The 72,089-nt window shown below is 44.7% G+C and overlaps 1 protein-coding gene across 1 annotated transcript; it reads left to right on the top strand.

Annotated features, from left to right (window-relative positions):
• Window positions 1-27,955: 27,955 nt before the first annotated feature.
• CITED1 (Cbp/p300 interacting transactivator with Glu/Asp rich carboxy-terminal domain 1) lies at window positions 27,956-61,791 on the top strand. Its single transcript, XM_078663809.1, has 2 exons — window positions 27,956-28,090; window positions 58,684-61,791. The coding sequence occupies exon 2, from the start codon at window positions 58,706-58,708 to the stop codon at window positions 59,210-59,212; it is 507 nt and encodes a 168-aa protein (XP_078519935.1). The 5' UTR covers window positions 27,956-28,090; window positions 58,684-58,705; the 3' UTR covers window positions 59,213-61,791.
• The last annotated feature ends 10,298 nt before the right edge of the window (window positions 61,792-72,089 follow it).

The raw sequence follows: 72,089 nt of genomic DNA, 5'->3' as shown, positions 1-72,089 counted from the left end.
TGCTCGAGGCCCCTTCGCGATCCCTGGCCCGTCGACTGGTGGGTCACCACAAAAGTAACTCTTCTTTTCCTTGGGTTTCCCTGATTGCTCCAGATGTGCCCTGACTCCCCATCAAGGGGTGAGTCCATCAGACCTTGCTGGTCTGCACCAAAGCCAATCTCTGCTTTCTGCGTAAGTTGCTGTTGCCAAGGCTTGTTGGGTCCAATCCGGAAACCGACACCACAGCACACGGCATCCTCCGTGGGGCAGCTCAAATCCAGCACCTGGTTGTCGTCGAAGCCTCCTGGTCCTCGTGGCTGAAAAGTCAAGCTTCACCTTCTTCACCTGCAAGCACCCGACATCGGTGGACATCCGCTCATCGCCTTCCTGGTCACTGGCAAGTGACCCAGACTCTGCCCCCTCTGCTTTCAGGTTCTTCACATCTCCGATCCAACCTTGGATCCACCGGACACTTTCCACTTGGTTGCCAGCAGCACTTTGCAGCAGCTCGCCATTGAAATCGACGACAAAACCTGACACAAAAAGACACTTATGCACCCGGCTTCCCTGGGTGAGGTAACTCGAGTACTCTGGTGCTCTCGTGGGTGTTGACTCTAGAACCTCCTAGTTCTAAAGGGGTTTGCTCCAAGTCCTCTTCTAAGTGTCCTTAATCTTTGAATTTCCAACCGCGACTTTACCCATAGAAGTTATTGGTGATTCGCGGTTGTGTTTAGATGCTACACGCGTCCCCCGTGGGTCCTCTGTGTCACTATCTTGGGTGGTTCCTGGTGGCCCCAGTGGTTCTAAAGGCTCTAGGCCTTGTATCTATGTCAGTCGTGGTTCTTATACCACTTTCTTGGGATCCAGGATTTGGGGTTTGCATTACCACTCAGTGATTTAAGTTAAAATAAAAACTCCTTTTATAAAGTGACATCAAAAAATCTAATTTGTGATTTTTTAGTTCTCTTTTTATTTTTAATTGGACATTTTTGATTTTTCTTAAATTCAATCCTTCCCTCAACTTTTAGCACCTGTGATTTTGGAAAGAATGGAAGTGGATCTCTTGAGGTATGGAGAGCCTCAGCATGGCAGATCTTATGAACATGTACAAAAAACGGTCCTTATAATGGTTAAGGCATCCAAGATGGAGAACTATTAGAGTGCCTAAATAGCCTGGGAGGAAGTAATCTGCTTCATTCCATACCACAGGAGCAAGTGGGTGAAGAGGAAGACAAGGAGGTGGAAGAGGAAAACAAAAATGGCTTTGGAGGGGCCCAGTGCCAGGAGAGGTTGTGCCCCCAGGACAAAGTGCTGTGTCTTGTCCCGAGCAGGGAGCAGCGTGGTCTGTTATAGCTTGACCTAATCAGAGCTTGAGGACAGGCAGGTGGATATGGCCTTGAAATTTCAGCTGGCTACCCTTGCCCTTGAGGAGGAAAAGTTGGCTCTGGCTGTGGAAAAGAAGAAGGCAGCGGCAACATTGGCACTGGAGGTGCAGAAGTTAAGCCTGGCCTTGGAGGAGAAGAAGGCCTTGCTGGCCGAAGAGCAAAGCCAGCGCAAAATGAACTTGAGGTCCCGGACAACCTCAGAGTCCAGTTAAGATAGTGACAGCTACAGTGTTGTGCCTTCACAATTTCTCCCATAGCAAGGGAGGTCATTTACAAGTTTTCAATACCCCTTAATGACAATAGTATAAACTAGCCATTTGACTGCCCACTCTAAAAGGGGCTGGTTGTCAAATGGCAAAACCTCTGACAGCCCTCACTCTTGTGGCCATCGGAGGTGTAAGTCAATGGTAGAGATGGAGTGGTCTCCACACTGATATACTTCAGTTTCGCACAACTCTAAATAAGGCAAGCGGAACTTCAGTTTGGCTGAGAGGGTACTCTGTTTCCTTTGCAACAGATTACGCTCACTGCTAAACACTAAATCAGGCCCAAGACGACATATGCCCTCATGAAGAAAACCTTTATCACAAAATTTGAGTTAACCGCGGTGAACTATTGCCTGAAGTTCAGGGGCAGCTAGAAGTAGTTTTATGAAACTGTTTTTTTGTGCCTTTTAGGACTGCTAGCCAGTGCTAAAGTGCTTGTGCTTTCTCCTTAAAACATGGTAAAATTGACTTATACCCAATTGGCCCTAGTAAAGTGGTCCTACATGTACCCTGGAGTTGAAAATTTAAAGCTACTAGAGGGCTTGCAACACTTATTGTGCTACTCACTGAAGTAACCTTTTTAAACATGTCGCAGGCCAGCTACAGCAGTCTGTGTGCAGCTTTAAACTGCCATTTCCACCTTGCAAAATAATCCTTTTTGCCAGGCCTAAACCTTTCTTTTTTTTTTTTTTTTGCAGAGTTTTATATAGCGTGAACTAGACCCGAACCGAATCAGGTATCAGAGCGCTTTACATAGCACCAGTTACGTTACATGAGGACACACTTATTTTTTATTTTTTTTTAGGCACGGGGAGATTAAGTGATTTGCCCAGAATCACAGGAGGTTTTTGGCGTTGTTACCGAGACTCGAACCCAGATCCCCAGGTCCGAGGTCGAGCGCCTTAGCCGTTAGGCCAACCCCTCTCCCCTTTCTTTTTAATAGCTATAAGTCAGCTCTAGTGTAGGCTCTAAACAGCCCAGAGTGCAGTGTATTCAAAAGTTGGAGGTGCACTTTTCAATTTTACATGTCCCGGTACTGGAAAAACCCTAAATCAATTTTTCACTACTGCAATCCCTGTCTCGCTCATTGGATAACATTGGGTTACCTTATTACATTTAATAAGTGCTAACTTTTGATTGCGAGCAGGGAAGAGTATCATGTTTGCACTCAAAAGAATTGTAATTTGAAATCATCTTTAATTGTAAATTTGGATGTAAGTCACAATTCTGAAAATGGCGCTTTTAGAAATTTGGCATTTTACTGTCATTTGGTGCATGTAGCCTGTGTCCTGGGTCACATGACTGTGTGTATTTGGCAATTGGCTTTTGAGTATTCCTCCCGGACAGTGAGGCAAAGGGGGACTAGGTGTTGGCAGGATAGCATCCTGCCAGGATAGGGGAGGCAGAGCTGTTCCCTGGGCCAACTACATTTCAAAGGGTCTGCCTCCAGCACTGTCACAAAGAACTTGACACCAGCCTATTGTTACCCGAGATCCCATGGAGCCTGGGCAGGGGAGGGGACTGGAAGGGAATTCCAGAACCAGATGTGGACCAGGGTGGAGTCTAGACGTTTCTCCCACTTCAAAGCTGGCACCAAGTATAAATATTAAACCCTCAGACCAACTCTTCAGTACCCTTCTGGACCTTTTACTCAGAGGACAGCCCTGCTGCTTGAGGTCTGCCTTGTTCTTCAGAGGACCGCCCTGCTGCTTGAAGGAGAGAGGACCATCTCCTTGTTTCTAGGCTGCCTGAGTGACTCCAAGGGTCAGCAAGCTGACCTCCTGTTCTGCGCTACATGAACACAACAAACTCCAGAGGCCTCCCTGTAACTTCCCAGCTGACCTGCTGCAACTGGACCTGCCTGAGCCCTGCATGCCTCCAGTGGAGTGAGTTCCTGACTCCAAGTGATGCCTTCACAGGTCCTGGACCCTTGGCTGCCATCAGAGAGAACTCCTTCTGCCCTAACTGAAGGTTCCATCAAATCCGGCACGAAGCGACGCAAAGCCCAGCAAAGCCTTGCTGCACAGCTAAAAGCTTCATCGGAACTGATAGCGAGTGACGTGAATCTCACAAACACTCGAAGCACAGCCTCATTGGAACCGATGCTGGACAACGCGAAGCCTCACAAAGCCTTGCCGCTCAGCCTCATTGGAATTGACACTGGACATGAAGCCTTCCAAAGCAATGCATGCAGACCTCACATCAATATCATCAGCGGTTCAAACTTGGTACTGTGCCTGACCTGTGCTCCATCACGGTCTGCCTGGACTTATGACTTTGTCCTGGTACAGTGCGACAAAATACCCTCAATTGCCGCTTTGCGCTTTTTGGCACTACTTTTATCTAAACATTTAAAATTCAATATCTCAAGTTCTACTGATTGGATTTTTGTAGTTTTTGTCTCAAATTATTGATTGTATCCTAATCTATTATTCTTAAGGGGGTTGTGATTTTTCTTCTGTTGTGTTCTCACTTTATTAATGCTTGAGTGCAGCAAAAATACTTAACACTTTGCCTCTAAGTTAAGTCTGACTGGTTTTGTGCCAAACTCCCAGAGGGTTAATCAAGGGTTTATTTTGTGACTTTTGTGGTTCACCCTGACAAGGATTGTGGTTGTTGCTTAAGAAGGGTTTACGCCACCTCAACAAAGAGCTCAATTTCCCATAGAGTCACAGATGGAGAGTAAGGGGTAGGAGGTGGAGGCATCCACAGTGGAAGGACCAGTAGGTCGGGGTTACCTGCTTTGAGAGAACAGGACCACAAGACTGACCCAGGTGAGGTCACTTCTGACCTGGAGGTGCTGCTTGTGTTATTGTTATATCAGAGACAAAGCACAGGAGATTTACCCAAGGCAGATCCCTACAAGACACAGACAAAATGTGTCACCCGTAAAGGGGGCTATGGGTTCTCCCTGAAAGTCCTGAACTGCCAGTCATTGGTTCAGTCTCAGGGTACAGACTCTGAACTGAAAGACCAGTCTCAGGATACCACCCTTGAGGTGGCAGAAGTGAGAGTGAAAGGATGGTGTCTATCACCTTAGGGCCTAGATGCACACTCTGTGAAACCCAAGAGCTACGGACACCTCAGGAGTAAGTAGGGGATTCCCTTCCCACCCCGTGGCTGTAAGTGAGGCTTCCCCAAAGCCCCAGATTGGAGCCAGTAGATGACCAGTGACTCGTCTTCTGACACTGACAGCTGCCAGTGAACTTGGTTGATTATTTGCCTTTTTTTTTAAAAATAAACAAATGTTATTGTGTCAATAGTCAAATACAGTTTGGAGCTCCAAATCACAGGGGCGATCGCCATATGTAACACCACATATTATTGATATTGACATCTGATTTATATTCCCCGTTCGTGAGAGTTATATAGTACAATAACACATGAACATTGTGAACCCAAACCCTGTGGATTATTTGCCTTTTGGTAGAATTTTCTCTGGGAGAAGACGCCTGACCCAGGGGGCAGAATGGGCCACATCAGCTTGTTGACCCTGGTAGTACTAACTGCATACTGGGATGCATCTACAAGCCAGCTATGGTTAGGAGCCTCAAAGATGGGGTCTGCAGTTGAAGAGAAGGGTTCACCATGGGCCACTTTAGATGCTCAGGAGGATGTTGACAGGGGGCTACAGATGGGCTCAGAGGGTCATAGAACCTGGAATATTATCCTCATGGAATAGAGCTAATGCAGAACATTTAAAAACATTTTGAGGGTGAGGAGTGATGCAGAACTTCTAGTAATGTTCTTAGGGTAAAGGGGGTGAAGCAGAATTTCTCAGGGTGACAGGGTAATGCAGAAGACGGGACACCTTATTCTCATGGTCTCATGGTGTAGAGCTAATGCAGAACATCTAATAACATTCAGAGGGTGAAGAGTGTGATGCAGAATATCTGATAATATTCTGAGGGTGAGGGGTTATGAAGACATTCCAACAACATTCTCACGGTGAAGAGGGTGATGCAAGATGTCCAATAGCATTCTAAGGATGAAGAGGATGATGCAGAACGTCTGATAATATTCTGAGGGGTAGGGGTGACGCAGACCTTCTAATAACATTGTCAGGGTGAAGGGGCGATGCAGAACATGAGATAATCCATTCTCAGTGTGAAGATGTAACACAGAACCTGGGATAACTTACCCTCAGGGTGTAGAGCCAATGCAGAAAGTCTCATAACATTTTCAGAGTGAAGGGGCGATGCAGATGTGGAGATAGCTTATTCTCAAGGTATAGATGGGATGCAGAATTTGAGATAATCCCTTCTCAGTGAGAAGGGCTAACGCAGAACCAGGGATAACTTACTATCAGGGCATAGTGGTACTACAGAACCTCTATTCAAATTCTCTGGGTGAAGAGGTGATGCAGATGCAGAACCGCTAATGACAGTCTCAGGGTGAAGAGGTGATGCAGAACGTCTAATAACATTCTCAGGGTGAGGAGCTGATGCAGAACTTCCATTAACATTTCTCAGGGTGAAGAGGTGATGCAGACCTTCTACTGACATGCTCAGGGTGAAGGGGTGATGCCGAACTTACATTCTCAGGGTGAAGAGGTGATGCAGAACTTACATTCTCAGGGTGAAGAGGTGATGCAGAACTTACATTCTCAGGGTGAAGAGGTGATGCAGAACTTACATTCTCAGGGTGAAGAGGTGATGCAGAACTTCTGTTGACATTCTCAGGGAGAAGAGTCGATGCAGAGCTTATAATTACATTTTCAGGTTGCAGAGGTGATGCAAAACTTACATTCTCTGGGTGAAGAGGCGAGGCAGAACTTCTATTGACATTCTCAGGGTGAAGAGGTGATGCCGAAACTCTAATAACATTCTCTGGGTGAAGAGGTGATGCCGAAACTCTAATAACATTCTCTGGGTGAAGAGGTGATGCAGAACCTCTAATAAGATTCTGAGGGTGAAGAGGTGATGCAGAACTTCTAATAACATTCTCAGTTTGAAGAGGTGATGCAGAACTTACATTCTCTTGGAGAAGAGGTGATGCAGAACTTACATTCTCAGGGAGAAGAGGTGATGCCGAACTCCTAATAACATTCCCAGGGAGAAGAGGTGATGCAGAACTTGTATTCACATTTCTCAGTGTGAAGAGGCGATGCTGACCGTGAGATAATCTACTCTAAGTGTGAAGTTCTAACGCAGAACTTGGGATAATTTATCCTGATGGCCTGAAGCTAATGCAGAGCTTCTCATAGTATTCTCAGGCTGAAGAGGATGAGCAGAACTAAAGACGTTATGCAGCGTTGAACATGATGAACCTTTTCTCAGGGTCCAAAGTTAATGCAGAACTTCTTATAACAACATTCCTAGGGCGATGTATCAGCGCAGAGCTTAAGATAGCTTATTCTCAGGGTACAGGGGTGAGGCAGAACGTGAGCTAAGCTATTCTCAGTGTGAAGGGCTAAGGCAGAACTTGGGATAACTAACTCTCAGGGTGTAAAGCTAATGCAGAGCCTCTAATGCCATCCTCAGGGTGCGGGGTCAATGACAGGCCAGAAATTCTATTCACAGAGCCAACCCTTCTACGGGAAAACAGCTGTAAAGCATTGAAAGGCAGCCAAAGGCAATATTTTTTCACATTTTTAAATGAAAACGCAGAGAGACTAGGAGTGGAAACTCTTCGTCTAAAGTGGTTCTCGCTGCTGGCTGCTCCTGCCAGAGCACAGTGAGCTGGTGTTGTCATTAAAGGATGCGCTGGAGGGGGCAGGGGGGTGCTCAGCAATTATTGTACAAACAAGCTTTGTCAACCCACGCCCCTCCCCCTTGCACTCACATACATCAACACTCAGCCAGAATGTTTGACTTCTTGAAGTGGCCAGCTGCACCAAGGGAGGGTGGCGGGAGGGTCGCACCCCCTTTAGCTGCGGCTCACCACAGTGCCAGTTTGTGTTTTCACGTGTCTTGTTATAAATACACTTTTTGTACGATGTGTTGCCCTAGCACCCTCAGACACGTCATTAGGCCAGGCTTGTGACTGCCAGTCTCCGGTTCAGATGGACCAAGTCTCCCTGACCTTGTGGGAGTCTCCCTCCCTGACCTACTGCAACCCACCACCACAAATTGTCAACAATAGGGCAGATTTGCACAAATTCCTCTTGCAAGTGCGTCCACTCGTCCTCAAAATATATACTATGCCCTGAATCTGCCAATGGATGGCGAATGAGAGAATGAATGAGTGGCCACGGTGATGGGGAGTGAGAGCCCATCTCCTGCACGACTACGATTCTGGCTCCAGATCATGCTGCAGCATGGAGCCCGCTTCCCTATACATCGTAGACGATGCTCTTGTGGCCATAGATGAAGATGAACCCTGTCTCCTGATATTGCTGGACCTCTCAGCTGCCTTCGACATATTCAACCATCCTCCCCTCTTATGCAACCTGGAGCCTCGAATAGGCTTCACTCTTGGTGTCCTTCATTGGATCTCCTCCTACCTTTCGAACCTCCACCAGTTTATTCACACGGCCTGGCTCTTCGAATGACCCCTGTGGTTCTGAAAAATATGGATCCGTAACAGTACCGGACTCGAGAATAAAAACTTCGTCGAAATAGGACGAATTTGGTATCAAAAGACCGGAAATGACGAGTACATCAAGCACATGTATTTTCAGTATATTCGAGTGACAATTTCACCTCGAAATCGTCATTTACCTTCTGAACCCTTAATTGCATGTTGCCCTTTTCATAGGCCTTAATCCAGTCGAATTTGATTCCACAAGGACACGTACTCCTTAATCGACTTCTTCCTGACCCCAGTACAAGTTAGAACCATTGCCCCAGGCCGAGCTCGTTAGGTCAGTTCCCTCCCAGTGACCAAGCAAGATAGTATCTAGGCCCAACCGGCCATAAAGCCATTTCAGCACGCACACCTGCCATATCTCGCTCACATCTTTCTTCTTTCCTTTTCCTCACTTATTTTATGGTGGGGAGGTGACCATTTTTATTAGGGGTCCAGCGATATCTGATGAAATGTTGGGCCTTGCCGGATGATTTGTTATGGGCATCACAACGTGAAATATGTACATGTCATCATGACTCTGCTTTCCTTTTGTAATCAGTAACCATAAATGAAATACCGCGCACCCAAGGAATGTTTCGCCAAAGGGCAAATGTTATGTATAAGAAGAGAAGCCTAACTTTGTGAAAGTGTGCAGTCTCCTGAATATACTGGCATTGTACTTCTAGGACCCTGTCACCTTGGTTGCAGCCAATAAACTAATCTTTGACTTCACCTAGAAGACTCTGAAGTTTCTGTGGGTCTGACTCAGGAGAACCCGAGGTCTTTGGTGTGTTGATCCCCTGGCACCGCTGGGTTACCGGTTCGGTACCGGTTCCTAAAAACCCAGTACCTCATTTGGCGCCCAACGTTGGAGCGATTCCAGTGGTACCAATCAGCCTGAAGATCGTGAGGAGCTTCGTGTGAAAATTCCGGAGGAGGGCCCACCACCTCATCGACCCCTGCATGTCGACGTGGTCCGAAGGTCTTTACTGCGAGGTTCCCCGCTTCCCGACGGCTACAAGGACTGCTGCCCTGGCTATCGCACTGATGTTGGACCCTTGACATTTTCGGTAGAGCGAAACGCTGAGACGAGTCTTCTGGTGAAGCCATCGATAATTTTCAGTTAAGTATAAGTGGAGCGTCTCCTAGTCCTTAGTTGGACTTACTTTGTGATATCTTAGAGATACATAAAGGTTTTTATTGGTTCTTGCAAGTACCATAACCGAAGGATTCGTGTTTTCACGAGCAATATCGTAATCGATAACTCCTTTGAAGTTTTGGAACTAGACTAGAGAGAAAGGATGCCTAGTCTTAGACTCGGGAATTTGTTTTGTCTTGGTAATAATAATAGGGACTCCCGATTGGAGGACTCATGTCCGGTTCCTCCAGTTGGAACTCCGACTTACGAGCTATACGTTAAACATGGGGTAGGCCCCATCGTTTACAACGAGGTATGGATTAAATACACTAGGAAAGACGGTGTTTTAAAATGGCCCCAATATGGTAGCTTTGACTCTGAAATCTTAGACAACCTTGAAGTTAAACTCTTCAAAAAGAAAGCCCGGCCGGCGATGTTTGACTCTTTCCGCATATGGCGCAAAGAAGCCAAACAAAAAGAGATTAAATTAGCTAAGAAAAATAAGAGAGAAGAGGGACTTTCAGTAATACAAGCTGCCGTGCAGTTTAAAGATAATGAGGAAGAGCAGATAAATGAACAATTGCACAGGCAACGTAAAATGGCAATAGATAAATGTTATCCAGTTTTGCCGTCTCTTCAGCAAGGGACAGTAAAAGAGCGTGAAAAAGACCAATTAATGTCGCAATTGTTAACCTCGCCACCGCCCTATGCGCAGAATGCTACCGCACCCCCGCAACCTTTAGTTGCACAAGCTGCGCCTCTGGCTTTTCCACAGCACCCACCAGCTGTTCTTCAACTGGCTCCTACTTCTTCGGTGCAGCCTCCTCTAGGCCCACCGGCCAATTCTGTTGCTCCTGTGCTTTCTACGATCTTGCCTACTGTACTTTCTACAAATGCCCCTTCTATGATTTTGCCTAGTACCACATCTATTATTCCTCATACCTCTTCTGTCATCTCTGCATCCGCTTTACCTCACCCCGTTCTTTCATCTGTTTGTTCTTCCGTTTCACCTCCCTTTCGGCAGAAAATGGCCAGTACTGTTACTAATCTTCTTTTACCACTTTTCGGGTCGCCTGCTACGACCCCTAACATAGGAAAAAGACAGTTGCGAAGTCAACTGCCCGATTATCAAGAGAGAGATTCCCTGAATAATTTAGCTCGGAAATGGGTCATGGACACTGCAAAATATGATTTACAGTCTGTCATGGAAGTTTTCCATCAATGGGAAACAGCGACACAGAGATATGTGTTCGAACAGATGTGTGTTTTTCTTTGCGAAGATTTAGAAGACAATGATCAGGATTGCCTCCCACAAGAGATGTGTCGTATAAGGTTTCATTTTAGTCTGGGTATGATTGTAGGTCCCGATGTGGAAGAAGCAGTTGAAATGCTATTATCACATCGAAGTAAGGGGAGTAGTTCTGGGTCACCACCAGAATCTAGTGCATCTAGTAGGAAAAAGGCACGACAATACCATATGAGAGAAGTACCCCCACAATGGAGAGAGGGTGACGCGACAGCTGTCCCACCTGTCCTGCCCCACTTTCACCGAGTATGGGTACATGTTCCATGGAAGCGAGCTGAAGTTTTAGCACTCAAACAAACACTACCAGATCCGCGTAAAAATCCTGCAGGGTACTATAAAGAATTGTCGCAAACTGCTGGATCATACATTATGAATTTAGCCGATATCGATATGTTATTCGGGAACGTCGTTCCACAGCCTTTATGGGGAAAAATTCGTCATGAAGATCATGACCAGGAATTAGGTGACACGTGGGCTAATATTACTGTTGCAGATGCACGACAAGTTGGTGGTGCCAAGCCTGAGCCCCTGATAGCGGAATTACCTGGTAGGATACTAGATTACATGAAGACAATAATGCCTGCGATACGTGTAAATTGGGATAAGTTATCTGCATGCAAGCAAAAGAAAGAAGAAACTGTGTCAGATTTCTTCACCAGATTTGAAGAAACATTCATTGACCACAGCGGTCAAGATATGACCACAGAAGGTGGTCAGAGATTGTTCGTCGATAAATTTGTGCACAATCTGCTTCCAGACTTGTGTAGAAAATTGAAAGATTCAGAAAGCTCTTGGGCAGTCTCATCTTCAGCCCAGATATTAGCTACCGCACAATACTATGAGAATAGAGACAAGGATGAGAAAGATAAAGTAGAGAAGAAAACTAGAGAACTCAAAACGAAGGTTTTGCTACAGCAAGCATATCCTCCACGTGGTGGTGGTAATAAAAATAATAATGGTCCGAATCACTACCGGACCACTTTTCAGCAACCGCAGAGAAACTTGCAGAGATTCGATTACAATCAAAACCGCGTAGGTCCCAATCAGTGTTTATACTGCAAACAAGAAGGTCATTACAAATATGACTGTCCTGCCCTGCCGCAACGTACGAACGAGTTTTCTGGTGTACGAGGCCGTGGTAGTCAGCAAGCGCCTAGAGGTAGAGGGCGTGGAAACACCCCTCAGGACGCACGTCCCCCTCCACCACAAAACTCTATGAACAGGTTTGACCAGCAAAATAACGTATCTGACAGGACAGCTCAATACTACGTCGATGAGTATTACCCAGAAAATGAGCAGTGGGAGAATAACGATTGCTAGGACAGCCTTAGACGAAGAGAGGGAGTTGTTTCAGTTCCAGTAGATCAGAGTGGACCTTACGTTGAGGTGATTACATCGGGTGTGTCAGAACCTTTTCTGTTGGATACTGGTGCTACAAAGAGTTCTATTATGCACTCCAAACTCCCTGGCGCACCTTTGTCTGGCGAAATGAACGTTTCCGTAGGTTTTTCTGGCGCCCCGGTTAGAAATCCGATTTCTGACCCTTTATCTCTTTCTGTTGGTCCTTGTGAATTCGAAGCACCCCTTATTTTGACAACAGGTTGTGGTGAAAATTTGCTAGGATTAGATTTGCTAAAAAGATTGTATGCGACTTTGTACTGTTCTCCCTCAGGAGTACAACTGACTTTAGGTAAGAAAGTGGTTTCTCCCATGTATTTGTCGAGAAATACGCTTCCAACAGAATTGACACTTCTTCCAGATTTTCTTTGGGCTACTGGTCCGAATGATGTGGGTCTTTTAGAAATTCCAACATACGTTGTAACATTGAAGTCGAATGTCAAAATGCCACGAATTCCCCAATACAGAATATCCAATGAGGGCGAAAAAGCTTTGCTAGCGATTGTTTACGAGTTGATTGAGAAAGACGTAATTGAAGAAACACGAGGCAATGTTTGCAATAGTCCTGTTCTGCCTGTTTTAAAACGAACTGACCCTTCTCAGCCACCTGTGTATAGATTCGTGATTGATCTTAGGGAAGTAAATAAGATAGTGGTGCCACAATTCCCAGTTGTCCCCGACATTACAACATTATTGACTATGATTCCAGCCTCCGCATCATGGTTTTCGGTGATTGACCTGAAGAATGCTTTCTTCAGTATCCCGATTGCTGAGGAGAGCAGGGATATTTTTTCCTTTAGTTTAGGTGGTCGCAGTTTCCGCTTTAAACGCGCTCCTCAAGGCTACTGTGAGAGCCCCTCAATATACAGTCAAGCTCTGAAAAGTCAGCTTGACGCAATGGTTTTGCCCAAAGGTTCCACTCTCGTACAGTATGTGGACGATTTGCTCATAGCCGCGGATACTGAGAAAATATGTAAACTGGCCACATTGGCACTACTGCGTCATCTATGTGATCTACATCACAAGGTGTCACTTTCCAAGCTCCAATATTGCCGACAAGAAGTGACCTACTTAGGTCATCTCTTATCGAAGGAGGGAAGGAAACTGACCCCAGAAAGAATTCAGGCAATAGCTAAATTGAATGTGCCAAGAACACAGAGAGAAGTACGCGCTTTCTTGGGCATTACATCGTACTGTAGACAGTGGATTCCAAATTTTTCGTTATTAGCCAAACCCTTATTGGCACTAACGTGTACAAATACACCCAATCCCATTCCTTGGTCCGATGAGTGTCAGAAAAGTTTTCTCGAATTACGCACAGCATTATGTTCGGCCCCTGTGTTAGGTAAACCCAACTACAGTAAGCCCTTCACATTATATGTCCACGAGAAGGAGGGCTGTGCATTGTCTGTGCTGACTCAGTTACACGGAGATAGACAACGGCCATGCGCCTATTTTTCGTCAACTTTGGATCCGGTAGCACGAGCTTTGCCAAGTTGTTTAAGGGCCACAGCAGCAGCAGCTGTTTCTATTCGACAGTCTGCAGGCCTAGTAATGAATAATACACTAATCGTGATGGTCCCGCATGCAGTAGACACATTGTTAAATAGGACCAAGACACAGCACCTAACTAGTGCTCGACTGTCCAGTTACGAATTGACGCTACTAGCAAGCCATGTGCACATCAAAAGATGCAGTACCCTGAACATAGCCACATTGTTACCAATTGCTGAGGAATCAGATGCTTCAGAAAAGCACGATTGTTTCCTCAGGACGGAGGAGGAGACCAAAGGGAGAGTTGATCTATCCGACACTCCTCTCGCCGAATGTGATGGTACATTATGGGTGGATGGTTCATGCTTTAAACTCCCAAACGGTAACGTGACTACAGCGTATGCTGTCACAACTTTGCACACAATCGTTGAAACTGCGCGAATACCACATGGTTCGGCTCAAGCCGCCGAACTCGTGGCACTTACGAGAGCATGTGTGTTATCAAAAGGAATGAAAGTGACTGTCTATACCGACAGTCAGTATGCTTTTGGAGTGGCTCACAGTTTTGGACGATTGTGGAGAGAACGTGGGTTCCTGACTTCGCATGGAGCTAAGATTCAGCACGGTCAGTTGGTGAATGAGCTTCTTGAATCACTGACGTTGCCCCTGAAAGTAGCAGTTGTGAAATGTAGTGCACACAAGAAAGTGATCGATGATGTTGGTCGTGGAAATCCATTTGCTGATGAAACTGCTAAAGAAACGGCAAAGAATGTGATGAGCCGAATGTATGTTGCGAGCCCAGAAAGATGGACTGGCGATGTTGGAATATGTGAAGACACAATAGAGAGTGTGAAGTCCATCCAAGCTGAGGCCACGGAGAAAGAGTTAAGCATGTGGAAAGAAAGTACAGGGAGAATGGATGTAAATGGTTGTTGGATCGAATCGACAGAGCAACAAAGATGGTTGTTACCCGATGCGTATGTGCCTGCAGTGGTTACAATGGCTCATGGGATGGCCCATATCAGCGCGAAAGGGATTTGCGAGTTATTGGCCCCAGTGTGGAAGAATTCAGGGATCCCCAAGTGTGCAGAGAATGTTGTCAAGAATTGCATGGTATGTCTGAAACACAATCCTGGTAGGGGAACCCCAACTCCAGCTGGTCATTTCGCACCTCCTACGTATCCGTTCGAGGTTTTGCAGCTAGATTTCATACACATGGAGAGGTGCAACAACTTAAAATATGTGCTCGTGGTTGTTTGCGCCTTCTCAAGATGGGTAGAAGCCTATCCCCTAAGGGACAATACTGCCTTGTCCACAGCGAAAGCCCTTGTGAAAGAGTTCTTCCCCAGGTTCGGAATGCCTAGAATGGTCTGGTCGGACAACGGAAGTGAATTTGTGGGTTGTGTGATGAAACGAGTGTGTGAAGGGCTAGGCATTAGTCAGAAGTTCCACGCTGCAAATCACCCCCAATCAGCTGGATTAGTGGAATGTTACAATGGCACGCTTAAACTTAAATTGGCCAAAATCCAAGCGAGCACGGGTCTTAAATGGCCCGACGCTCTACCCTTAGCACTCCTATCCACCAGAATGACTGTGCATTCGCGAATGAAGCTCAGCCCCTATGAGATAATCTTTGGTCGGCCAGCCAACATATGGGGAGTGCCTAGGCCCACGAAGTTTAGCGAGCTGCAACACCCAATTTTGCTCGACTATTTGTATGAATTGACGGCTAAATTGCGTGTTTTATATCAACAGGTCCACAACACCTTGCCTCCGGTTTCCGAGACACCGGGTCACTCCATTGACCCTGGCACCTGGGTTCTGGTCAAGAATTTCCAGAGAACAAGAAACGACCAGCCCAGATGGACCGGACCTCACCTCGTCCTCCTGTCTACAAGGTCAACTATTAAGGTGGAGGGGAAGGCCAATTGGGTCCACGGGATCCATTGTAAGAAAATACCTTTCCCTCTGCCACATGACCAATGGGTCCGGACAGGAGGCACTGACTCAAAGCGCACAATTGATGAACGCGTAAAAGAAGACAGTAAGAACATTTTTCAAGAAACTACGCCGCCATCAGAACAATTGAACTCTGTGGAACCTGAGCTACTATTTCCGGACCAGACAGCACCCGGGAAAAGACGCTATAATTTCCGACCGAGAAAAACAGACTAAAGTAAAAGTGATTTATTTTTGATCCGAGAGAAAAACCTGTGGACTAATAAAATAATGAATTTTTTCCTTCCAAAATGCTATTTTGAAAATGCAGATTCTCCCATCTAGGTAACTTGCTTATTTTTGTTTTTTTTGAACCGCCATCCGGGTTCCGCTGCTAGGGTCGCGGTTGACTAAAGACTTTTGGGTGCAGCTGACAACAATAGGTTGCTGGTTCCAGATGGTCGAAGGGAGCCACCCTAGACTGACGGAAGCATCCCTTAGCAGAAACAACCTACCGCCGCGGGCAGCACCTTAGAGAGGATGGAGTTTCCTGATGTGGAGAGAACTGCCAGACAAATGAGCTTTAAGCAGAGACTTTTGAAAACAATGAGAAAGAAAATTTTTATAATGATGTGTATTTTTATGATATTTAGCGTAATGGTGTTTTTGATAAGCTATGTTTTATTCTCTTCTCATATGACATTCACGCCTACTACATCACCCATACCTCCCCCTACTGTTTCCTCTCATTCTTTCCACTCTTTGCCTGACCACGAATCAAATAGGAGATTAGAGTTCATTAATAACTCCTTCGTTCAGTTATTACACCAACACCAACTTGTAATGAACACAACCAACTGTTGGGTGTGTGGTCTCATGCCCCACACCACGGATAGAGGTATCCCCTATTTGGTCCTGCCATTTAGTCACAATGGGTCAGTATGGGCATATAGGACAATGTTCATATATGCACGAGAAATCCAACCCCTACGTTCTGTAAAAGACAACCTCAAGACTAGCGCCCTAGTGAAGGGTATAGTTGACATGATCAAGGAAGTGACTTCTTACGAAGATACCCCCGACGATGAGATACTTGCATATGTAGGTTGGAATGTGACCGGATATGGCACTACACTAAGTGAGAAACAGCAAGCTAAGAGATGGTCCCCTATCTGGATCGTGCCCCATCAAGGGCACCTGTGTCTGCAAGGTATTGGTAGGAATTCCAGAGCTCAGCTAGGGAAGAGTGTCTGCACAGAAACGTATGTTTTTGGATCTCAGACTTCCCCCGCCTTTTTAGCCGCAAAGGGTACTTATTTCATCTGTCACGATAGAGCCTATACATGGTTGCCCCCTGACTTCTCGGGCTCATGTTTTGTTTCATTCCTGTTACCTCCCACCTACACAGCAGCGGCGGATTACCATCGGACAAGGACAGTCCGAGGTGTTTTTAGTAAAGAAGACACTGCGGGTCAAGAATTTGGTGACTTTGCAATGGGTATTCTGCCGTTCTGGGGAGCCATGGTTAACAGCAGAAACATAAGGCAATTGACAAGGGTAGTTGAATCCACTGTGATCGAGACTGCCGGTGCCCTTAGTAACCTGACTGCTGAGCTCCAGTCGGATCGACTGATGACCCTTCAGAACCGGGTCGCTTTAGACGTAATACTTGCGGACCGGGGTGGAGTATGCAAATTGATCCAGTCCAGTTGTTGCATTTTCATTCCAGATAATGCTCCAACAGTGTACGGGGCCATCTCCAAACTACATAAGATTTCCGAATCTATTCATGTGGATAACGGAGATTGGTCATTAATGGGATGGCTCTGGGGACTGATATCTGCCTGGGGATGGAAAATTCTGATGGTCATTGGGATGGTCTTAGCCATTCTTTTCCTGTTCTGTCTATGCATACAGTGTGCTCCTGCAATATGTGGCCTCTGTGCTACATCATGTGTAAGGAAGCCTGTGTCAAGACACGAACTCAGCACTAGAATGATGTTGCAGCAACACCTCAATGACTTTAGGAATATAGATCTGGACTCAGATTAACATAAGGATAGATTAATTGCCTATGTAAGGGCAAAAGGAGGGTCTGTGGTTCTGAAAAATATGGATCCGTAACAGTACCGGACTCGAGAATAAAAACTTCGTCGAAATAGGACGAATTTGGTATCAAAAGACCGGAAATGACGAGTACATCAAGCACATGTATTTTCAGTATATTCGAGTGACAATTTCACCTCGAAATCGTCATTTACCTTCTGAACCCTTAATTGCATGTTGCCCTTTTCATAGGCCTTAATCCAGTCGAATTTGATTCCACAAGGACACGTACTCCTTAATCGACTTCTTCCTGACCCCAGTACAAGTTAGAACCATTGCCCCAGGCCGAGCTCGTTAGGTCAGTTCCCTCCCAGTGACCAAGCAAGATAGTATCTAGGCCCAACCGGCCATAAAGCCATTTCAGCACGCACACCTGCCATATCTCGCTCACATCTTTCTTCTTTCCTTTTCCTCACTTATTTTATGGTGGGGAGGTGACCATTTTTATTAGGGGTCCAGCGATATCTGATGAAATGTTGGGCCTTGCTGGATGATTTGTTATGGGCATCACAACGTGAAATATGTACATGTCATCATGACTCTGCTTTCCTTTTGTAATCAGTAACCATAAATGAAATACCGCGCACCCAAGGAATGTTTCGCCAAAGGGCAAATGTTATGTATAAGAAGAGAAGCCTAACTTTGTGAAAGTGTGCAGTCTCCTGAATATACTGGCATTGTACTTCTAGGACCCTGTCACCTTGGTTGCAGCCAATAAACTAATCTTTGACTTCACCTAGAAGACTCTGAAGTTTCTGTGGGTCTGACTCAGGAGAACCCGAGGTCTTTGGTGTGTTGATCCCCTGGCACCGCTGGGTTACCGGTTCGGTACCGGTTCCTAAAAACCCAGTACCTCACCCCCCAGCCCTAGGCGAGGATAGGCCCACACCTGCTCAGCACCAGGATACACTAACGGGTGACAGTGCACTCTGCAAATACTTATAAAATAACATCGGTCCTTACAGGTCACAAAAGATCCCGATCACCTGTGGACTCCACCAGGGTTCCGTACTGTGTCCTGCCATCTTCCACCTCCCAATGGAGCTGTTCGGTGCTCTACTCGCAGGTAACAGCGTCACGATTCACCAATATGCTGAAGAAACACAACTCTACTTGCAAGTCTTCTCTGCTTCAGACATCCAACCCATCAAACACTGCTTGACCGTCAGCAAGACCTGCATGTCCAGGGCCGACCTGAAGCTGAACACAACCAAGACAGAATCCCTTTTGTTTGCCAAGAACAACAAACAAGAAACAGTACAAACCTGGCTCAGTGACATGAACCCTGATATCTTCGAACCACAACTTTCACTGAATGCCAAATCACTTGAATGCACCCTGGACACCAGGCTCACCCTCAAGGAAAACGTTGCCAAAAACACAAACACAGCCTGATACAGGCTCTCCCTTCTAAAGAAATTTAAACTGTTCCTTCCAGAAAACTGACTACAGACCAGCTATGCAAGGCCTTATACAGCATAGGCCTGAAGCGATATGATCACATTACCCCCTCCTGATAGAATGTCATTGTCTCCACTTTCCAGCTGAAGCATTGCCAAACCAGCTGCATCATTCATAAAGCCAACACAACCAGCACAACTGCCTATCCTGCAGACGAGCTTCTGGTCTCTGGTGGGTCTCAGCACACCCGCAGCCAGGAGACCCCCAGAGTCAGGCTAAGAAGTGTGAAAAAAAGAAGCCAGCACACCTTTCCATCTATGCACCCAGGATCTGGAACAGCATCCCTGTATCCCATCAGGACCACACCACAGTTGCACCAATTTAGGAAAGAGTTGAAGGCTCACCTGTTAAAGATCCCTACATCACGATGCATTAACCGTCTACAGACCATCTCCCTCTCCCATTGTTGGCTTCAAGCTGGACTTTGACCATGTGCCCAGCTGGGCTTCTGAATAGAAATACAGATGGGTTTTCTGGGAGAATTATGCAGAACAGATGCAGTTCCTGTTTGTGAGCCTACCTCCAGGTCACCGAGGCTCCTTCTGTGGCGTACATCTGCAGGGTTGGAAGGGGCGGCCGGGCTTTGCTCCGCTGCAGCGCCACTGTAATCAGCACTTCCGGCTGGCCGGGCTTAGCTCTGCCGGTCGGGAGCTCCCTCTACTACAACCCCCAGCAGCCCTGAGGTGGGAGCGCCTCCCCCAGCGTCAGCGCGTCGGGCCAGGAGGCGCATAAGGGGAGAACTCCTCCCTCGTCCCGCGAGGATGCGCGCGGGACGCGCCGGGCCAAGCCCGGGCAAAGGGCGGGCCCTCTGAGGCCCTCGGAGACCGCAGGAGACCGGACTGGGCTACCCCCCTGTTATTTGTTATTTTAATCTCCAGCGTTCCAAAGGTAATCATCGCATTTCATGGTTGTTTAAATATAACACTTCGCAGTTGACCTGATGGAAGCCAAAAGTAAAATTAAGAGCAGAGTGCTGGATAGAAAAACACCAATGCATACACGCTCAACTACAAGGAAACAAACTTTGGCGCCAACTCCCCTTCCCACTTTAACTGCAATTGATAGGATGTTGCAACAAACTATTGGAGTGGTTGTTAACGCTATCGAAAATACGGAAAGAAGACTCTCTTTACCGGCGAGTATGTGTCTAATAAGTCAAACACCAGCAATTGTTAATACACATGTTAGCGTTACAAATGAAACAACTATGTCCCATGATTCACTTTTGTTGGAATCATTTGCAGGTTTGCCAAGGTATGATTTAAGCCAACCAGATGTATTTCAACCTTTAATACCTACTGTTTCTTGTACTAGGGAATGTAGATTGTCAATAACACCTGACTTATCAGCTAGTATATTGCCACAGCCCCAAACTCATAGTGATATGCCGGTAAACGTCACAGACCTGGATGGCCGTGATACTAATACTGTCATTCCAACTGTACAAATTAGTGATATCAGTTTGTCAAATAGTGAAACTGACTGTGACTCTGTACCCCCCAAAAGGAAGTTTACCCAAGGTCGCAAGAGGATAATAATCAATAAACAGCCCAAAATATATAGAAGAAGAAAAAAGAGGGTTCTACAAACTTTAGAAACCAATGAAAGAGAGGGTGATATACAGTTGGAAACTTCATCTCCAACAAATGTCAAGGCACTCACAGCATGCTTCGGGAAGTGATAAAAACTTATATTGCACCTGTGATGGTAACTCTAGAAACTCTAAGTAAAAAAATAGAGAATCTGGAAAAACTGGGCATAGCTAACTTGGATATCCTAGAACATTTGGGCACGCAAGCCGGACCCCACATAACTAATGTAGAATCTGGGAATCTGAGCAAAAACAAATTAAACTTAGTAAATCATACCCTGAAAGTGCCCATTGTGGCTGCAAATCCGGTGCTTTCTACACGTGGTAGGCAGAGGCCAACACTCACCACCCCTAAGACAGTGGGTGGGCAAAATGTAGTTGGGGGTCAAAGAAACATCAATGACCGAGCACATAATAATCAGAGCCTACCTGTACCGAGGCGTCATATTAATAACGTTATTCCAGCCACTATTAATTTGCCACCTGATTGTAGACCATTTGTAGCAATACTTGCGAATGTCCCGAAGCTGTTGCCCAACCAATTTGAAAATCAAGAAACCCTAAAAAATAAAACCTTGTACTGGTTGGTGAAAAACTGTGGTTTCCCAACACGAGGTGCTGATGAGATTATAACCACACAGAGGGTAGGTTGGGTGGGTCCAAATGAAAAGGAGATAGATGGGGATTGTATAATCATAAATTTTAGGACTACAGAATGGGCTAGAGATTCGATCTTACACGCACCTATGCCATCAAGCCACGAATTTAACATCACGCTGTTCCCATTAGACTATTTCTACAGGAACCTGGCAGGAAGACAAATTATTACACATAACTTCCAACATCCAAGAGCGGCTACTATAAAGTATCCTAATGTTGTACCCATCTGTCCTCCTTTACTCCCCAATCTATATGACAACTTCCTGGTCCCAACTTCCAATAGATTTCAGTTGTTGAACTCACTTGAGGAGAACGACTGACTGGCTGATTTATCTTTGACCCAATATTCTGGTAGCATTGAAATGGGTGATAGACTAACATTGGAAAAGGAGTCGGGTAATGAAAGTTGTATAAAAACTATAACTGAGCCACATCTATTATTGCCAAAAAATGTGCTATGTATAGGCAATGTTACAGATAATGTTATAAATTACAATATAACCGCAACAATTGTTAATGTTAATGATAGTTCGATTGTAAGACAGGAAGCATCACTTTTGTCTAATAATCCCGAACGTACAGGTACGAGTTGCGTTGATTCCCTTATAATTGTCACTTGGAATATAGCGGGAATCGCTTCAAAATTATGTACCCCGTTCTGGGATAACTTCATTACATGTGGCTATGATATTATTTGTCTACAAGAGACATGGCATACAGAACTAATAGAAGTTGAAGGCTATACCTCCCATAGTGTGGCAGCAGTAGCTTCCAAGGCTGGTAGAGCTAAGGGTGGTCTACTGACTTTGGTTTCAACTAAACTAACGGAATTTAATGCTGGGGGGCACACTGTAGTTTGCCAGCATGCATCTGTATTGCGATTAATACACAGTCATGGCAGGGACTTAATCATTGTAAATCTTTATAATAATATTGTGGGCCCTAAACGAGATAAGATTGTCCCCGAGGTTGAATGTGCTATTGAAGCTGCAATTACTCTCACCAAGAACAACTTTGTAATACTGTGGACAGGCGACTTTAACATTCAAGCCTGTAGACATGCCCAGAAGGGAATCTGTGGTCACCACGAGGATTATGCAGGGGGTGATAGCGTTTACGTTAATCATTTCCCGCACAGCAATTATGGCAGCGTATTGAACAACTCAATAGCCAAATTCAACCTGGAACTACTTGAATGTACAAAAAACAAAAATAATGAAACGTGCCCAACATTTAGGGGGAGAGATGCCCATTCTAATATCGATCATATTTTATTGTCTAGTGGTTCGAATTTTTCCAATGTTTGGGTAACAGAGCAGCCTGTGAGTGATCACAACAGCATTTCAGTGGAGCTAATGGGCTGGAGCCCAAAAACTGTTGTGCACGGTAGATCTGTCCATGGGATTTCTGCTGTGAGACCAAATGGTACGAGAATCAAATGGGCTAAAATTGACCCTGACAAGTTAACGAAGGATGTTATTTGTAAATGCACCAGAGAGGTTGAATATTGTCTTGCACCTAATGTGATAGCAACAGCCGTTCTCTCTAATTTTACGAAAATTACATGTACAGTTGAAAATACCTTGTTAAGAAGAAATAGTAGGATTAAAAGAAAAAAAACTGTCTGGTTTGACAAACATTGTGCTAAGACTTTGAAAAGGTTGAAAAGTGTACTTGATGTTAAACCCAGAGATAAAGAAATAGTTAGAGAAGAACGTATTAATTACAAAATGGCCTTGTCAACTAGGAAAAGGGAGTTACAGAATGATGCCTGGAATAAACTTGATATGGCCGTTGCAACTAAAAACCATAAATTGTTCTGGGAAACTATAAATGGCCCATTTCTAAAGAATGAAAATATTCCCGAGGTCAGTTCCCACGTTAGTTGTCTAGCATGGATTGCTCACTTTTCTGAGATTTTTAACTCTGATTTTAATCCAGATGGGTCTATTTTATGTTTTAAATGGAAGAAAATGCAGTTGTTTTTAACATTAAATGAAGTGACAGATGCAATTAAAAACAGTAAGGGGGGTAAAGCACCTGGGCCCGATGGGGTACCCATGGACTTCTACAAACATGAGATATTATTATGGGCCCCAATCCTGACTCGCTATTTTAATGCAGCGGTGGAAGGTAATTTACCAGCGACATGGGGCCAATCAATCATTATACCCCTTTACAAAAAAGGTTCCAGGTCAGAGGCAAGGAATTATCGGCCAATCTCGCTTCTGGACTCGACAGTTAAAATCCTTAGTCGAGCCCTATTAGTGAGACTGGAAGCCTGGGCCGAGGAGAATAACATCTTGTCCCCTGTGCAGTACGGGTTTCGTAGGGGAATAGGAACAATGGAGCAGTGCGTGAACCTGGAACTCATAGTCGGCAAGTATACCAAAGCTAAACCTGGTAATCTTTACCTATGCTTTGCTGACTTGAGTTCTGCGTTCGATCTGGTGGAACACGCATTGCTCTGGCCCACGTTACTGGCAATGGGCGCCCCTACTGAAATTATCCATCTGCTCGCCCGCTTGTATAATAATCTAACAAGCAAAGTAAGATTTGGAACAGATGGTGAGTGCACCCCTTTCTTTGATGTCAAGAGAGGCATCCGTCAAGGATGCGTACTCGCCCCCCTATTATTTTCTTTATTTATTAACCATGTTGATACAACTTTAAGAATGACCAATGCAGACGCACCAACTATAAAAGGTAACCCGATCCCAGTCCTTTTATACGCGGACGACGCGGTCCTCCTCTCTAGGACTCATAATGGACTGCAACATCTAATTAATCAATTCCACGTATTTATAGAAAACAGGAAATTGAAAATTAATAAAGGGACGACGGTTACCATGGTGTGTGGTAAGAAACAAAGAAAACACAAGCCTTTTTTCTTAGAAGGGGGGAAATTAGAAAGTGTTAACAGTTTCTGTTATCTAGGTATTACCTTCTCAGGAGACGGGAAATGGATTAATGAACAAAAAAGTGTTCTCTTTAAAATGGCCAGGAATACTAACTGTATTTTTAGATTTGCTGCGAAACTAGGGGATCGCAGAATTCCTGACATGCTGACCCTTTTTAACGCCAGATGCATTTCGTCAGCCATATATGGGGCTGGAGTTTGGGGGTATGATGCACAGAGTGCTAAAACTGTCCAGGGGAAGGAAAATTTGTTTTTAAAAAGACTAATCAGTGCCCCAGCTACGGCTTCAACAGAGTTATTACACAAGGAATTAGACCTGTATTATGTCAAAGATCTAATTGCTCTCCGCCCTCTGTCCTTATGGCGTTCAATATGGGCAAAGGAGGAGACAAAGTTTACACAGGATGTAATAACTGATTGTATTAATCTTGACCATCGATCAAAAATTCCTTGGCTGAACCATATACATTATTGGTATAAAACATTGTATGGTCTGGACATTTTTAAAGATTTTAAAATGGATCCTATTTTTTCAAAACGGGAGCTGAAGGCCTCTTTTTTGAAATATTCAGCAGAGACCAGAGTGGAAAAATATAACAAACAAAGTACATTCAATCTCTACCAACAATATAATATCAATGTAGGTTTCCAATTTTATCTTGTAATAGTTAATATTCCCTCCCATCGATTTGTGTTAACCCGTCTCCGTTTAGGAATTGTGCATCATCTTGTGGCTTTCCCTGTGCCTAAACAACCTGGAACGTGTCTGTGCCCATGTGATGGCAAATCAAAACAGAATGTATGTCACTTTATGCTATTTTGCACTTTTTATACTTCTTTTAGGAAATATTATTTGAAACCCATCTTTTTAAAATATGATACGCATCATTTACAAACAGCAATGAAATTAGTGTTTAATCTAGAGTCCCCAGATGTATGTTTTTATGTGGCTAGTTATATTTTAAAATGTATTTCTGCTAGAAAATCATTTATTACATGAACTTTGCAAGCTGCTAAATGTATTATGCACTTTATAACAGGATGTTGTTGATAACATGTATTATCATGCTAATTTGCACACATATGTTTGAGGAGTACTTGCTGCTATGGTATAATATCCACTGTTGGAATGATCCAGCACTTGCACTTTTGTCATAGTTATTCCTTGTGAATAGCCTGATTAGACGCTGTTATCCGCATATTGCACTTTAGGAAGGATGTTGCAGAATTCTCTTTAGAAATTATCAATCCGTACATACATTAATACAGAGATGATACTTAGCACTTTAACTGCATATTTGCACATTATCAATGGTCGTATAATTATCAATATTATAGTTAAATGTATTTTTCTAGATGACCCTATGATTTTGTACTATTATTGTTGCTAAATGTTTATATTTTAAGCGCAATCCCGTTACTTGTTCCTTCTCTTCTCCATAGCTTGTTTCAATATGTGTAAACTTTTATGTCTGTTGCTATATGGTTGTGTTATTTTACAAACCGAATAAAGCATCTTTGACTTGACTAGATGCTGCCTCTCCCCTGCTCAGAAGTCCCTGAAGTGACATGCCCAGGCTTGCAGGGTCTGCACGCGGATGCCACTCTCCTATCGAGACCCCTTTGAAGTGTGCACAATATATTCAGCTTTAACAATGGCCAGAAAGTAATTTGTTGCTCGTGCACTGCGCGTTCACGGGCCTTCGTCGGATGACCGTGTTCGGTCAGTGCGGGAGCCCGCCGTTCTAGAGCGTGATCCCAAACCGCACAGCAGCACCTGTTCCACGGACACGCACCTGAGCGCGCAGAGGAAAAACACCACCAGGCCTTTCTGTGAGAAATCAGATCCTGCGCGTAGATGACATTTAAAGTGATTAATTCAGAAAAGATAAAGTTCTGGGGCTTCTTCTAAATCATTTAATGAAAAGCGTTAACATACATGCCAACCCTCCCGATTCAGGCGTGAGACTACCGATTTGAAGGCTAGTCTCCCGCCTCCCGATTCCTGCAAGCAAAAACCCGATTCCTCGGGGTTTGTTGACAGGGCGTTTGTGTGAAGTGCTAATTTTTCCAGCAATAGTCAAAGTGGCCATGCAGGGGCTCTCGATGGGGTGAAAAAACAACAAAGGGTCATTAACAAGGCAATAGTCTTTTGAAGACCTGTGAAGTAGGGGGGGGGGGGCGTGTGTGTGCACAGGAAGCTGTTTTCGGCTGGGGTGTCACACAGGGGCGGGGGGGGGGGGGGGGACAACACTTGCATCACCCTCTCAGCCTGCCATTGCGCTCCATGCTTGTAAAAGGTAAGAAAAAAAACGTACATTTGTGTTTCAAATGTCCAATCCTGCAGCAGCACACTTCCAAAGCCCATACACGCCAGTAACCCGATTTGAAGCCCCATTCTCCCGATTTTTTAAAAAAAATCTCCCTCTTTGCTCTTCTGAAATGTTGGCATGTATGCGTTAATAACATTCCTTCTTGTAAATTGTCTTTCGGCACAGGTGCAGCTGAAAACGTACACCCCTTACCAACCCTCCTCCTACCAAGCCTGCCCCACGCCTCTACCCATTAGTGGGGGGAGGGTATACCCCAAAGTAGAGGAAGGAGCTATGGATATGCAAATTTTACGGGGAAGCAACCACTTTTCGTGAGATGCGTTTATAGCCCTTAGTACCACTTTCGAGGTGTTGAGGCGCTGTTGTTTAGTGTTCAGATGTAGGAGAACAAAAGACGCCGTTAATCTGCTACATTTTGGAAAGAAATGTGTCCTTAATAACTCACTGGACATTGCGCGTGCCTTTATAAGCGAGGGACACATTCATGTATAGCGCACACTGCAATCTATGCGGCTTCTAAGCGCGTAGCTGCGTGAGTGGAGGGTCTGGATTGGGTACTCACAAAGGGCGCCCGTTACCAAAGCTCTGAATCGTGAAGTCACCCACTATAATGTGGTCTTCTCACACTGACCCTCCTGGGTGCATCAAACCTTCTCAGATGAGAGGAAAATTGAGGCTTCGTGCCCATTCATTGATGGGCCTCCCCGCTGAGACGGTCAACAGGTGGTGCAGCATTTAATTTGTGTCGATTTTATTTGATTTTTCTTTTGTGGATAAAGGTAAGGAAAGGGGATTTACAAGTGCTAATAAGATAAGCACAAAACAAATTAGCATTATTTTTGCAGGTCCCCCATTCACTCATTAGTCATGTTGCCTTAAAATACTTAAAATATAGCTCATATCTTCCAACACTACTTGTTAAGGAGGGTAGACGGCCTCTTTTTAGGTTCAAGTCATTTGGATTAATTACCCTAGTTTCGCTATCAGAGGCCAGACTTCAGAATTTAAAGTGCAACTCTTTTAGTTGCATGCTATTTATTGCATTATGTATTAATGGGGCGCGTGCATGCTTCATTGCTTTCTTTTACAAGCCTCAATTAACAGTTCTGAAGAAGACAACCTTTCCTTGCATGTTTGCATCTCCTGACTGGTTTTGTTTCGAGGGATTGGGGGCACAGCAGTGAGCGCTGCCGCTCCCCCTCCCCCACTCGGAAAGCACCCTTTTGAAATGCAAATCCACTCCCGCCAGGCGGCTCCAGGCCAGGGTTTGCGTCTGATCCGCGACATGTGCTAGTAATGATCTAGGCTGGTTAAATAGAGGCGGCAGCCCTGGAACAGAAAACACAGCTCCTTCCCAGGGCTGCAGAGCACAGAGGCGGCTTCACGTGCAGGCGCACGAGCTCCGCGCAGGGTGCGCTGCTCCCGCCGGGTCCGCGCGCAGCGGGAGATCTCACGCTCCACACGCGGAAGGGACCCCCGTGGTCACCTGAATGAGGACTGGGCAGTGTTTTTGTATCTATATTTTTTTTTTTATCCAAGGCACTTTTTTGATCCAGGTCGAAAGTGATAAGAACTGCTCTTCTCACCCTTGGGCGCTGCTCGGAGGTAGGAATTAATTTATACTCGGGTGCATGCATGCTGTCTAGGGAAACTCCCAACCACAAAGTCTTGACTCGCACAAAGGTGTGTGTGGGGGGAGGGAGGTGGGGGTGTTGCAATGCACATTGACTTGCACTAAAGTGGAGAAGATTTGGGGGGGCGACAACGTGTGTGGTGTGTGTGTTTCCCCCCCCCCCTGGTTTTTTTTATTTTTATTTTTTATTTGTAGTAATAAAAGTTTTTTAGGCTTTAAGCAGGGAGTTCCTCAGTAAATACGATATTGTTTGAATGATTTATTTAAAAACGTTTTCTGTCTGGTATGACGTTTTTCTTTAGCATCCGTGTTTGAAGAGTCGGATTTATGTGTGGAAGGTGATTTGGCTCATTGATGTTAATTGAATCGTGTTAGGCGCTGTGCCACTGATTTACATCGACGTTTCGGGTGTAGGTATTAAGCTGATGGATTTCTTTAGTGTTTCAAAATGCAAGGTGCACGAAAAGTAAAAGGATTTGAAGATCTGTTTGAAAAATGTACCATTAAGCATTTTAAATTAACTTGTACTACTGATGGAATGGAATGAGAGCGAGAGACGGGAACATTGCTGGTTTGTATGGATGTAATATAATGCGTTCCTTGAATGTGAGGGCCCGGTAATGGTTTCCATGCCCACCCACAGAGCCCCTTCTCCCTGAAGAAAAACCCACCGTTGACCGAGGTTAATTTTTTTGCAGTTAGTAATCTAAAACATTAATGTTATTCCCCGAGAGGTGCACGCTTCGTGAATGCACGTGTTGCCCGTGTGTGGTTATGAAGCTTAACAAATAGATGGGTTACTGACTGCACACAGCAGCTGGTACGGAGCGCGCCACGGCTGCTGTATTTGGAGTTTTTGTGCAGCGCATGGTGGGCAGTGTTCAGACACTGGCACTCCCCGCCTTGGGGTTTTGTGCAGAGCATGGTGGGCAGTGTTCAGACCCTTGCAATTTCTGGGTTGGATTTTTGGTGCAGCACATGGTGGGCAGTGTTCAGACACTGGTACTCCCTGCATTGGGGTTTTGTGCAGCACATGGTGAGCAGTGTGGTGGGCAGTGTTCAGACACTGGTACTTCCTGCATTGGGGTTTTGTGCAGAGCATGGTGGGCAGTGTGGTGGGCAGTGTTCAGACACTGGTACTTCCTGCATTGGGGTTTTGTGCAGAGCATGGTGGGCAGTGTTCAGACCCTGGCACTTTCTGGGTTGGATTTGTGGTGCAGCACATGGTGGGCAGTGTTCAGACACTGGTACTTCCTGCATTTAGGTTTTGTGCAGCACATGGTGAGCAGTGTTCAGACCCTGGCACTTTCTGTGTTGGATTTTTGGTGCAGCACATGGTGAGCAGTGTGGTGGGCAGTGTTCAGACACTGGCACTCCCTGCGGTGGGGTTTTGTGCAGCACATGGTGGGCAGTGTGTAGACCCAGGCACTCCCTGCAATGGGGTTTTGTGCAGCACATGGTGGGCAGTGTTTAGACCCAGGCACTCCCTGCGGTGCGGTTTTGTGCAGCACATGGTGGGCAGTGTGTAGACCCAGGCACTCCCTGCAGTGGGGTTTTGTGCAGCACATGGTGGGCAGTGTTTAGACCCAGGCACTCCCTGCATTGGGGTTTTGTGCAGCACATGGTGGGCAGTGTTTAGACCCAGGCACTCCCTGCGGTGCGGTTTTGTGCAGCACATGGTGGGCAGTGTTCAGACACTGGCACTCCCTGCGGTGCGGTTTTGTGCAGCACATGGTGGGCAGTGTTTAGACCAAGCACTCCCTGCATTGGGGTTTTGTGCAGCACATGGTGAAGTGTTCACAGTCGGGCACCTTCTGGGTAGGATTTTTGGTGCAGCACATGGTGAGCAGTGTTCAGACCCTGGCATTTCCTTCAGCAACCCCTGGCTGCGAGGGGTGGGCGCGCGGCTTGGCGTATTGTCCGGTATTTTGTTTCATGCATTTTTCCTGTTCAGTTATTCGTGTGAAAGTGCTGCTTTCGGGGCACGCGTGCAGCCCCCTTGTTGAAGTGCTGTTTTCCTCTTGTCACTCTCCTTCTGAGTGTGTATCCTTGCCTGTGTAGGTTTAACCTCCGCATTAAAGTGCTTTTTTGTGCTAATCCTGAGAAGCGTGTGCTTCCTTGCACGAATGTGTGCACGTAGAGGCGCCCCCGAGTCTCACGGGATATTCATTGATCTTGGGTTAACCCCCCCCCCCCCCCCCCCTTACCCCTCTGTTTTTTTCATGTGTCTATTACTTTAGTCTTCAGATTAAAGTGCTTCTCTCCGAGCGCCCCCACATTGTTGATATATTCTTGCATCCGTTTTAAAGTGCTTTGCACTCCTCGTGTGACCACTGCCGCGAGTGAGAAGTCGTGCTTGCCACGCGCACTTTCCATTTAAAGTGCTGTTTTCAGATTAAGTGCTGCTGTGTTTTTGTATGTTTACTTGGCGCGCCCTGCTGAGGCTTTCCTTTCAATCCACGTGTAACAGCCTCTTGTGGTGTGTGTGTGTGTTCTTGCACTGCGTGTAATCTCCACGTGGACGTGCTCCCTTGTGTCACACGGCACCCGCTGGGAGGACCATGTTTTCATGTTAGGTGTACCCTGCAAGTGCTCCGCGTGAGGGTGTTCCTTTCATTTGTGTTGAGATGCAGAGTTCAAGGTGAAATGCCGCACGAGCCCGCCCCCTGCTGAGAGGCTGTGTTTTTGCAGGTTTTCCTCTGCGTTTTGTTTATCGTGTTGAGGTGCGGGCTCCACTTCAGACCTGTGTCTGACCCCTGCTATTAATGTGAAAGTGCGAAAAGACACAGCAAGCTGTGGGAAATCCACAGAAAAGGGATGAAGTCCGGCATCTCCGACTTAAATACGTTGTGTTATCTTTGGCAAACTGCATTTTAAAACAGGCTACAGAGGCTGCAGTGCTATTATCTGCTGCACACACTGGTATGGAAGGGGCGAGTTTAAAGAAACACGGTGAGGGTGTGAAACATAGGGAAAAAACTGAACAACAATGCCAGCAGCATGCCTGTCCCCTAAAGACTGTCAAAATTGCAGCTGCGCCAGAACATGTGCAAAGTGCATACCAATTAACCACTCCCCCGGGGCCCGAGGCACTGCCATTCTTTTCCCGGAGAATCACGAGGCACTAGAGAGCCCATTTGGTAAAATAAAATAAAATACCCTTAACAGTGCGAGCACACGTTGTAAACAAAGAACGCACCCCCCCCCCCCCCCCCCGATAAAGTTGCACGTAAAGGTGGCTGGAGGAAAGTACCTAAAACCGCATTCTATAGAGGGTAAAAAAGCGCGAGCCTTTAATGACTTAAACAAGAAATTACAGGAAATTAACTAGAAAAATAAAAGTGGAAGCAAAGGGTTAAAAAACGGGCATTGAAATTGAACAAAAACAAAGGGAGGGTCAAAGGGCGGGCAATTTAAATCTCACAAAGCTGCTTGGAACAATTTAGGCTTCCTTCACCGAGCCAGAACGTATTTTGTGACCCACAGCCTGTCAATCCATTAGTAAATATGCTCGTTCTATAAAACGGTGGTTTCTGTCCAGTTATTCGGTGCTATAATTAGTCAGTTCGATGACATGCATTTCTACAAGTGATGAAAGGCGAGAACATTCTTGCTTGGATAACCTGCGCCTTAGAGGGGGGAGGGGTGGGTAATTTTCCACTCAGGAGTAGGTCTCCACTCATAAGAGCTTTTGTACTTAATTGACCCCTTTCACAAGTGGAGGACCCCGCCTGGAAATAAATGCTCCTTCAGTCCTCGCAGGGTTCTCTCCACTACAACTCCACTTTTCTCATGTAAGTTTGTTCGTCTTTTGTAGGTATTTATCCTAAATAAGGCGCCCATTATAGAATGATCCCAGGCACTCCCTCCATTATTGTAACCTCGCACCTTCGTTCACGGTGTCTCACCCGAGTCAGTCTCTGTGGTCCCATTTGCTTTAATGGAGCCTCACACCTGTGAAGCATCAGTTGCCATTTGGTATTGTTCCAAAACCCCGACCTCTGTTTTCTGTGCACCATTGAACCATCTGACACCTGCGATCCAGGCAGCCAAGGCCTCCAAGGTTCACCTCTCTGGATGTCTCCAAATCCCAGGCAGATTACAAACCTTAGTGATGCAGCCAACATCTCCCTGGAGTGGACACACACTCAGAATAACTCTCGGTAGGCCCTGCGTTTGTGAATTACAGCATGAACTGGATGCCAGACAACTAGCCTTTCTTTCCCTAAGCCCCACTCTGGACTACGTTAAGAATTTCCACTTCACGGAGAGTGTTCAAGATGAATAAGAGTTCCTAAAAGACAATCTGGGGGGATGGAAGCAAATGAGAAGTGCATTCTGGGGTAAAGAATTGAGCAATTCTTGCCAAGTCCAATGGGCTGTTTCAAACCTTAAAACGTTTACCAAAGTGTCTGGCAATTTTAGACAAATGTGTATGTCTGGGGGAATTGGTAAAGCCAGAGATAACTGCTTGTACTCTGGTGCTTGAGTATGGAGGTCTGAGCTAGTCCTTCATACATATTCATGTTTAATTTTTTTTTATTTTTTATAAATGTGCTCCTGCTGTCAAGTTTTCACAGGTCTTCGGGTGGGGAGGGCCGGTTCTGTATGCCTGGCCATCTAAGAGCAGTGCAGCATTGTGCTGCACTCTTAGGTGCAGTGTGTGTGTGTGTGTTTGGGGGGGATGGGAGTCTATATGCAAATGGAGTCATGACTTCCACATGTAAGGTGATGCCAAACTTTATTTTTATCTTTGCTACTTAAAAGCCGCATTAACAAATAAGTACACAATTCTTGTTAGGCAGAGGCCGTTGCAGTTCAGCAGCAATCTAGATTGGGGTGTGATGGTCGGTCTGGAAACAGCCTAGCCCGATTTCACCCCGGTTACTTCCCCCCTAAGGTCCTTTGGGTTCCGCATTAGTGGATGACCGTGTCAGAGAAAAAGTGGAGTTGAACACAGGATGCAATGACCGATCCCAACAAGGTCAGTAGTTCTGTTTGCAGCGAAAGGGATATTCTGTGCTGCAAACGAATGTGGTGAGGTAGAGGTGCGTATTAATTACGAGTTTAGAATAATGAGGAGTAATGGTAGTGGTGGTGCACCTAATCCCATTCGCAGATGGCCATAAGATCTTGGCAGTGTAACTACAGGCATCTGGCTGGCCGGTAAAAGTTCTCATTCATGCTGCCTACAATGGGCCACCTTACGAAAGCCGCAGACTTATGAAAACCACAGCTAATAAGAACAAGCATTGGAAATGCAATAGGTCTCGCATTAGGAAAGTTTGAGCTATTGTTATTGTAAATGACATTTTTTTTATTTATGTGTTGGTTTTGAAAGTAGCAAAATTAATAGCTTTGTCAGTTACAATGTCAATAGTTTTAACTTTTGCAACTGTGACACCTATAGCATTTGTAATGCAATGTGTGTTGTATTTACGTGACTTCGATGTATTGATATTACAAATAACAATGGCTTTTAATTTTGTAAATCATTAATACTTAAATAAAAGTTATTGTAATTTATAATGGCAATAGCTTAAACGTTTGTAAATAACTTTTGTGAAGATTATGTTCAGTGTATTTTATTGTGACGAAAATCCAAGAACATTGCATTTGCACCTACACAGACACACACACACACATATATAGATGTGGTGGTGGTGGATCTGGGGGATATGGTGGTGGTGGATGTAGTGGTGGTGGTGGTGATGGTGGATGTGGTGGTGGATGTGGTGGTGGATGTGGTGGTGGATGTGGTGGTGGTGCTGGTGGATGTGGTGGTTATGGATGTGGTGAAAGTGGTGGTGGATGTGGTGGTGGAAGTGATGGTGGTGGATGTGATGGTGGTGGATGTGGTGGTGGATGTGGTGGTGGTGGTGGATGTGGTGGTGGTGGATGCGGTGGTGGTGGATGTGGTGGTGGATGCGGTGGATGTGGTGGTGGTGGATGTGGTGGTGGTGGATGCGGTGGTGGTGGAAGTGGTGGATGTGGTGGTGGATGTGGTGGATGTGGCGGTGGATGTCATGGTGGATGTGGTGGTGGATGTCATGGTGGATGTGGTGGTGGTTACAGCAGGAACCACAACATGCCGATCTGAGGACTGTTCAGCAACACCCATTCAGAATTTACTTATATTTACACTAGAAAAATTAGTGTAAGTGCTATTGTGAGCAAATACACAGACCGTGATCAATAACCAACCAATTCTTGGCATAGAAAGCACTTCTCTGAGGTCTGTGGTTGCTGCTTTCTGACTCTGAGGTTGGCCTTTAATGTCTTATCCATTGACTTTTCCCGTAAATAAGTCTAATTGAGGCCATCCTGAAAGTCCAACAAGAAATGATACCGCTTGTTTGGTAAGAATTGCAAATTAAGCTAGTATGTAAAACCCGAAGCCCCTTCTTTCTTTCAATACTTTCGCTCTGGTAAATGCAATCCCATGTAACATGTTGTGAACTGTGAACCCAAGGTTTCTATCTGATTCAGGAGATACGGGCAGATGATTAAACAAGCAAGACTTTACTTTGGAATGTGCTCGTATTTCATTGCTTTGGGTCAATACCAGATTTGAGCCTAGGTGAAATCAATAATTTTGAAAAAACATTTTCCTTAACTTAATAAAAGCTGCGTTAGCACGAATTTCTCGCATTTCAGAAATGGACTTTATAAAACTTAACTTTGGGGGAGCGAACTAGGTATTATATTTGATGCCCACTGGACAATTAAAGATACATCACTATTCATTACACATTTCTGTACACTGTTGGTTGCTGGTCAGTAGTAATGCCCGGAGTTGTGTTTAAAGTAAAAAAAAAACTAGAAAGTGAAAGTACGGCCGGCCGGCCGTGTCTCGGGGAAAATACAGATTAACACCCAAACACAAGAATAAGCAATTTAAAAGTGAACAGTCAATATTTGCCAAGAGCTTTCCATTTCACTGCAAGAAGCGTGGCTGGAATTTGCGCTTTCGCTAAAGCGCTTTAGGCATGCTGAAGGGCGAGGGAGGGAGGAGAAATGCGAGAAACGTGTGAAGCAAGGGGCGGGGGTGAAGCTAAGCTGCACTTCAAAGGCTTGTTGGCACAGCGCACGCTGGGGAATGCCTCTGGGAGGGAGGCTGGTGTCTGTGCACGCGCTTTTTATTGCAATGCGCATGCGCATTGAGCAAGCTTTACACGGGCACTGCATGGAATCGCCCGATCTCGGTAAGCTCTGTTTAAGCCCCTTTATCTCTCGCTCCGCTCAATGCGCATGCGCATTGATAGGTCACGAGACCTAAAAAAACCAGCTCGATGAGCGCTTGGCCCCCATCTCAAGATCGTGTGGAACAACAGTAGTGGTTTTAGATTGAGGCGGGGTGTAATTCACATCATTATCCACTGTCTGCTATGTCTCTTGGGATAGTGGTCTTCACTATATGTACCTGTTGCCACAAGACTGTTGTGCTCCTCGCCATCAGTTTGCTGTTTGTTGGCCATATTTTTTTCTTGCCTGGGATCATTACTAACTAAAGTTGTATAGCGTGCTCAAAGCTCTGCAGAATCTTATCCTTTTACAGAGGAAAGGTAGATTGCATATTGTGATAATATAATGCAACACTAGGTAAATGGATACACTGTAAGGTAAAAACAATACAAGGACAATATAAATGTGGTAAGAGTTCACTACATAGATGGTTCTGTGGCGGTAGCATATGGTAAAACCGTGGGACTACAGTGGATCACTGATGTACGAGCAATTGGGCTGTCGAAACGAATCCAAGAATACAAGCAATGGTCAGACCTGGTGGAGACCATATGAGTACCAAAGGACTTTTAAGTGGGCAGAGTATGATGATCAGAGGAAAGATGTGATGAAATATTGGTCAAGAAGAAAGTGGTGAACTTCTACCTTGAAGGTGGATAGCGTCTAGATAGAGCAAATTGAAAGCAGATTATCATTGCATTCCCTGAAAACCCATCCAGAAAAAGACCGCTGAACACAGGTTTTTTTTTATTTTATTTTTTAAACTGGTGTTTTGAGCAGGACACTGCTTCTTAGTTGGCGATATCTTCAATCTTGTCGAATAATGGGGTTAATGCAGGTTGGAGTGAAAAAATCACTCAAACATGACTTTTCTACAGGCCCCCCTTCCAAACGTACCAACCAATATCTAGACAGTGCACACTTCTTGACTTCTGACCATAACCTCACCCCCCATGCGAATATTTGTCATCTCCAGAAAAGCACAAAGTTTTAAACCTGCATTTTCACCAAAAGTTTAATTGCATATATAATTTGTAATGTTTGTTCTGTTTGAGTTTTATATAGCATGCTTGTCACCGTGGCCACTGGTGAGTGTGCTAGGTAGAAAACACACAGCCAAAGAGAAGGGTGGGAGGTGTTACAGATCAGTTGCATGTGTAAACTGGTTGTGGGTACAGTGTTCTTCCGGCACTCCCCTAGTTAACATAACTGCTCAATCGAAGGACTGCGTTGAAAAGCTTGTGCAGGAATTTCCTGAATTGAACTTAGTTGGGTACAAGAACTGAGCTGTGTGGATAATAATGTTCCAGCATCTGGTGCCCTGGGACCCCAAAGATTGTATGTTCATCGTTTTTGGAAGAAGATTTGTTGGATAGAGTGAGGCGTGATGTACCGTATTGTGAATCTAGCTGCTCGGCACTTTGCATCGGTGTTCTTTGTGCATGATACAAAGAGTTTGGATTTGATTCGGTGTTCCAATGGGAGTCCGCGTAGAGCTCGCAGAGCTGGTGTGATGTAGCCACCTCTGTTTAAATACAAACCCATTCTTCTGACACCTTGATTCTGCGTGCTTTGTAGCTTAGAGATTGTATTTTTAGGTAGGCCATTGCAGATCACATTACAGTGGTCCAAATGTGCCATCACCATGGGGATGTGCTGCATGGTAAGTCTGAATACATGGCTGTATTATCCTTCAAAGTGATAGCTCAGATCTGATGCCCTTTCTACTGTATTCATTTGTTGGCCAAAGGAGAGATCTGAGTTAAAGATGGTTTCTTGCTTGTGGTCTCGGTATAGGTGGCGGACCTACAGTTACAGGCCAGTTGGAAGGGAGCTAGACTAGAGCAATGTTGCTCACTAGGATTAGGTTCTCGGTTTTGGTTCCATTTAAACAGGGGAAGCTTTCTTTCATCCAATGGTTGATGTGATCGATGCACTATGTAACCCAGATCCTTTTCTCAGGCTATCCTCCAACTGTTGCCTTGTGACGGGACATCTGGAGATGCTAAACACTTGCATTCGACCTGCCAAATATGTTTTTGGTAATCAAGGTCCCATTAAATTTAGCAAACCAATAGACTAACGTTTCCTCGCTATCACTAAGAATGAATTCTCTTAAATGTGTTTGCTGCTTTAACAAAGACACAAATGTGAAACTAGCACATTGATGTTTGATCTCTGTCCAAAATTGTTCCTCCATATTTGCCAACAAACTCTTCGGTACCTGTTGGGTCAGGTATTAAGTAACTTGGCGCTTAGTAGGGCCTCGGACAGGACTTCTAAGCAAGGTGTAGTCATGTGCCCTTTTGATAGAGAACCTGTCCCTGCCTCCAACCCAAGATCTAATGTTTGCCCTGCCTTGAAAGCAGGTTTTACCCTCCAACTGATAAACACACTGTCTTAATCCAGATCTGTTTATATACTAAAGGAGCAAACCACAGGCTCACATGGACAGGGGTGTGTGTCATCAGAATAACAAGGTCCATATAGGTATAATTGTGAAAACCAACAAGTCAACTTAACAGAATACCTACTAATGTCTTGTCATACAATCAATGTATAACGGGATACGACCTGAATGATTTCTCCAGAAGTACTTTTATTTTGATTATATGCATCATAAGAGACCATTAAAATATCGCCTGTTTAGTTCAAGGTATGGCTCCTCCTTTCCTCAAAGCAAGAACTCCTCACACGCCCACTCCGCTCACTCCCCTAGAATCCGTTTTGGATAGCGCCGCTCCCTCTCACAAGATAACTCTGCCCCTTGAAGACTAATGAATGGCATACCAACCGAAATACCAAGGCAGCGCATTAAAAGGTACTGCAACAAAACCAAACTACTGTCTCCATTGCACTGTCTGTTGTGCCCCCTGCAGAGGCTATAAAGCTGCCAGAGCAGAGAATGGGCACTTCCATACCCACATTGCTGAATCTTCAAACTCTGCCATAGCACTCTCCCACATGTCACCTAGCTCCTCTTCCGGCATTCCTGCTCCGGCACCAGATCTCGGTGACAACCTGCTGTCCTGCTTCACCAACAAAACTTAAAACTTACTCCACACGGGCTCGCTTGGCACTACCTCTCCTTGGGCCATACTGCCTTGTCCTTGTTGGCCTCTGGATTCTTGTGCAGGCTTGATGTGTGCTTGTGTCTGTCTCAGAATCTGACACAAGTAACATATTGGTCTATTTCAAATAATTCTGTCTTTATTGGTACATCAATAATGCTGATGTAGCATTCACACTCCCCATCACCAGCCTGCTCACTAACTCCACAGGCAGTGAAGCCATCTGAAAGGCTGAAATCCATTACAGACCCAGTCTGGCTGACTAGAGACCCCTTGGGTGGCTGCCTGGTGTTCCAGCAGTGGAAGCCCTTTAATTGTCGTAGGTAGACACTTTATTGTTAAGTTAATTAAAACTTACAAAGTGACACTCTTACATAACAGTATGACACATCATAACTTAATAAAAATTTTAAAAGGACCGTTTTAAAGTACAGTTAAAATCTTCGTAATATATACAAAAACTGCAAAGTAAAATGTATTCGGTTGAAACATTTCATAAAGTCGTATTTCACTTAGTATGCCAATAATGCCTTAAATGCCCTATTTACACCGTTGTGGATTAGTCCACCATTCTATTTGTGCAAAACAATCCACAAAGTGCAACATTCCTCACAGGGACCCTCTATTAGCCGAATACTAGAGTCTTTAATTGTCCTCACATCTGGAATCAGATGGTCTCTTAAAGCATCTTCAGTCAGGCTTTAGACCTCATAGGCGTTCTCTTTTACACATCAGGGAAGAAATTGTCAACTGTCGTGACAAGGGCTCTACCCCTGAGCCCAGATCCTGTAAGACGTGTCACCTGCCTTTGACACTAGTCAGTATTTACTGGCTACTAAGATCGATTGTCTGCTGTGATCAGCTTCAATGGCTCATTGACAGCAGTTTATCATTAATACCCCAGATCAATGTGTTCTCCCAAACACCTTTCCAACACCTACACCTGCCACTGTTTCCAGAAAATCCTATTTTGTGTCACTCCTGGGCTATTGTATTAGCCTGTGTACTGGCCTTCTGAACAGTATCTTTCCCTAGCTCAAGAAACTACAAAACCATGCAGCAAAACTGTTTTGTTTGAAATGACAGAACCATTTCACAATGGCCCTAAAATCCCTATGTTCCTGTAAAAGAAATAGATTTGACAGACTAACATAGAGGCTGCTCAGTTGAAAAGGCAGAGAAAGTCTAAGTGAGTATACAGACTAGCACAGTCTGCTCCCTAAAAATGTTTGAAAAAGTCTGGTACATCTTCCCCAAACACTACAATTTATAGGGTTTAGGTGGAAAGGCCACACACTCACACACGACATGGTGTGAAATTACATAATAGGGCTGAATTAACAAAGATGCATGTAAAAGAACCAATCGCTATTCAAATTCATGTGATCGATTAAATAAACTATTCAGGAACACTTAATTTGCTGTAATAAACAAAATATGAATCAAAAACTAAGAAGAGATGACTGTGCGTTTTGTAACAAATGAATACAAGAACATGTTCAAGCAATGAACAGCTCATGCAAGAGCCTCCAGCAAAATACCTTGGAATAGTTAGAGACAAGAATATACCAGACACAACTTCTTGGAGATGAAGGCGCATTAATGCACTTGTATTTTATCAACACAAAGATTCCACGAAGGGAGCTTCTAAAACGTGCAGAGACATGCACATGGAAAGGCGTTTTCGTGTAAAATAAACGTGCACATTTATTTGGGATGTCGGTGTAAGCTGGCTGCACCCTTGACTTTCGACTGCGACCTAGTTATGCTAACTTATACACATCTGAATTCAGCATTAATTTCTAACGAGTAAATTCAGTCCTACTGCAGCAAGACATGAACAGGGCTCTGGCCTAGAAGTCTGGTGCTGGCTCTGCTCTTGCTTCAAGGGGCCTGGCATGCCCACATGGAGCCCAAGCCAAGCACCGAAGGCACTGCTACTTTCTCTCCCTATTGAAGTTTAGTTTTATAAACTATTAATTTCAGTAAATATCACAACACTGATATCATCTAATGTATAACACTGAAACTTAGATTTTGGTAAACAATTGTTTCATTGTATTTTTATCATATTCTTTCATAATGTTTGGCAAGTAAACCAGGCCGACCATCTTGTGATGGCTTGGTTGGGCGAGGCTTGTGCTTTGGCTCAGAGGGCCAGGCCAGACACTGGATCTGCCCTGGCTTGGCACTGTGCATTTGCTGGCTTGTCCACCTCCAATCAGAACAATTAAAGCTATAAATATAGTGGGACGCTTGGGATCCTACTTTGAAAGCCTTGGCCGCGCCTGTAAGCAGGTGCTGTGTGTTTGACTTAGTATATTAGCAGAGGTAAGGATGCCCACACTGAACAAACTTATTTCTAAATGTATGTAGCACATTAACTCAGCACCACAAAATGACACTTCTCAGTGCCTAAGTATAGGTAGCTTCAGCCAACTTGGTGGCATTCTTTTCATCTACCCCTGCTCTCTGAGTCGGGCCCTCTGTGATTGCAAGCTGTGATCATCTGCTTAATAAAGTCAGACCTCTGCAGCAGTCGGCTAACACAGGCTAGAGTTGGGCTGTAGCAGCCCTTGGAAGAACTAGCACTGAATTAGAGTGCGTATTAAGCTTGAGGGTTTACCCTCTCACTTTGGTGTAGGCTGTAACTACAATTGGGCATCTCTGGAATGGGGGCAGTCGCATGCAAAAAAAATAACATGCACAAATACCATTTGTTACTTCCAGTGTTTTGAATAGATGTGTTATTTGGGTCCGAAAAATCAGCAGATGGTCACTCCGAATTTCATTCATTTGTGGAGGGCAGGACGTCCGAGGGTTTTTTACTCTTGAATGACAACACCTCCTTGTTTGTGTTCCTTCTCCAAGTTGTTACATCTTAAGCTATGCCTTGTAACACAGATTCTATCTATCCGAACCCTATCTAAAAGTTAAACTCACTATTTACAAGTGGTCTGTATGCTAATTCACCCCTCCCCTCAAGAAGCAATGAATAAAAAAGGGACCGCCTATAAATAGCTGTAAGGCCATCTGTTGAACTGGTGTACATAATGGAACCTTTACCAGTAGGGTTTTTGTGGGTGGGTGATATGTTAATTCACGAGGCCTTGTTCTCGGAGCCACTGGCCTCCATGAAAGTCTAGAGGGCGTGGGTTAAACTGTTGTGAACACACTAGTTAACCTTTTGTGGACACAACATGGTGTTGACACGCACAGTAACCGGAGGTGAGGTGTACACCGCATTTAGCTCTCGAACCAAATTCCTGCAGGAACTTCCTCCTTTAATTTCCTCTGCTTGGCTCCCAAGCATAAATGGTGGACACAAAGGGCGTGTAGCGCCTGGAAGAGGATGTTTGCAGAAGAGGCGCATGAAAGCGGATGTTTGCAGAAGAGGACGGACGCCTCCCCCGCCCCCTCTCTGCCAGATCAAAGCCGCAGACACGCTCGCACCTATCCTCTTTAAAGGGGGCTGTTGAGTGATACAGACCACAGGTGGGCGGGGCCTGACGCCCTCACGCCCGGCTCCAGGGTGGGCGGGCGCCAGGAATGCAGGTTAACATTTCAGTTGTGTCCGCGGACAATGCGGCCTCCTGGCCTGGGGCCCCCTCCCCACAGACCAGCCCTCTCACTTTCAGGGTCACCAGCGCTGCGGAGGATCAAAAGGCGGCGCCCGGCACCGCGGGCACTTGAAAAGCGAACAGCATGGGAATGGTATTTACACCACGGTGCCCCAGAAATTGACTCGCGGGCCCCTTGTTTATTATGCGTATTCAGACCCAGAAGACTGCGCCCCACGGAGCCACTATTAATTCAGGATCGAACAGCTTGTGTTCTGAGCTCGAACACATCTAGTGATTGACAGGCACTGGCGCCCAGAAATGTACCCGTATAATTTATCGTGTCAGAAATGGCAATGCATTGTCAATGTCCCGTTTATCTGCTGTTTCAAGAGTACAGGAGCCCTTAATCCATGTTTCAATTTGATTTATTAGCAGAAATATCTACTTCAAAAGAGATTCGAGCAATGGTACTGAATTTAAAATGATTGTGAAAAAAAACTTTAAGGCAGTTTGCATTTGTTTTTGACATCTTTGCTGTAGATCGCACTGGGAGGAGTGCGAGGCAGAGCGAGTGAAGTCCCAGTAACGGATTTGTCGCTCGCCGCTGACCTCTGCAGTGACATGAAGGTCCGCGGTCTTGAACCTTGTAAGGTAGACTTGGCCTTCTGTCCTTCTGAAGTCGTTAAACCTGTTGATAGCAACGTCTTGTGTCCACACCAAGAGTGGTATGAAGCGCTATGTAACATTTATATTTTGAGGGAAAGAGTGGGGACTCAAAACGCGTGCTTTCCCCTTTAAATCCCCACCTCTCCCCAAATAGAGAACCTTCTTTGTGAAAAACGAAACTGGTGAACGTCATTGAACTTTCACCACATTTCCGAGGGGAATCGCACTCTGTTAGTGGTGGCCTGCTTTTGGTACATTTTTGTTCAGGGACTTTTGAGGAGAAACTCTATAATTATAGTTTACATGCACTGAAAATGGCGGAGGCACTTCAGCCTTGTAATTACTCCGTGAGCATCAGATTGAAGGACCGCCTTCAATTGCAGCAACGCCAGGCTTTCATTTGTCTTTAAAAGGTTATTTAATGCAGCACAGTCCTGTGTGTAAACCAGCTTTTTAGGGAAACCAAAAATAGGCCGCAGTCGTGAACGGACCTTGTCTATTCTGCCCCTCCCTGCTGTGGTCTAAAATCTGTTTTCAATTTCGGAGCTTACTCTGTGCCCAAGGGACTCTGGAAGCACCGATGTATACCACGAAACCGCCCCACACAATAGTATTCCACATTATACATTTATTGCGTTAAGCAACCGCCTACGAAACGTATGACGTCAGACCCTGAAAAGCATGCCAACTGGAATTCTTCCAAACTCCCCTCTTACACTCCTGCTGCTTCCAACCTCTGTGGCAGAAGCAAGAATAGCAAATGTTTCAGATGATGAATTCTTGCCTTCACTCTGTTTGCAGTACTTTCCAATATGTATGTGCCCTCACCTGTTTGCAAGTGGAGATATTAACACCACCTCGGCAACATTTGCGCCTCTCTAAAGCGGAGTACGTACCAGTGATATTCATTAGTCGTAGAAGGTACTATTTCTTCTCGTAGTCCTCTCTAGAGAGGTGGCTCTCCTCCCCATCACTGGAGCTTTGGGGGCCAGTGTGAGTCTTTCATTGATCCTTTCTTGCCCGTCTGACTCTTGTGCCTGAAAGGGCTGGTGAGCCCATGCTCTCCGTGGACTCTCAAAACACATTAAGACTAAGAATTACAGCAACGGGCGGGTGGAGGCGAGCGTTGTGACGCTGAAGAGTGAGGTCAGGAGTAGTGAAGATTGCCAGTGCATTGCTTTCAACTACTCATCCTCACCGCAGACCAAACTGATGTGGGTACCAAACCAATATACAATAGTGGTGGCCGCCACAAACACAAAGTGGTGGGGGTGGGAGCAGGACCGGTTCTAGAGGGTGGGCCGGGTGGGCCAGGCCCACCCAAACATGAGCCTGGCCCACCCAAACACGAATCTTGGCCTTTGCAGCGACGTCAAGAAGGCAACAGAAAATGTGCACTATAATTTAAAACGTTCCTCTGAACGTAATTTATCTCCTCCTTCTAGGAGTTGCGTGATTTGGCCTGGGCTCTCTCACAGGCACCCCCAATCACGCATCTCCTTTGGAAAGGTGAGCTGTGTCCCCCGCCCACTTGCGTAGGTAGAATAGGGGTATGGCGAAGGGGACAAATCCCTTCTTTGGCACCAGGTGACCTTTACGTGCTGCATGGACATTTCCGTCTTTTCAGCGCTGGAGAAAAGGAATTTGTTTATCCTGATTCACCTTTCCTGACCCCCTTTAGCTGCTTATCGGATGGGGCTCTGAGACAGATTTCCAACCCAGCAGAAAAAGAGAATGTGTGGCTATTCCGTTTTAAAAAAAATCTGCAAAGGCACAGCAAGATTTATGCTTCATGTATGCTCCGAGAATGTGCGGCTATTTCTTCATATTTTTTTTAATCTGTGAGGGCCCAGCAAGACATACTTTGTGTATGCTGTTTATATTTCACTTAAATTACTTGTATGATTTTCATGACTGGCTCTGCCACAAATGCAAGACAACAGTACAAATGTCCAGATAACTCTGGTGATTAATGGTCCTGCTGGAGAGCAATCTTTTGTCTGTTTGCAGTTTTGGGATGCAGATAAACTGTTGTTTATGTGGATAGCTCAGTGGGTTACTGCCTTTGTCACAGAGATCCTTTTGTTACTTGCAATTCAGAAGTTACAGATCTAACTTAGGACAGTGACCTATGAACTGTATTCAAAGAGCTGCATACAAACCTGAATGGTATAATTAACACTTTTTTTGTGTGTTGTGATATAATTAGAATTTCCCCACTCTTTCATTATTCTAATGTTGCTATAAAGAGTTTGTTTGGGCAGATATACATTTATATCAGTAAAGACAAACCCTAACCACTGGGGTATGCTTTAAATCCTGAGTTTGTGCTTCTCCATACCTATCCCTCTTAAAACATACTGCCCACCAGTATGGCTGACATGTGATTCCTACACCTGGTAATCCTCATTGGCTTATGTGACATTCCCTATAGGCTGATTTACATACTGTATGATTCATTGTCTCTGCATAATGTGTGCGTGATATAAAGTACTGTGAAACCCTATACTACAAGTAGCGCTATACAAAAAATGAAAAGTATATGAGAGTGGCTACGGAGAGATGATGGGCACTGTTGGAGGGTGGCAATGAGGGCATCCGAGGAGGAAGTGAATATGGGGAGAGTCTATGTAGAGATGAGGGCACTGTTGGATGGTAGCAGTGAGCTAATCAGAGGAGGAGGTCATGAGGGGCTACTCAGAGATATGGGGCACTGGTGGACGGCGGCAATGATAGAATCCGAGAAGGGCATCCTGCGGTGGACGGGGGGCTACAGAGAGATGAGGGGCACTGGTGGAGGGTGGTAATTGATGGGCACTGTTGGAGGGTGATAATAAAGATATCGAGAAAGAGGTCAGTGAAGAAGAAGGAAGAAGAAAGAGGGCTATGGGAGTTAAGATCTGGGCTGCTATAACTAATTGGATTTAAGAAATCTTGCATATGTTCTGTATTTCTATTCTTTTTCTTTGACTGCATTTGTTAAATGTATCTGTTATGTATGATTTGAACTCTGCATTCCTTGCATAAAAACGGGGTAAAACCAATACATTTTTTTTTAAAAAAAAGCCGGCCCTGTCATGGCATTTCTGTTTTTGTGTATTTAATTAGCAGTCAGGTCATTAGGGCCACTGTGGAACATATTTTAAAGTGTGTGCTAATTATATTTACTGGTATATTTAATGTTTAAAGTTTGAGGGGGATTTTACTAATGGTTTTTACCAGGAATAATGAAAAAAGGATCCAGATGGTGGCTGGTATGGGGCTGGGGCCCAAAGTCAGCTGTGAGATAAGGTGCACAAGAGATGGATGGTAGAAAATAGATACTCAGGGCTGGAAGGGAGGGTGCTGCAGAGTCCGGGGTCAGGTGGCATTAGAAATGAAAAGAGATTCTCTCTGAAGGCTGGCAACGAGGGAGGCTGAGTATTGTTACTTGCCTGAAACTCCCACCTCAGAAACCTCCTTTTCTCATCAAAGGGACCTTACATGGGATGCATTTTAAAAAGGAAAATGAAATGTCTGTTTCATTTTTCAAGAGCAGGCAGCAGTCAGTGGGACCACTGCTTGTTCTTCAAAAATATTTTCACAAAGGGGAAGGGCTCCCCTGGTGACCCCTTCCTCTTTCAAGTGGCTTACCACCTACTTGGAGTAGGTGGTGGTAAACTGCGAGTGTTTTGTGACTTTAATTGTGGTTGCAAAAAAAATGATACATACAAATGCGGCTCGCTATTAGGAAGGGATGCCCCTTCCTAATACCGTCTTGCACAATAGCGTATGCACATGCGAGCAGGGCAGGGCCACATAGGCCCCTGGCTGGGTGGCATACTGACCAATCACAGCGCTGCTTGCAACTTTGTGATTGGCTTAGGAGAGGGAGCCTGGCTGCCTGCTTCCTGTTTTTTTAATGAATATTATTAAATTGAACCCCTCCCCACCAGACGTCTGCACGTGACCCCCTGCCAACCCACCATTCCTCTCCCCCCACCCCCTCTCGCGGGTCGCGACTGCCGCAGTGGCCCACCCAAATGCACTCTTGGCCCACCCAAATAAAAATTCCTGGAGCCGGGCCTGGGTGGGAGTATTGGGGATGGGGAGGGGGGTGTTTAATAATAAAAAACTTACCTCCAGCTGCCAAACGCGTCCTGCATCGAGCCTCGGTCTGCCTTGTCCCAGCAGACACTGGGCCAGCATCAGACTCCCTGTACTGCTCTCATGTTATGAGAGCAGTGTGAGAGCGGTGCGGGGATTGCCCTGAGCGGGCTGAAGAGACGCCCCCTCAGGGCCGGGAGCTTGTGCAGTTCCTCCAGCCCTGCTATTCTGTGCAGCCGGGCTGGATAAACCTCAGTGCGCATGTGTGTTTGGCCGGCCTGAAGTGGCCAGCCAAGCACACATGCCCACTAAGCATGCACATAGCATTCCTCCCCCTCCTAAGACCCACCAGCCATACCTCGTTAGGTGCAGCCACGCCATCTTGTGCAGCCTTCAAGGTCTGCTCTCGAGGTGACAACCACTGAAATGCACTAAGGCCAGACATTTATTGCACCCTCTTCCACCTCCCTCTGCCCCCTCTCGAGTTCAGAACCGCATTGAAATACCTCCATTTTTGTCTCGAGGGACTAGAAGTCTTAAACCCCCACCCCCTTCCACCGCAATACCACTGTACATGTCCTGCGGTGTTTTCTTTTGGTGCGATATAGTTGCTTTGATGTATTTATCTTTATCATTCATATCTATATAATTACTGCAAATCTACTGCTCCACTGTCATCTCTCTCCCAGCCTTCATTGTTCTATGTACAACCATTGCTGCCATGTAAGCATTCCTAATTAAAATACCAGAAGGAAGGGTTTTTAGTGTCTCAGAATAACAATGGGCGCTCTGCCAGAAGTGGACGCAAGGGTAGCTGGGGCAAAGTTAGTTAATAAGGTGCAACAGGCGAGTGGAGAAGACCCCCTAACCGCTCAACAGTATGTCAAAATGAACTAACATACCAAAAACAATCACTACAGTATTGCCGTATGCACACAAAATCAAAAATCTTTCGCAGTCGTGTACAATTATGGCACACAATTCAAGATAAGCCAAAGTCAACAGTAAAATAAGTAAATTCTTGGCACAGTATTGCTGTGATTACAACGGTTTAATGGTTCCACAACCAGCCGACACGTGTTTCGTCGCGTGGGAACAGTGTCTTCGCGACTCCTCAGGGCTGGGAAAAGATACAAAAATATGTACATAGAACATCTGATGTTACCTGAATCACTGAAGAACAATAATACGGCATCCATTATCGTGTACAGCCCAAAACGTAAGAATCACCCGGTGTTGTATGCGTCGTAGTGTTGGCAAAGCAGGGGCCTTAGATCTCAAGGGCGAGTGATGTAGTGACCCCTCCGGTATCCCGCAAGCAGACGTTGACTACCCGAGAGGTAAGTCTATAGTGGCATAGAGGTATTCTTCATCATGCAAACTAGTTCTAATGCACTGAAGTGAGGGGGTAACGGTGTGAAAAATGTGACGGACGGGTCAACCATTATGAAAACATCTGCCAAAAGTGTTTGAAAAAACACGTGCTCTGTCTGAGGGGTACGAGCAGTACAATCATACCTGCGCTATAGTACTTATGGCAAAAAGATCTGTAGAAGAAAGGAGAAGAAGAACAAGAGGAAAAAGTCAAGGGCGAATGCGCAAACAAAGACATTAAAAAAAGATGCCACTGAAGGCAAATGTATCTCAGGGTTGAGGGAGTTACTACTGTATTAATAGTATGTGCACCGCTCCACTGGTGATATTTCCGACCCGGCAGGGCCCGTGACCAAGTAAAAGAAATTTCTTAATGAGCGTTACTGGAGAGTCAGAGGAAAACATGAAGGGAAGAATTACTAGCGGTCTCCAATGGGTTAAGTCGGAAGGTATAACTGAAAATTGGGTAAACCAGGGACATACCAAGACAGAAGAAGTGCTCCTGCGTAAGTATTCAGGGTACAATGTCACTCTGCTAATATCAATTACGTCAATGCGTCCTGGTGGAGAACAAGCTGAAAAGAGAGAGCATGAGACTGTGTAAGATCTTGTGTTCCCGTAGTATGCCTGTACATCAAGAACGACAAGCGAGAGAACAGATAGTAACATGCCCCGGCGAGTATGGCAGCACCGAGAGAGGGCATGGAACAACCTATAGATTTTTTCAGAAGACCATTTTGACTTTGTTTGGATTGCAGGGGGCAGTTAACCCAAAAATATCTCTCAAAGTATATTTTAAAACTTTTTTTGTTAATTTTAGGCATTCTTGACTGAAATATAAAGATGTTGGAGAGCAGAGTGCCTTGGATCTGCGTGGTTGTTTTGGCTGGACTAAGTTATTACAGCGTTCATTTTAACAGAACAATGTACCTTGATTACCTATAAAGTTTGAGTTTGTTCTTTTCCACCGTTTTTAGGCCTGGCTATTGATTAACAATAGGTAATGTTATTCTACCTATAATTAGTTATCGATTAAAGCAGGTGCAGGCGGTGGGCCTTTCACTTGCCATGGTTATATATTAAGATGATGGTTGTGAACATAGGGGAAGCAGGACAATGGGGGTGGTAATAAAGTTAAACCTGGAGGAAGGAAAAGTTAAGAGGACAGATAGATAAATGATAATAGATATAAGTCAAAGTGTTTGTCGTTGTAAAGGTTCAACGTTTTATGCTGGGATAGGAGTTACAGTTGCAAGATAAGGATGGGGTGTGGTAAATTTAGAGGTAGGGGCAGCGAGAATTAGGTAAAGTAATTTATAGTGAGGTCTAGTTTTGTGAGGCGGAGCCCTAGGGTAAAATGTATGTGATGTGCACCAGTCTTCAATAAAGCGGCCTTTTTTTACACAAGAAGATACTTACTTTAGTATCTTTACACACTGTGCACAAACGAATGACCCTTTCCAGTTTGTTTCTTATTTATCTGTATGGAGCAGTTTGTCAGTTTGTAAAAGCAAATTTCAGATTTATTTTCTTTGCCTAAATCCATATTCATCAAAACCCTGATAAAACTATTTAGCTCCCAAAAACTTCAAGTGGAATTATTTTTTTTAATCTATGCTAAATATCTGAAATAAGTATTCAAATAAAGTACGCCGATGAATCACAAGCTAACTTAGTCGGGCATGTTGTTATTGTTGGGTTTTTGTGTGGTTTCTTTTTTTTTTTTTCCTTCTATTTCAAACAAATCTTGGTTGAAGGAGCACACTGGGCAGATCAAAAACATCTGTAACAGTGTCTTAAAAAGCGGCCTAAAACCCATTTCGGATCAACAAGCAACTATTTGGTCAATATACCCGTAAGTTTGTACTGGTTAAAAAGAAATAAGAACACACATTGGCAAAGTCAGTGGTCCCCTTTGGGGAATATTGGCTTTACCCATAGTTTTTAGAGATGCTGTACAGTATAACTTAAAAGAGGGAAAAAAATGCAGACACATTATTTAGAAGGTGCATTTGAGCCTTAAAAATGATATAGGCGCTTCTTTGGTTTTTACTTTTCAAATCTGAGTTGGTTCAATACATTTCTTTAAAAAGTAGGGCAACCACTTAAAAAAAAAAAATGTGTCCACCCCTTAAAAGTGGGGGGTGGAAACACCAAAGAGGCTTGGGTGGGGGAAGAAACACAAAGGAGGGGGAAAGGAAGAAGCACAGAGGGTTGGCGTGAAAAGGGAACCACTGTTGAGAATGCAACATGAAGGTGAAGGGCACAGGAGCAAGTGCAACCCCTAGAGGGGCGCTAGGCGGGAGAGGCCAACATGGAGCACAGTGGAGGGGGAAGAGAAGTAAACAAGAGAGACAGCTGGAAAACACATTCACTCTCATGGATAGCTTAGCCAAAAACAAAAGTAGTGCCTGAAAATTAAGCAGTGGAAGGACATGTGTAATGAGGCTATGCTCCAGGTTCGGTACAAACACTAGAAGAGGATGGAAAGCTCACACCAGCTAATAAACAAGACAAGCAGGCACATCAATGACCAAGCCAACCAAGGGTAAGCAGAGCCTGTGCTCTTAGCCCACTGTAATCTGGCAATAGTTTTTTTTTTTTTCACAAACTGCTTGTTCGGTCTGGTAGGTGATCTAAGAAGATAACTGTTATTGTTTGTAAAGTCTTTATCTGGGTGCCCTAACAATCTGCTTCAACAACTCAGAATAACAGTAGTAATCACCACGTTTGAGGCTGAGCTTCCTCTTTTTATAGTGCCTGGCCTAGAAGTCCTTCAGCATACTCTGGCCATAAACTTGCTGCTCTACACAACCTTAATCTAATTGAAATATTCGGCGGCCATCTTAGAGTTACACTGCAACTCTCATTCAGCTAAGTGTTGACAGACCGTGACAGGCTCAACCCTGTCCCCCACCCTCTTTAATCTTTACCTAGAGCCACTCACCGAAGTTCTCCGTACTGCCAACATCTCCTAGCATATGTATGCGGATGATACCCAAATTTACATCAATATCTCTTCGCTCAAGGAGATCCTCCGCCTGAACGAGACCCTGGAAATTACCGTTCAAAGGCTAGCCAACAACCAACTCAAACTTAATGCAAAGAAAACTGAATTTCTCCTAATCTCCCCTTCAAAAACCAACCTGGAGCTTCAAAATTGGATCAAGACCATCACAGCCCTGAACTGCCTACCAACCATTGCGGACTCTACCAAATCCCTGGGCATAATCCTCGACTGCAACCTAAACATGCGAGACCACATTGACTCAATGGCTAAAGCAGCCAGATTCCACTTGAGCTACCTCTGGAAGCTGAAACCTTTCATCGAGGCTCCTGACCTAAAAATGGCAGTTCAAGCACTAGTCATCTCCAGACTTGAATATGGCTGTTCCACCCTCACTGGACTGCCCAAGATATCCCTAGCGCCTTTAAAAGACTGCCTCAACGCGGCCGCCAGGCTACTTACAGGCACTAGGAAGTTCAACCACATCTCGCCACACATGAAAGCACTGAACTGGCTCCCTGCACTGAACTGGCTCCCTCTAGAGGCCAGAATTCAGCTGAAACTTGCATGCATTACTCACAAGGCCCTATACACAAACTCCCCCGCCTATCTGGCACAGAAACTAGTGCTATCTGGAGGAAGCAGGAACTCGCGGTCCGCTAGAAACCTCCTACTCCAACCTGCCTCCTTTCAGAAAAATAGAACCTACAACAGGGCGTTCATTGGAGCAGCACCAAGAATTTGGAATTCTCTCCCACCATCCATCAGAAGAATCCCTTTTCTAGCACGTTTCAAAAACGAGGCCAAAACCTTTCTCATGGGTAAATTCCTCGTCTAAGACATACTCGCAACCACTGCATTGCCTGACTAATCCAAGACTACCACTTTCCCAGATCACCAACTCCTTACACCGAGAACTTATGGGTCCTACGCGAGTACAAACTTTCTTCGTGATTGTAACTTTACTTGTTGATCTTGTATATTTCTGCACTAAACTTTTCTTATTTGTAGCACTGTATATCATGTAAAGCGCTCTGATACCCTCACAGGTCAAGTTCGCGCTCTATAAAACATAATAAATAAATAAAAAATTTGTCTCTGCCCATCTCCCATGTTTAATCCAATCACAGACTTGTAACAATAGTTCTGCACATTAACTGCAAGTCAGGGGTGACCATATAAACTTAGGACGAGCCTCCTTCCTGCTCCTCCTCCTCGTTTGGGGGTCTCATCACGCCCCCGTCTCCTCCTCTCAGGTGATGCTAATGGAAGGTGGATGCAGCATTTGGAATTTGTTACAGAGGCAAAGAGTTGGGATGGGGGGATGGGGGGATATCTGTGAAATAAGTGTCCGGCCCTTGTCCCTCCTGCTCCCTCCTCAGCATCATCTCCTCTGAAATGGCTTGGGAAAGCTTAATCTTGTATGGTTGCAAATTTCTTCAACCTATAAAACGAGCTATTTGGATGTTTCTGATGTAACCGGTCGTTTAGGTGTTAGCCGTCCAGGTGAGCCCGGCTTTCTACCCTTGGTATATGTACCCGCTCCCGGTCCATTAGGCATGGCGACCAAGAAAGAACGACCCGAAGCATCCTCCTTTGTTGAAACATTAGACCAAAGCACTAAAGGGACTTTTAATTTTTTTAAATATAATTTATTTACATTTGTGACACCCCCCCCCCCCACCCCCCCACCTCAGGATACTCTAAAGCCAAACAAATGTTTAAATGGTGGGTGATTGAAAAGTGCCCATTGCCCCCCCCCCCACCCCCCTCCCTGTCAATCTTTCTGAGCTGAAGAGAGAAAATGCTGTGATATAGAAACATATTGGTGGTAAAGTAAAGCAAATGAAAACGCTTGGAATCCCCCCTGTGTCCTACACACGGTTATGCGCCGCGGGCCATTGATATGCTTTCATCTAACTGAGATTAAAGAGTTGAGACCCTTCATCACTTAGAAATGGAAGTGAACAACAGCTGAAATAACTCTCTAGTAAAAATACATACTGTGTGTATGGTGCATTGCCTAGCAACTGTTGTGTTCAATATGTCTGGCCAGCATCCAAATGTTGTCTTCTTTTAAAGAGGGATTATATACCTTGAGTACTTTGTCACGTCGGAGCAGGTAGGGCATGGTTCGACTAGTTTGAGTTTCGGGGGTGTGTTCCGCATATCTCCCTAGGGGGGTTTGTATATAGTACTTTACTATGGAGGTTGCGATCAAATCACTTTTCTCTAGAGTTAGGTTATCTTGACATATTTCTTAACCGTCTGCCGATTTTTGTAACTTTTTAAACTTTGGGATACTCCGTAGTCACTGTTTGCACGTTAGATAAAATACTCAGTTATTTTCTGTTTGTGTTTTTGTTGCCAAAGAAACCATTCCCGGTTCCGAACGCTCTGAAGTTCATCACTGGACAGGATCATTCCTATTTTCATCGTGTCCTTTCTCCTTTGCAGTGCTCCAATAAATGCAGTAAAAATTGCAGTTCAAGGTAGTGCACAATGTTGGATTCTTCGTCTTTATTCCTTTAAACTGCATAGGGAATCTTCGCTTCTGCAGTTGAGAAAGAGTGTTTGTGGGAGACTGCGCTGTCTCTAGGAAACTTGTAGTTTGTAATGTTTTTTGTTTTTTAGGTCTTGGCTACAGGCCTCTCTTTAGTTGTTGATTAGTAGACCTATTGTTTCCACTACACACCATGTACCAAGAGTGAGTTTGGGCAGCCCCTTGATCATCATTGGAGGCTTTGTTGACTCTTTGGTGTCTGCGTCACTCTCTATTGTTTAATTCCCGCCTACAAGCAGTTTGCTCTCAGATTGCTGACTTGATGGGATTATTTTTAACTTTGCAGTCCGCACATGGGAGTGCATGTGTTTCCGGGCTCTCTTTAACTTCTTCCTACACACTCCCCCCACCCTCCCCCCTTATCACTCTTTCAGTTTTATAACTTGGGGGGGGGGGGGTGAGCAGCTGGCAAGCGTGCCACTGGGCACCTTACTTTTTTTAAATTTGTTTTGTTTTTAATTTTATTTGTACACACTTAAACATTTAACTGTAAATTAAAATCGGTCCCATTGTGTTTGTACACACATATGCATCAACTTGAACATGCGGCACAGCACGTACAGTTGGCCGTCCTGTATTGGGTTTTCTTTCATAGAAAACCTATTGCAAAATTGCTGGTAATGTGAATGTCGTTAACCAAGCATTGGCAAAGCCAATAGCTCTGGTTTTTGTGTTTACGTTTTGGCATTGTCAATGCTTGATTGATATGCTGCCTGAGCTCGAGGCATCTTATTCTGCGATACGCATCCCTTTAATGTGGTGTAGAAATCCTTCCGAGGTTTGATAATACTCTTAGAACTGCTCTTAATCAAAGTCCAGAATGATTTTACCTCCATTGGTTCTCTCTCGCCTGTCATTTGGACTCTCTCATCTGCTAGTTCTTTTGCAATGCTGTAAAAGTGTCCTAAGGTAAATGCCTCTTGACCCTTGCCCGGAACATGCAGTGTCTGGCCCTCTTATGCTCGTAAGACCACCACCCCACCCCGCCACCCCCTCCGCTGGGTTGTCGTAGTTTTGTTGCTTGTCAGCACGGTAGCTGCTCTGTTGCTGCTGTACCATTTGCCATAAAATTGTGGGCGACTAGAGCATTTCACATCCAGCATGTGTTTCGCCCCCTGTTTAAGTGTGTAGGCCCTGGGATTTTTCAAGAATTCAAGTCTTTACCGACTTGGCCCCACACATTGTGTGCATGGGTTCTACAACACGTGTCGCTCGCTTAAGCAACCTATTGTGGGCCATACTATGCTATGGCAACAACGTTTGAGACTGGCTACAGACTGCACATTACACCAGACTGCTAATTGTGTTGTCACATACACCTTGTTCTTTAGTGTTTTTTAGTGCTCTTGTCCCTTGCACACAATGCCAAGTTTAAAAAAAAAAAAGAATGTTTTCAGATAGACTAGGTGCCATTATTGTGGAGTAAATTCAGGAGTATAGCCATAAGTCAATGCTTTTCTTAATTTAGTTTGAAATAACCAAAATTCTAAATAAACCCACTACTCTTTGGACGCCCAAGTCTATTTTCCTCTGCCAACGCTGGCAGAACTATCTGCAAAAAAATGCATGTTGCATCAAAGTCGAACCCAACTAACTATCGTCTAGGGTTTTTCTTCCTCAATTTTTTCCTTTGGAGAATCCCTTTCCACAAGCTCCAAATAAAAAAAAAAGTGTTCCATTTTCCATCAAAACGCATAAACTACTGCATTTTTCAAGAGCACTTCTTCTGTATTACCTCTTTCTAACTTGTGAGAGATAATGTATACAACTTGGCCCCACACATTGCAGGATGGGTTCTACAACACGCGTCGCTCGCTTAAGCAACCTATTGTGGGCCATACTATGCTATGGCAACAACGTTTGAGACTGGATACAGACTGCACATTACACCAGACTGCTAATTGTGTTGTCCCATACACCTTGTTCTTTAGTGTTTTTTTAGTGCTCTTGTCCCTTGCACACAATGCTAAGTTTAAAAAAAAAAAAAGAATGTTTTCAGATAGACTAGGTGCCATTATTGTGGAGTAAATTCAGGAGTATAGCCATAAGTCAATGATTTTCTTAATTTAGTTTGAAATAACCAACATTCTAAATAAACCCACTACTCTTTGGACGCCCAAGTCTATTTTCCTCTGCCACCGCTGGGAGAACTATCTGCAAAAAATGCATGTTGCATCAAAGTCGAACCCAACTAATTATCGTCTAGGGTTTTTCTTCCTCAATTTTTTCCTTTGGAGAATCCCTTTCCACAAGCTCCAAATAAAAAAAAAAAAAGTGTTCCATTTTCCATCAAAACGCATTAACTACTGCATTTTTCAAGAGCACTTCTTCTGTATTACCTCTCTCTAACTTGTGAGAGATAATGTATACAACAAGAGCCTGCGGTCTGCCCATTGCTTACCATTCACAGGCTTTATTGTCCCTCTTATTTGCTGCCTTTTAAATGGCCCGTGCATGCCAGCTTCACTTCCTCTTCTTTCAGCTGGAGCATAGACCAAGTACTAATTGCTTCAGCTTGATTGCTGTTCCACTGATCGCGCTGTGATTGTGGTACTATTTTTATTTTTTCTTCCCCTGTCGTTATCAGTGTTGCTACTTTCTCTCCCATACACCCCCATTGTCACTGTTGCTTCTTTTGATCCCACCTCCCCCAACCCCTCTTCCGTATTGCTTCTTACCCTCCGGTTGTCTGCTACCCAACCCCCCCGTCTGCCATTACAAAAACAAGTGCTATGACGCATCCAGAACTGGCTTTGTTAAAAAGCATTTTAAAAATGAACTTTTAGCTATGCTGCACATCAGCAGTGCTGCTCTAATAATAACACATTATATAGAGCATGTAGGTACCTCGGAGAGCTCTACAACATGGTTAAAAGACATTGTCAAAGCTCTTACGTAGGCGAGACCTATTGGCTTTGCTCTTGCTTGTTTAAGGCTGGCTTGGCAGCGCTGCTGAACCTAGTTCCTACTGTTATGAACTCTTTCATATAGACCACTCTGGCTTTGGGCTTTGTCTCCAATCCGCAGGAATATTGCTTCCCCATATAATGCTGTTGTCTCTTTGGTGTATAATTCCTCCTCCTCTTATGGATGCCAGTATTCCAATACATGCAGAAATATTCTTCATTGCTGAAGTACATTGATTCCTCTCATACCAATTCTTCATCTCACTGATGCATTGCATACAAAAAGGAATGTTTTCCTGTCCATGCAGCAGGCTGTTTAAAATGTTGTATTCAGAACAAAAAATGCGAGCCATTGGCTTTGCCAGTGGTTGTTTGTTTTACATTTTCTGCAGTTATTATTGAAGGTGGTATTTGGCTGATTGAGAAGCAAATGTTCTTTCATAGTGTCTTTTATGGTAAGCTGGTAGATCTTCAAACTGCATTTTGTTTGTGTACTGACATTTTTTCATTGTGACTTAATTGATTTGGTCTTTAAAATTGCGGAAGAGGAGGTCTGCGTGCACGGTGTAGTCGAAGGTGCTACTGTATTCCACTGTTACTGTTGTGGGGGAACCAAAGATTACCACAAACATTAATTTTTCGTGGGTGGGGGAATGGAGGGAGGGTGGAAGCTAGGGGATTTGGGATTGGATATGACCGTGGGACTAGGGGGGAATGAAGGTCCAGCGTACATGCCCTCACTCTGGCTAAGTGAATTAAAGGATACCCTTTGATTCACTCTGATTACAAGAGTCCTATTATATTGTGATCCCTGTGCAAACTCCTGCTTGAACTAGGACCGCAGTTCCAAATGGTGCAATTATTATTGCACCCCTAGAGTATCAGGTGCGATGAAGATCGCACCATTTGTTGACATTTTGGCATATCAAACCTGCTAGAATTTAACTAGGGGAAAGTGCCAGCATTTACTGGGACACATGAATTGTAGCACAGTAAACCCCAAAATCTGCATGTTATTCCCCAAAAACTGAGAACGTGTGACCATTAGCGCACCCGATAAAGTCTGACTATTATTGGATGCGATAATTCTCGCATCTGAACAAGCCTGCTCATAGCCAGGCCCTATGCAGAGCTCTAGCTATGTTCTTTCAGGAGCGGGAAGAGGACATCCCTGAACAAGTGCTCTATACTAGCCTGAGCGGTACAAAAGGGGGTGGTGATGGACTGAGCATCTGAACCAATCAAACACTCCCACGAAGTCAACAGATCTGGGTTTAATCCATCACCGTTCTTTAGCCCACTCTGCCTCCCCAGTTCATACATGGCTATATGCAAATCAGTGTGACCCTGTGCCTCATGGGAACAGTCCAGCCCGAACTGCCAAGCCATGCCTTCCCTGAAGCTTGTTTCTGGTCCAGGGAAGGCATGGCTTGGCAGTTCAGGCTGGACTGTTCCCATGAGGCACAGGGTCAGACTGATTTGCATATGGCCATGTCTGAACTGGGGTGGCAGAGTGGGCTAAAGAGCGGTGATGGATTAAACCCAGATCTGTTGACTGGGTGTGAGTGTTTGATTGGTTCAGATGCTCCGTCCATCACCAACCCCTTTTGTACCGCTATACTAGCCTGGGCAGGAAGGATTGCGAGGCTGTGACGTCCTTCATTGCCCTGCCACAGCCATGAACACCACCAAGGCCAGCAGGGGCAGCCATCACCTTCCAGCTACAGCACTCATGGATTCATTTTACCACCAGCCACTCTAAAGGGTGTGATTTAGAAAACCCATTACTGGCCCCAGGCCCCGCCCTTCTCGCATGCTTGCAGTGTGAGGGAATAGAAGCCTTACTCTAAAGGCAATAAAATAGCTCCACCATGGCCGGGCCATCAACTTTACAAGCGTGGATTTGTCTCCTGAGAAAACGGGTCATTTCACTTTGGTTAGAAAGATCAATTGAGGTACAAATAAATGTCCTTCAACTTTTTTCCCCTATAAAATGACTAAATCCGGAAATGTGTTGAACTAAAATGTTTGCAGAAGTTCTGATCATGCAGTGTGTGTTTACAGTTTCTGATTTTGCATTGCAGGTCTTTCCTGGGGGCTGGAGAAATGAGCTCCTTGCTCTACACGAGCCTGAGCATGAAGGACCGCGAGGCGGTGACCATCCTCCATTACCCTGCCGCCACCATGAACACCACCAAGGCCAGCGGGGGCAGCCCTCACCTCCCCGCTACCGGCCTCCTGGCTTCCGCTCCATCCACGCCACCTACAAAGCAGCCGGCCTTCAACCTGCAGACCACCCCTCACCTGCTGGCCAGCATGCAGCTCCAGAAACTCAACAGTCAGTACCATGGTCTGGCTAGCCCCTGCCTCCCCACGGATTCTACCTCCATCCCCACCTGGGGCTTCAGCTCTCCGCCCCTGGGACAAGGGACTCTGGCACCCGCACTGGGCGCCCACCACGGCCCCGGCATCATTGACTCTGACCCCGTGGATGAGGAGGTGTTGATGTCGCTGGTGGTGGAGCTGGGACTGGATCGTGCCATGGAGCTGCCAGAGCTGTGGCTGGGGCAGAATGAGTTTGATTTTTCATCAGATTTTCCTCCCACTTGCTGATGCCTTAATGACTTGCAAGCCAAGCCTCAACCAGAGATTCCAAAGTCTGCCTTCAGAGACTTCAGTTGAAGAAACATTGTTTTGTTGAGAAACTGACGAGTCTGGGTCCCAGCTCACTTTATTGCACAGGAATGACCACTGACCAAACACATCCCTCTACCCCAGGGGGATGTTACCTACATGCCTCTGCTGGCCTGTTTGTTTGCTCCTTTTTTTTGTTATCTCAATCTACCCTTCTTGCAATGGCATATCGTGCACACTGTCCAAGCCTCCTGGTTCTCTGCTTTCTATCTCCTCCACCTCACTCCTGTCTCATAATATTTCTAGGTCTCCCACTGGGTGGGTCAAAGCTTTTCAAGCTGTTTTCTTTTCTTTGTGTTACTGTTTCTAGTTGGCTTCTGCCTTGTTTGTTTTGGATGAGTGGGAAAAAGGGGTGTTCTGTCCGTGGTGGATTATAGACATGTGCTAGTTGGCGCCATTGGTGTTTTAAGGGCAATATGAAAAATAATGAAAGCGTGCCACTTCATGGTCAATGAGGGAATTGCAGCTGTTAAGTCATGTAGCTAGTGCACAAGTACCTGTCCACGAGTGCAGTTTATTTACAAGCTTAGTTGGCAGCCTGTCGGTGAATAGTAAAGGGAGTGCTGCTGGAGGCATATTCCCAATCGTCCGAGAGGGGAGGAAAAAAACCTCCTTGGGATCTGTTTTATTATTCAGAAACATTCATGAGGCAGGACAAAGGGGTTCAAATTAACATTTTTGAATTTGGTAGTAAGAAGGGGAGGCAGGGCCAATGGGGTGGGTGATGAAGGTGACTGCGTGTCGGAATTCGAGATGGAATTCATACCGTACAAGATTGTGTTTTTGGTTCCCTTGTCGGAGATTTTTTCTTCATGCTTCAGTGTTTTTTTTTTTTCTTCAATGTAGCAGGGATTGCATGGAAAACATAATAGATTAAGATATCGTTTTGATATAAGAGAATGTACATTTTGGACAAAATGGTACCCACTACACCCTAACATACGCCCTCTACTCTTGAGTTTAACTGTTTTTGCCTGGAAATATGTTCATTATTGCAATTTTTCCAGTTTTGCCAAAAAGGCAACCTTTAAAGCAAACTAGAATTAAATCACATTATATAATTTTATATTATACACATACTCGAGGAAAGGAAGAATCTTTCTGCCAGGGTAGTTCATATTGAAATACAGAAATATGTTTATGAATATAAATAAACTTTGATATTATTACTGTGGTAGCTGAAAGGGGCCTTGTGCTGCTATATTCGTCACCGAATTTTGGGCTTTAATGATTTTTGTTGGCACTCACGCCTGCTTGTTTAATGGGGAACAAGGCACCCAGTGCCGCGCTTTTGTAGGATGTAATATTCTGCTTTGCATCCTGTCCTGCAAAGATTGTTTGCTCTTGCCATCTAGTGGTCGTGAAGTAAACTGCAGAAAAAATATATCTGAAACATTTGAGAATTTAGTTGGCTGTGGTTTCTGAAAAGGAGTTTACTGAAATGTGAAACCATGCTTGTCAACATTCTAAAAGCACTTTTTGACAGAGAAGTTTGCAGGAGACTGTGTTTTTCGAGGCCTCTTAATGATAAAATAACTTTGTAAGTGGGGGCATGGCTCCGAAAAAACACACTGACACTCCAGTACATTCCGCCTGCCTTTCCTCATTACAAGTGAAAGTGGCCTTTTTTTGTAGTGTTACTTTTTATCACATGCATGGGAGGAACAGTGCTATTCAGCTACTTCAGTTGATGAATGTGCAGGACAATGGTCGTATAGGAGTTGGGGGGAAGAGTACTGGTAGTCTCATTGTTTTTCCCAAAGATTAAAATGCCTTAAGTAGCATTGACAGCAGTTTGAACAGGTGAATACAGGGCTAATTAAGCTACACTCCTAGTCGGTGTGTAGAATAATATGACGGACATCTTAGAATGGGACATTGTTGTAATTTTACTACAAAAGTGATGGAAGTAGGCAAAATATTTTTGAAAGCCTATGTTAAAAATATTTGATAGGTATTGACTACGTTTGTGAAATATATATTTTTTTTCATAGTGACTCTGTTTATAAGAGTCAACCGCAATGTTTGAAAGAAATTGTTCTTCGGCATTCTAAGTACTTTTCAGTCCATCAAGTTGGTGGCACGTAGAAGTTAACCAAATCTTTATCATTATTTTGCATTCCCCAAAAAAACGTACAGCCCTGAAAACACGACCATACAGTGACGCAGCTGAACACAGCTGGAACGAATATGTCTTGATCTGATTGTATAACTTCTTATTTTTCAAATATTTGCGGTGCAGACACGGTATGCTGTTCAATCTTTTCCCCTGCTCTTTTATGCTTTCTGGAGATTATGTTGCCATTTTGTATGTGTTTGAGAAAAGGACACAAGTTGTCTGCAGCAGAAGATGTTTTGACCTTTCCAGCAAACTTGCATTTGTGTCGCAGGGGCCTGTAAGCAATTCGCAAGTTTGTCAAATGTAAAATTTTGTTTTGTAAATATGTGTACATTTACTGTTTTGACCCGATTGAATAAATGGTTCTGTTTGACAGTGAGCTCTTTGTTTCATTTGAGTAGGCGTATATTTTAAACTGTGAATCACCAGAGCTCTTCAGACTGTCAAACACAAATGGACTTGGTTGTGTCATTAAGTCACATTTTAATGGATATTTCAGATTTATCAGAGAACAGCCATTACACACTAGTATCTGAGGACTGTAAATAATGCCTATTAAGTTACTTAAAATATACATAAAGTTCAAAATATTTAATAAATATGAAAGCACAAGGCTGTAAATCAACAAGATAAAAATAATGGTTGATTGCCACTATGAATGAAATGCTGAGATGGGGTCACCTAATAAGGGCCTGATATCAAGTGAGTTTGTACAACTGGTTACCCAGTCAAAAATCTAATCGTTATCCCGGCCAAGGCTTTACAAGTGTATTATAGCTAATGATACTTGTAGACATGATATCTTTCAAATTTGTAACGGAGTAACTAGTCTGCCAAAATCTAGACCAGGTCCTAAGTTATTAAAACAAACTCCTGTAAGCTGCATTCTCTGATCACTGATAGTCTGAAGCAGCAACTTAAAGCGGACTTGGACATTCAGCTTATTTCTCTGCCTGTGTGGGTTAACAGACTTTTCACTGTCATGCTGGTGGGCTATAATAACTGATATTTACTCTTTCTCCAAAATATGCACCCTAAGCTCAGACTTATTATTGCAGGTTTTTGTGAATGACGTGGGTTAAGGCTCCTGGCAAAGGACAGTGCCTCTTAAATAAAATTCAATTTTTATTATTTATTTATTTGAAGAGTTTTATATAGCGCTGGCTAGACCCGGAGGTATCGGAGCGCTTTACATGAGAACAGATTGTACATAGTTACAATAGCATACAATAGAAACGGATACGAGTCAATATGAGCCTGATGATGGGTGGGGGGAGGAAGGAGACCAGTGTGTAGAGGAAAAGAAGCAAACAGACAAAGTCAGGCAGGGCTAGAAGGGCTGGAAGGGGGAGGAGGCAGCCACAGGCAGCCACAGGATCACGGAGGGAGGAGGTAGGGGAGGGAAAGGAGACACAGCAGAGAGATGAGGAAAAACAATGTTCAATATCCGGCTGGGTAGGTGACGGCCAAGGGAGTAAAACCTAAGTCTATCTCCTCTATAGCTGACTAAACAGCTCCACCGGGCATCAGCCGTGTTGCTCGGGCTCAGTGGTCAGTACAACATAAAAGGTTTTCATTAAGGGGGCATTGTCGTAGATCCATCGGCCGCACCAGTCCCGGTGTTACTGGGAGGCGCCGTTCGCATCAAACCTCCATTTCTCTGGCACTCGTCTCTCTTCAGCTGGTCGAAGCTCACTCGGCCTAAGAGCATACCGACTCGGGCCCAACCTTTTAGGGCCGGGGTTCCCAAAGTGAGCGCCGCGGCACCCCGGTGTGCCGTGATGAGAAGCCAGGGGCGCCGCGGCGCCACCCAGGATGTGGCTCCTTTGTGCTGGACGTGATCCCAGCCCTCGACCTCTGCATTTAAATGGCTCAATTAAGAGCTCGGTGAGGTTACGGAGAGTGCTGTTAACATCTTGACAGTGCACCCGAGTAATAAAGCAAGCTTTACATGGAAGGGTTTAGAAGCCTCTTTATTTAGCGTTCTGATAATGCAACTTTGCTTACATTTTGTAAAATTTCTGACAGAATGCAGACTAAAAGCATTTTGTATTGAAAACAGTTGTGGCTCATTGTGCTCGTGCTCTTAAACATGCTTGTGCATTTAAAATAATCAGTGTTTACCACAAAACGCTGGCACCTATGTATGAGACTTCTTGTGTACAAGTTACCTATAAAATGGTTTTGGATATCGCATTGCCTGGGATCACTGAGGCAGCAAAACTACACTTCTCTGTGTGTGTTAATATCGTAGTTTTGCAGGAATTAGGAGTCATTTAATATCTTTCTTATTTCTGGCCTAGTAACGATTTTTATTCTTAACTTGAAAAACCAATGCAAGTGAGAAAGCATCAGACAATGTCCCTGTCGCCCCTAGTTGGTATATGGAGGTGGAATAACATTTAACACATGTAACTTCCCTCCAGTAACTCATGTAACTTGTAACTATGCTCTGAAATAATGTTCGTCCTCATGTAAAGCGCTCTGATACCTCCGGGTCTAGTCAGCGCTATATAAAACTTTTCAAATAAATAAAATAAAATAAAAAAAACTGTAGCAGCGGGCGAAATGGCTAAAACTGCAGCTGCCTAAAGGAAGAGCTAGATAAAATGCTGTATCCCATAAAATGGTACAAAAGGGGGTGGTGATGGACGGAGCATTTCAAAGTGAGCAAGGGACTCACGTCTGAGCATACCCTGCCATAAAATGTGCAGACTTTGTCTCCTCGACTTCCGAAGCACGATTAATCGAACGCGTGTGTTCCCAAGATTGCACATCTGACTCGGCGCGAACAGATAGGTTTTCCTTGGGCACACATGTTTGTCTCTGAAATGAAAAGTTACATGAATTGGTAAGACATGACCATTGTGTTTTTGTGTGTGCAATTTTACAAAACGGGACAATTCGCAAACGAGTATCGCTTTGCATATATCACATGGTTCCTAGGGTTTAAGTGTGCTTCAGACGGTGAAACGTAATTGCAATTAAAACCAAGCAGAAAAATCAATACATTAAGATACATTTCAGAACGTACACCCTTTGGTTTTATTTTTATTTAATGCGATTTTATATAGCGCAAACATTACCGGAAGGTGTCAGAGCGCTTTACATAAGAACCAATTGCGATACATAAGGACTTAGGATTATATGCGTTACATAAAAGATACAAGCAGAAAAAAATTGCAAATGTACAAGTTATAAAGTCACACAGGGAAGAGACAAATATAAAAATTTGCATATGTACAGGTTGTAAAGTCACTCAAGGAAGAGATACAAATGGATAAGCTCTAAGAGTCACATAGGAATGGTAGAGAGTACAAAGGTCTACTGCGGTGGTTCCAAAAGTGTGCGCCGCGACACCCCGGTGCGCCGGTAAAAAAATGGTGGGGAGCCACGGCCAACTGCCAATTAGGTTAAGGGAGCACGGGTCAAAATTGTTTGGGAACCACTGTTTTAGGGGATTGGCCTTGCAGCCCCTCACCTCGCACTTCGGTATTTCAATTTTCTCCCCGCAAAAGATTTAGTTGCGGTTTCGTGTTTCCAAGTTTTCAGTGGGATGAGTAGTAACGTGTTGGAACTCCTGAGGTTCCTGGACTGGCTGGCCCTATTGAGTTTGGCGACCAGGTATTCTGGTTTTCCTGTGTGAAGGGCTTTATGCGTGAGGCAGGCTGTTCTGAAGCTGGCTCACAATTCAATTGGGAGCCATTTAAGTTCCTTGATTGCGGGAGAGATGTGCTCGAATTTCTTAGTTCCTGTGACCATTCTCGCTGCGGCATTGAGGGTAGTTTTCAGGGGACCTAGGTGAGATTTTGCTGTCCTGGTCAGGGCTGCAATTCCATAGTCCATTCTGGAGAGCACCAGTGCTTCGGGTGGCCTTTTGAAGGTCTTTCGGGGGAAGGAAGGGTTTTATTTTGTATAGAAGTTTCAGATTGAGGAAAGCACTTTTGGCGGATCTTGTGATGTGTATTTTCATGTCTAGTTTGGGGTCTAGGGTGATACCTAGAGATTTCACAGAGTCCGTTGGCGTGAGGGGGCCGTTGAGGGCATAAATGGCTTTGAGTCATTCTTCGATTTGGGGGTTTTCGTCTCTGTTGGAGATGAGGAGTACTTCTGTTTTCTCTTGGTTGAGTTTTAGGTGGTTCATTGTGAGCCATTGTTGGACCTCTTTGAGCATGGCATTTAGTCTGTGTATGTCATCAATGGAGGAGGTTTCCAGATAAAGCTGAGTATCATCCACATAGAGGTGGATGGGGATGTTGGAATTCCTAAGTAGTGTGGTGAGGGGTTCCATGTAGGTGTTGAAAAGTTAGGGGGAGAGTACTGACCCTTGTGGAACCCCTGTATTGACGGGGAGGTGCCCCTATTTTATTCTGCTTTGTAACGCCATATTGATTGGGGCACATACGCTGCCCACTTGGGCAGGGGCGGAGATCATTCCAATTTTTAAGGAGCGCTGTAGGTCCATACCTTCAAACTACAGACCAATCAGTCTTATTGACAGCTTGAAAACACTGTTTAGTCTGCTAATTTCGAATAGGCGGAGGGAGTGGATGATGGATGAGTGTTGTGACTCCTTTACAAGCTGGGTTCAGGGTCAGTACTAGAACAATTGGCCAGGTGTTTAGCCTGCAGTTGTTGTACTGGAAATATGTTACCCAGGGGAAGGTAGACTTTGTGATTTTTTTTTTTGTGTGACTTTCGGTCTGCTTTCGACCTTGTTCCCAGAGACTCCCTGTGGAAGGTGTTTTGGCAGAGATGGGGTTCCTACTTTTTCTTTTAAAAGCTATAATCAGATTACATTCAGGGCGAGCTAACTGATCCAATTCCTGTAAACCGGGGAGTGAGGCAAGGGTGTGTTGACACTAACTTTTGCTCCTTTATATCAACAACCTGGTATATCAGCTCAAGGAATGTGAGGGTGATGCTCCGTGTCTTGCTGGGGTTACGATCCCAGCCCTACTGTTTGCAGACCATACTCTTTTCCTATCCAAATCCCCTATGAGGAGCCAGAACCTTCTTGACTGTTTTGGGTCCTTCTGCAGGCAGCGGAGGCTGGAGATTAACCTCGTTAAGACTAATTACATGGTCTTTAACCCCTGTCCAACATCGTGTTTCAGTCCAACTCTTAATGGCGTAGCTCTGGAGAGTGTCCAGGTGTTTGATTATCTTTTAGTTATGCTCACAGTACGCTTTGACTGGTTATCCCATGCCCAGAAGTGAAGGTTCAATATTAGAGCAATATTGTGGGGGGCATCCTGCGGGCCCAATGTGACTCCTCTTTCCTCCCGAACACACCAGCTCTTGCGATCTATAACTGTCAAGCTCTAGGGGCAACTTTGTATAGCAGAGAACTGTGGGGTTTTCTAGACACTAGAGACCTTGAGCTAATAGAAAAATATTTTATGGGGAGCATAAGTAATCTACCTCCCAGTACCCCATTGGTCCCTCTACAATTAGATCCCAGCCTTAGACGTATTAGTGATATAGCGGGGCTAAAACCGTTGCTGTATGCGCAGACCCTGAGCTCATACCTTTTCGCAGGGCTTTAGCAATTGTAATGGGACCCATGAGATCTCCTGGCTATTAAAGATCAGCTGGAAAATATTGGGCATAAGAATCTCTGTTCTTCCTCAGATGACCCCATCTCAGTATCGAAGTCAGAATCAAAAGGCGCCTATTGGTGCTATATTGACCACCTAACTATATTTTCTCCTTGAGCTGGTTCTCTCACTGCCTCCTTTGTGGAGATTAAAGCTGAATGTCATCTGGAGGCGTTTCTGGATTTGGGACTCTTGCAAAAGTCTTTGTACATCAAATTTCGCATGGGGATTCTACGCACCCGCTCTTGTACTGCTTCATTGAAACGTGACGTTCTGGACTCCAACAGGTTTTACCCTTTTGGCCCTAAGGTGGTGGAAACTGCTGAGCATGCTATACTTTTTGTTCAACATATCAAGGTATTAGAAGGAAGTGGATTTTAACAGTTGGCCTCAAACTGGGTTTTAGGAATTAAAGGATTGCATACAGCATACTAATAAGTGATGCTAGACGATGTATCATATTCGCGGTATCTCGGTTTATGATGCACATGTGAATTTTTAGACAGAAAAGGTTGCTTAGCTGATGGCTTGGGTTTTACTCAGTTTTTATTTTAAAATTTGAAACTCTAATTTTATCTTATTGTTTTAATTGTACAAATTGAATTTTTACGATCTGCATTACGCCAGAGTTGTATGAAGGTCTTATGAATCAGAAATGATTTTGAAATTATCTTTAAATTATTTTGTCTTATTCATCCTTATGTATTGTGTTTTAATATGCTTTTTTATGTCCACTGAGCCAAAATAATAAAGATTGTGTTTTGAATGCCTGTCCACTAAGGCGATTCCCGGGCAGAGTGTTTGTCAAGTGTCCAGGAGAACTAAACATTTTTCCTATGGTTCAGCTCACCTTTTAGTCCTGCTAAGAGCACAGACCCACTGAGCGGTCCTACCTTGGTGTTGGAGAAATCCGAAGAACCTTTAGAAGGAACAACGGTTGGGTACAAAGAGTTCTCATCTGACAGTGTTACTGCCGCACAAGACTGCACAAGGCCTAATCAACATCAACATCATACAGTCCTCCATGAGCCTGCAGAATTCCAATAGTTGCAGATCAGTGCATCCAAGGGAGCAACCTTGGTCAAAACCCTTGGTTATGAGGGTAAGCAACTGTTTCAAATAGATACAATGAATCGATTCGAGTTGACATTTTATGGTCTGAAGAGCAGAGCATGTTTAACACCTCGAATTGCTGGTGGTTTTTGCCCACAGCCGCTTTCAGTCTAGGAGTTGGCTGTAGTTCACATTTTGGACTGTATGCATGAATTTAAAACACTCTAGGCTAAAAATCCAGGATTAGCTAAAGGTGTCACCCAAGACACAGGGTCACTTCACAGCTATGTAACCTCCACTCTTCTTGTCACAGGAATCAGCCTACCTCTAGGTGCATGATGCTTATATCGGAGGCACTGTACCAGTTGCATTGCTGCGTGTTGCACTAACTGATGCATGTTTAACAGGATTCCTATCTTCTTTTTGTTTTCTCAGCAATGTCATTGGGAATATTCTCTCTTGCCAGAATCAGAGCGCCTACGTGGCACTTAGTTGGAGGGTCTCATCCCTTATTTGAATTCAGACTGTCCAGATTCCTGCTGTGGCCTGCAACATATGCATTTAGCTCAAAGCATTTCAGCAAGAAGGCCCTCTCGGACCAGCCTGTCCATCAAAGAGGATCTTGAATGCAACTCAACAGTTTGAAAGTGCAGAGCTCTCGCGCAACGCCAGGGAAGGCAGAAGTAGCTCACCCTGACCTGTTTTTTTTTTAAATCCTTCCTTCCTGGCATAGTTAGTCCCACATTTATAACAGAAAAAGAAAAATAAAGTAAGCATTTAAATGAGAGCATGACCTAGACGGTCACACAAAGCTGACATTAGGCATTTTAAGTGGTCTGACGCTATACTAAACCTACAACGCAACACACGTGTCGGAGTTGTCACTCAAGCACCAGAACACAGTTTGCCCCAGTACAAGCATCAGAACAAAGTTTGCTCCAGTACAAGCAGAACACAATGTGCCCCTGTTCAAGCCCCTGCACACAATGTTCGGTGGCATGTGGGGCTGTAGATACATATGTGTTGGGTTCGGAATTGTACAAGTTGTTTTTCTTTGAAAACGTCTTTCGAGGCAGAGTGACTCCTCCTCTTGGTGATAATGCGCATGGGCATCGGCTCCTTTGTTAGATTGTGTTCTCACTCCTGTTGGGTTTGGACGTGTGTGCTTTGCTCTGTGTTTAGACTCCATTCAGTACGATTCTTCAGTTTTCACTTCTGTGCTGTTCTTGAATTTCGTCGGTTCTGCTTTCGACTGACAGCCCTTTGGAGCGTCGCCCATCTCGGACCTACACCCGTGTGCACTCGCTTCCATCAAAGATGCTTTTGTGATGGAACAAACACCATTCAGATTTTGCCTGCATTGCCACGTGGGATACCCACACACCGATCAACACCTCATGTGCATCTTGTGCCTTTCACCTGACCATCGTGAAGCCGATTGTGACGCTTTTAAGTTGTTTTGGTCCAAGAGGACTCTACAGCAGTGGTTCCCAAACTTTTGACTCCTGAGGACCCCCACTGAATCACTACTGGAGGCCGGGGACCCCCAAGCAATTTTTACAATTTAAATTAAAAAAAATTAAAACAGTAATTCTCAAAAAATACACAAACAAGTACACACCAAACAAATACTTGCATTAAAGCTTTTATTATTTTATCTTGAAAAGTATGCAAAAATAAAAACATTTTAATGGGAAGGATGGTGCTGCATCTCGGCGACTAACTTTTCAATGTTAATTAAACACTCACGTGCTCTCCTGGTCCGAGGTACCGGAATGCTGGTGTTTTGCCTTTTTTTTTTTTTGCAGAGTTTTATATAGCGCAAACTTGACCCGAATCGGGTATCAGAGCGCTTTACATAGCACCAGTTACGTTACATGAGGACATACATTCATTTTTGTTCATGTCAGTGAGAATAAAATCAGTGATCTCCTACGAGTGTTGTGATACTGCAGGAAGACTGTGTATACAAGATGATAGGTGTAATATGGAAAACAGGATGAAGCAGCACATGAATCCTGTTCCCTTTCAGGATATCTTTATTAATCTTGCTGACATAACAAATTGCTTACCAAACAGTCCTCGAAATCTGAGCTCTGGGACCTTGTAGTCTTTGTTGCGCTAAGTGCAAATACAATCCAGACTCTGCACAGAAGCATCTCTATTGCTGCACCAAACAAACTCTGTGCACCCCCACCCCCTTCGTTTAGTGTTGGCCATAATCTAGCAACCAGAGTCCATGGCTGAGAGTATCCGGTTTAGGTCAATCTAACTCACATAACACTAGGAATCAATACCAGCCTCACAACCTTTCTTCCAGAGAGTCTTGGAAGCAAGCCAGGCAACATGCACTAGGCCAGATAAGGAAAGTGTACATATTTTAAAGACTGCCTGGGTGCTGTCTGGCCCCAAGCCCCATCCAGCCAATAGATGTTCTTCATCTGGACTTCGAAGAAAGCTGTGCCCAGAGAGATGTTTCAAAGGGATTTTATCTGCAAGGACCAGACATAAATACTGGAAAAATCGCCTCTACAGTAACCTTGAAGGAGGTAGCTCTATGGACCAGTGTGAAGAAACAGAAGGCCCTATTTGCCAAGATCCAGAAAGGAAGGCTTGCGGACTGCAGCCTGCATGAGATTGTCAAAAATAAATGAGCCATCCAGAACCCACAGGGTATTTGCCACCCAGAACTGATGATCCAACTTCAGACTGGTCTATGAAGCCGAGGTATTATTCTGGGACAGCAAACTAGGAAACATGATAATTTATAGTCAAAACCATACATTGAAGCACCTACCTGTGCCCCCTTTGAACAGTTGTAAAAACACAGACTGCAGTAAAGATTGAGTTTCAAAGAAAAGCTGACACACTCATTAGATGACATTAGATATGGTGCCCAGGTGATAAATGTACCAGATAAGTGATATTATTGTGTTTTACTAACTAATGATTTTGTGAAGTTATTTCAACTGCAGGACTTTCCTACATGTAAATAAAATCCCTACCCTTTTTCCAAGATACAGCCCTGGCTCTACATAGAGACTATCAAGTGTAATTATTTCTGTCACACCATATCAGAGTTCCAAATACAGTACATCCCCGGAGTGCAAGTCTTGACTACACTTCCTCAATACCCTTGCAAAGTCAAGCACGCAGAGAACATAACTTGGAGTGAAACAATTCCACAAGCCTCAGGCCACGAGTGGCGACGACAATACTACCTGAAGATGCTGTCCAATAAGGATGAACTGTGCTAGAAACCAGAGATAAGGTTTGTCACTCGACGCCTGCCTAGCTGCAATGGCCTCTTTCCAAGAATGTTGTCTATACCTATGAAAAGGGTTAATGTGTCACCAATGAAGGGCTCAAGAATCTGGGATATCTCCAGCAGAGAGAGCGCTGGCAGGGGCCCCGTACGCTCCTGAGATGGCTTTACTAATGTGTGGGACATAAATACCGTCCACTGTATGACAAAACCAAACATAACATAATCAGAAGCACTGCCCTATGGCGGGGTGGACTCGTTCTACCAGCGCTCTCTGGGGATGAGGAGCTGCAAGTCTGGAAATGAACAGAGCAGGAGAGATTGAGAAATGCACTTTTATTCTCAAACATGTAACAGTGGCGAGGAAGGCTCGGCCTGTGATAGGGCGGTTTCCCGGTGTAATGCTGCAAACACCTAATGTTATACTTGTAATAGCTACGTCCGCCAATAACTTGGTCTGGTATTGCTTTTGCTGGCAGAGGCATCATTGCGCATCAACGAGACTAACACTGCTTGCAGCCTCTGGAATCCAAAGTTTCAGGAAGGTTTGTTTTTTAGCAACTTCTAAGAAACTTACCGGTTCGCTATGCTTGAATTCCTGAGACCGGAGCTCTGAATCTGAGCTGCCTGCTACAGTCCGTCCCACACACAGCCTCTGCGCACTGTGCAGCCAGAACCCCTCGCGGTCATTCAGAGCTTGTAGCAGCACATGGGCGCTTGAAAGATGCGTGTGTTTTTGAAGAAAATATGAAGAGGAGA

The sequence above is a fragment of the Lissotriton helveticus genome, chromosome 10, assembly GCF_964261635.1.
Source record: "Lissotriton helveticus chromosome 10, aLisHel1.1, whole genome shotgun sequence".
NCBI lineage: Eukaryota > Metazoa > Chordata > Amphibia > Caudata > Salamandridae > Lissotriton > Lissotriton helveticus.
Note: the sequence above shows the minus strand (reverse complement) of the source record. Positions and strands in the feature narration are given on the sequence as shown.

What these genes read in the sequence shown, in the direction of transcription:
- CITED1 (XM_078663809.1), top strand. Translation starts at nt 58,706, where the DNA reads ATGAGCTCCTTGCTCTACACGAGCCTGAGCATGAAGGACCGCGAGGCG.